The sequence below is a fragment of the Antechinus flavipes genome, chromosome 5 (assembly GCF_016432865.1).
Source record: "Antechinus flavipes isolate AdamAnt ecotype Samford, QLD, Australia chromosome 5, AdamAnt_v2, whole genome shotgun sequence".
Taxonomy (NCBI): domain Eukaryota; kingdom Metazoa; phylum Chordata; class Mammalia; order Dasyuromorphia; family Dasyuridae; genus Antechinus; species Antechinus flavipes.
In genome coordinates, this window is record NC_067402.1 from 5,196,482 (window position 1) to 5,265,361 (window position 68,880).

Consider the following 68,880-nt stretch of genomic DNA (forward strand, 5'->3'; position numbering starts at 1 on the left):
CATGAAATTATTTTGTTGCTCATATGATTATGTTAAATGTTTTTCTAATACTTGACTCTTCTTATAGTCCCCTCATAAATCCAACTTTGACATGGTGAATTTTTTTAGATATATTATCAGAATCCCTTCCAATGGAAAAACAAAACAAAACCAAACTGATATTCATCAGTGAACTTTTTCTACGACCCTTTTTCTTTGTTTTGCCCTTTCCTGGGGATATTAGGACAATATTTCTATCACATAAAGATTTTAGTGGTGCGCTTTCTTCCTCAATTTTTATTATACTTTTTATTACATTGGAACTAATTGCTTTCTTCAAGTGCTCGATAGAATTCACTTGTAAGTAGATATCTAGTTCTTTTTCCTATCATGATACTTTTTGAGCTACGTCAACAGAACAAGTTGATAAGAAGCAGCTTCTTCCTGAAGTCTGATCACTAACTTTGGCCCTGAGCTCAGAGGCAGGAGGGACCATGTGTCCATCGTGCTGAACTTTTATTTGCCAGGAAGTGTTTACACAAGATCATTTTCATTTTCAAAGATGCTGCAGTGAAAGGCTGTTCACAAGATAAAAGACAACTAGAAAATGAGAGTAAAGGATTCTTGCTAAAAGGAAAGGCGTTTCTTCTTGGGTTTTCTTTCTCTAAAACTCGATATCCATCGAAATGTTTCTTCAATTCTATCTTTATATAACTTTGATTTCTATAAAAAGATAACGAGAAGGCTTTACCCAGATGGAGGAGAAACTCAAAAACAATAAAAGCATGGTGCATGTCCACCTCCCCAGCTCTGAACTTCTCTCTAGTGCGAATTCAGGGGCTGGCAGGATTTTCGGGCCCCTAAACTTGGTATTTTTACATGCATGATTAAGCCAGTTGGTTATAAAAGTCAATCAGTAATCCACGTTTCCTAGTCAACCCAAAATACTTCCCTGACCCAAAGAAGGCTTTCCTTTTCTCCATGAGAAGATGGGAACAGACAAAAGAGAGAGGGTCCCCACTGCTGTGCTTAAAGGCACGGCCAACTTTTCCCCATAAACTCCTCACACTGCCACTTACAGACCTCCGTGAGCTGGCTCTGGCCAGCCTTTCTGGAAGGCCCAAGCTTCCTGTTTCCTAAGCCTGGCACCTTGTTCCCGCAGGATCAGAAGAGGGGCTGTGGGGTTCTTATTGTCACTTAGGAATCCAGGAGATGATCATCGGAAAGATAATAACAACCTATAAAAACCGATGAGCTCACCAAGAGAAAAAGGCGGGGGGGGGGGGGGGTGAGAGACAGACAGACAGACAGACAGAGGAGGGAGGATGAGAGACAGAGGAGAGAGGATGAGAGACAGACAGACAGACAGAGGAGGGAGGATGAGAGACAGACAGACAGACAGAGGAGAGAGGATGAGAGACAGAGAGATGAGAGCCAGAGAAAGAGAGACAGAGAGACAGAGAGATAATGGTCACACTCAGTGGTGGGAATGTGGGAACAGGGAATAGTCTCAGCAAAGGAGACTGAGGCAGTCGGCAGGTAGCACAGATCACGAGACAGTTTGTCGGGTCCAGCCGTCAGGAGCAGTTTCAGCCGAGAGATGGGGTCAGGGGCCCACTGACAGGAAAGCGGGCAGCTGAGAGCGAGAGTGTCCCTGAAGGGGACAGTGAGCAGAACTTTCACCTTGGCACTTAGCCCCAGGGCCCCGGAGCAGCTCCAATCACTTCAAAGTCTTTTTGAATTGTAAATGTGGGGAAAAAGAAAGCTTCAACCCGGAAGATCAGCAGTTTAGAATAAAATGCCGTCGGGGAAGTCTCTGCAGCTGGCAAAGGGAGCCCTAGTCTGGGAAGGCTGAGTTCTGATGTTTGGGAGGCCAGGGGCTAGAGGAATGGGCTCCTACCGGTCCAGACCGGTCCCTGGCTCACCTGAGAGGCCTGTCTGAACAGAAGCTCACCTGAACTGTGACGCTGTGCCAAGGTGGGGCAGCTGGCCAGTTTCTCCACCGGGGAGAGGCAGGAGAATTGGGGCGGGAGGATTGCCTGTAACTCATCAGGACTCCACCATCAGCAGCCAGTTCTTAAGGAACCCAAGGAAGGCCTTTCTCCTGGATTTGGGCCCAAGTAGGTAAGAGGCAGGACGTGAAGGCTCAAACACCCCAAAGTCAAGGTGCCCTTAGCCTGAGGGAGTCCCGGCCCCAGAAGAGATTTCCCTTGGCCCTTTATGTCCACAGCAGAGTTGGGGGAAGGCTCCGGGAGCTAAGCTGTGAGGATGACCATGGAAGGCGCGGCTGCAGAGCCTGCACAAACACGGTGATTCCTCATGAATTACTGATTGTGTTCAAGAAAAAAAAAAGGGAAGGGGAGCTTTTTGTTTGGCTTCTGAAGCCACAGAATGAGAACTCCCCTCATCACAAAGCAGCATGAGGGTGACTAACAGCTCTGCTGGGCGAGAGGCTGCCCTTCTCATCAGAACGGTCACTGAACACCCAGCGGGCTGATTCCAAGATGGCGCCACCCCCACCTGGGCCTTCCCACCTCCCGAGCCGGGCTTTGGGAGTCTCCAGTGCGCAGAAGAGCACCAGGAATTCCAGGGGCCCAGGGCTCAGCCCTGACCCAGGGCAAGTGGGAGACCAGCCGGCCCCGAGATACTTTGTCCTGCTAACGCCACTGGTCCACTGGCGGGGCTGCCCTGAGAGGGACCCTGGGGGTACCTTTTGGCAGCCAGCCTTTTGAGCCTGACCCCTCTTTCTCCAGGACCTGAAGTAGAGAAACAAGCATGAGCTCAAGGAACTTCTTATGTTATGATACTGGCTACAACTTTTCACTAATTACCAAACTTTGTAAAAGCAAAATTGATAACAATTCTTGAGTTTGGGGCCTGGACTCAGGAGGTCCCGAAGTCAAATGTGGCCTCAGAAACTGAGTGGCTGCACGACCACCTCAGCTCTGCCTGCTTCAGTTTAATGGTCTGTTGTTGGAATCTTTACAAACTGTTAAGTCATTAGAGTTGATAGAGACAATAATTCTCTCATTTAGTATGATTGAGCTGACCTTACAAGGAGATATTATGGGCCAGAAGAAACAAGCTACTAAAATTAATGAATACAATGCTTGTGTTCACACCAGTACTCCTTGGAGTTCACAAGTATGGGAGAGTCACAAAGTTAACTGTGTAACTTTGTGAATTCACACCTCCCTTGAAGCTCTTAGGGCCAGAGAGCACTATGGGAGGAAACCCATAATCCCTCTCTCTCGCATCCCACAATCCCTCTCTCGAAAGAGCATAAATAGAACTTCAATGGGCCAGTCAAGGGAGTTTTCAGAGTGAAGAAGCTAGGAGTCCAGAGTGGAGCTGAATTTAGATTGAGAGGGAGCATCAAGTGAGTTCGGCCAGAAGCCCTCTCTGAGTGAGGAGTTTTACTTTGGAACATTGACTGGGGTCGGAGAGGAGCACTCTGGGAGATTGAGAGCCAGAAGCCCTCTCTCAGAGGCAAGACAGATTCACCTTGGTGCTGGCTGGGCTCAAGGACAAACCTTTGGCTTTGGAGACATTCGGAGGGAGCTCTTGGAACCAAGCAGAGAGAGAGGCCTGTAAGCTAACCGGGCTAAATTGGAGGCAATAAAAGATCTGAACTTTTATCACTTGGCTGCGTTTTGAGGTGATTATTACTTTCAACTGAAACTGAGGCTGCCTCCAGAAAACCTCCCCCGAGAAACCTGCTCGCTCCCAGAGAGAACCATTATTATATTTTAAAGCAGAAAAACACCACAGTCTGTAAAATGAAGTTCTGAATAACAACAAAGTTTTCTGGGAGACCCAAGTGAGACCATATTTGCAAAGTGCTCAGCACACAGTAGAAACTGTGCAAACACTAGAGATGAATATTTAAAAATTATTATTAGTGATAGCAAGGGATAGCAACTCCTTGCCTCAGGGGTTGTCATTTTTTAGTTATACCCAACTTCCCATGACCTCATTGGGGGTTTTCTTGGCATAAAATCCTCAGGTGGCCCAGCTAGGAGGCAAACAGGGGGAACTGAGCCCATCTTAGACCATCAGCTGCCAAAATCATGGCCAGCTTGGCTCTCTGTTGGCCAGTTGCCTCTCCGGGGTGTGCCTGGAGAAGACCAGGTCCACACACACTGTATGCATATATATTTGCACAGACACACATTGCTTGCTATATCTTTTTTAATTTTAATTTTTTATACTTATTTACAAAACATATGCATGGATAATTTTTCTAATATTGACCCTTGCAAAACCTTCTGTTCCAACTTTTCCCCTCCTTCCCCCCACTCCCTCCCCTAGATAGCAGGCAGTCCAATACATGTTAAATATGTTAAAATATATGGTTAATTCATTTCCTTTACAATTCTCTATTGTAATTGTCATACCCTTCTCTTTGTGACTCCTTTGCTGGTTTTCTTGGCAAAGATACTGGAGCAGTTTGTCATTTCCTTTTCCAACTCATTTTACATTTGAGGAAACTGAGGCAAGCAGGCTTAAGTGACCTGTCCAGGGTCACACAAGGTTTGAAGTCAGGTCTTTCTGACTCCAGTCCTAGTGCTCTTTCTGCTGTGGCTCCCAGCTTCCGGGTAATCCCCTGTAATTCACTGTATACTTTTAAAAACATTATTCTGGGAAGCTCAAGTTTCACAGAGTGGAGCTAAAGGAGCTCAAGGAGCTCGAGTCGCTCAAGTCCCGGCAGAGAATCCCTGCCCTGGGGCAGCTCTGCTCCTGGGAGCGTGTCTTGGAAAACCCAGTGGTTTGAAAAGAACCGGATTGGATTTGGAAAGAATTGGAGAAAAAAATCCAAAGCAAATGGTGCTGGCGGAGTGAGCCCTGGCTCGTGAGCTTCCTGGTATCAGGGACTTTAAGAAAAGTCAAGACTGGGAATCGGATCCTGCCAGGCCGCCCTGCCCTGAGCGCTCCCCTGCGGCCTTTCGGGGCCCCGGCAAGAGGGGGCTCAGAGCTAGCGGGGAGCCCAGGAGCAGCTTCGGGGCAAACTTGGGGAGGGCCTTGTACCCACGGCAGCCTCAGCAGCTCCGGGCTAGGGAAGAGCCGGAGGCTCTGAGACACCGGGAGCGGGGAAGATGCAGCCCCGCGTGCCACCAGCCACATAAACAACCCTTCCTCCCCAGGGGCAAGACCCAGAAGTCCCTGCCGGGGCTCTCCTTGGAGAAATCAAGGAAGCGGCCCTTCTGCTCCGCTCTGGGCTCTGAGGATGGCAGAGAGGCCCACGGGACGGACCTTCGGCTTCGGGCTCTTTCCAGGAAATTGGCCCCGGGAGGCTGGGGGGAGGGAGAGGGAAAGGGGATGCTCTCCCTCATCACCCCGAGGGTCACGACGTGGAGGATGGCCTAAGGTGCCACTGAGAGGCTCCGAGAGGACAGTCCCAGGATCACCCGGCTAGAAAGGGCCAGAGGAGGGTTCGATCTGGGCTCTTATTCCGGGATCCGGCTCGCTCCGGTCCCCTCCGGATCTCCCCGAGCCCAAGCAAGGTCATCAGGGCGACGCTCGAGACTAGGCGCCCAGCCCGGATTAACCGGGGGCGGGGGCTTTACCGGCAGGCAAGCCGGCCTTCTTGCGTGGGAGCCCCCCCCCCCCGCCTCCGAGCTCCCTTGCTCAGTGCCCCCTCCGGCGCCGCCCCTTTGTGCCACCTCCCCCACCCAACAACTTCCCCCAGCGCCCAGCCGGGCTCCCTGGCAAACGGCGAGACAAGTGGGGGGAGGAGGAGAATTACGCGGATCATCAGCCAGTCAGTCAACAAGTGTTCGTAAAGCAGCTCTCGGTGCCCGCTGGGGGCCTGGCGCCGCCCACGGGCGCTGGGCTCCAGGACCCGGAGCGGGGCGGCCGCCAGCCGGCCAGGGCACCGCCCTTGACCCCTTCGCCCCTCCCGGTACCCCAAAGGGAGCTGGGGGCTGCGCAGAAAAGGGGAACCGGGTCAGGACTGCTCCGCTCGGGCCGGGCTCCTGTTTTCATGTTGGAGCACACCTGGAGCCCGGGCGGGACCTCCCAGGAGAGGAGCTCTCTGGGGGCGTGTGTGTGGGAAAGTGTGTATGTGTGAGAGAGGGTGTGTGTTATCAGAGCTATCACAGCCTTTCGCTTCTCAGACACACACACACACACACACACACACACACACACACACACACACACACACACACACACACACACGCCTCCAAGAGCCTCGGAACGCGAGCTGCCCCTAGGTGAGGGGGCGGGCATCTCTGCGCGAAGGGGCGGGGGTCAGGGACTCGGCCCCACCCCTCCGGCGGGGTGAGGGTGAAGAAGGGGGGCGGCCCCGCCCCTGGGCCCCGGCGCCCTATAAACCTGGCTGCGCCCTCCTCCCGGCAGACTCGAGCTCGCAACCGAGCCCCGTCCTCCGCCTCCTGTCCCGTTCTGTGGGGGAGCACCGCCCCGGCCCAGCCCCGGCCCAGCCCCGGCCTCGGCCCTCCGCGCGCCCTCCCGGAGCCGCTGCGCGCCCCAGCGCCGCCTTCCCACTCTGCCCCCGGCCCCCCAGCCCGCACTCATGGCCCCGCAGCTGTACCACAAAGAGTTCGCCCGGGCCGGCCTCCAGCCGGGCCTGCAGGTGTGGCGCATCGAGAAGATGGAGCTGGTGCCCGTGCCCCCCGAGCAGTACGGCAGCTTCTACGTGGGGGACGCCTACCTGGTGCTCTGCACTCGCCAAGGGACCCGCAAGGACCTCTCCTACCGCCTGCACTTCTGGCTCGGTAGGGATGGAGGGGGAGGGAGTGGGGAAGGAAATGGGGGAGAGGGTGGATGGGGTCGGGTTTTTCGGGGGTCGGGGCTGCAGCGGGCAGCTCGTGACCATAAGACCCGAGGGTCCTCTTCCCCCCTCTTTCGCTTTGCGGGCCCCGGAGAGCGGTCTGGGAAGGGTGTGTGCCGGCGGCTAGAGGGCCGGCTCCGTGATTGTGCTGGGGAAGAGGCGGGGGTCCGGGTCCGAGAGGCGAGCGCCAACCGCTCCTCCGGGCATCGTTGCGAAATGAGGCGGAGGACCTGGCTCCGCAAGGAGCTCCGAGGGAATTGAGGCTCCCAGTGGGCTCAAGATGAGCCCAGGATCCAGAGGATCATTTAGTGCCAGAGGGAAACCCAACCCCTCCCACTACAAAGGAGGAAACTGAGGCTCCGAAGGGTCAGTTAAGTGGGAGACCTGGGCTATTCGGGACTGACAGCCAAGCCTGCGACCTTCCCTCGGCACTCCCAGCGTCCCCTCTGGCTTTTCTTAGGGCTCTGCTCCAGGACCACCTCCTTAGGGAAGCTCCCTGAACCTCCCCAGGCTCCCCAGCCTTGGAGCTCCGCCTGCTTTAACCCCCTTAGTCTGCGTCCTCCTCGGCCTGGCCAAGGCCTGAGTTTAAGGAAAGACACTGGAATCGTACAGACTTGGTGGCATTGGGGTTTTATTGCGTGATAGTTGGTGATCTTGGAACAGTCCCTTCACCTGCCCTCCCCACTGAGCTTCCCTGCCCCCCCCCCCAGCCCTTGAACCCGTCCTGGAATGGGAGGATCCTGCTGAGGCATCTTCTCTTGAGGATGACCCCAGACCCCCCCGCCAAGGTTTGTGGGTCCTGAAGGAAAGGGACAAGGGTCTCACAAGCACCTACTATGTGCCAGGAACACAACAGAAGTTAAGTGGCTTGCCCATTTAGAAAGTGTGGGAGGACCGAGGGTCAAGTCCTTACTCTGACACTTGTTACTTACCTGGCCTCAGTTTCCTGATTTGTCAAATGGAGGGGATGCGATCAGAAGTGTCGGACATCTGTGGCCATCAATAATCGATGGATTATTGGGAGTTGGGAAATGTTAGCAACGTTAACAACGTAGACAGCGTTAGCTTCGTGAGCGCTCCCCGCAGCATCCTCGGACCGCCTTTCTATGGGGCTGGGTACCACTGGGCTACACGAGCTCCGGTCCTTCGTGCTCAGCCTTCCGTCTGCCCTGAAGCTGTTTCTTCCTTTTACTAATTTCCAGATGTGTTAAAGACCTCTCTGCTTTCCCGGACCCCGAGGCTTCTGGGAGAGGGCCGGTGGCCAGCCCCGCCCTTGCAATGGTCTCAGGCTGTCTTAATCTGACTTTTGGAGCCAGCCGTTGTATGGGGAATGGGGGGGGGGGGGGGGGGGGGGGGGGGGGGGGGGGGAGGGGGCGGAGGGGCACTCAAAACACGGCTGTGGCCCTGAGAGCAAAGGGTTTTATTCTGACTGCCGGGAAGTGGACCGGCAGGTGAAGGCAAGAACTGGGACAGGAGGGCGGGACCTGGCTTCCAAATAAGAGTGGCTGGTGTTCCCGACGTGCTCCCGGGACTGTGTGTCCTTCCTGGGGCTATTGTGTCTGCCCCCCCCCCCTCGCGACTGAGGGCGTTCTCCCCAAGTCGGGCTCTTTAGAAGGTGCGGCTGGTTTTCTTCCAGCTAAGAAAGCTCCGAGTGTCACCCGAGCTCCCCCTGGGGCTGCGGGAGCCCGCGGCGGCATCTCCGGCCTCCTGCCGCCCAAGATTTGGAGCGGAGAGGACCTGGGTCCGGTTCCACTCCTGCCCTCCATGGGATGACTCTAAGAGAACCCCCGACCTCACTGGGCTCGGGTTTCCTCAGCTGGAAAGCAGGCGTGCTCTTCTGCGGAGTCGCGTTATTTAAGGAGCCTTGTGAAGCGTCGGGTCCCATGGAAGGAGCCGATCTGGGCGTGTTCTCCTGGGACTGCTCCAGAGCTCTGGGCCTGCTTCTTTTGCCCAGTGCTGTGTAGATGCGTCGGGCCACAAGTGCCCCGGGACCCGCGGAAATGGCTCTAGGGAAAAGAAAGTTAGATGCCGGCGGGTCCTGTTCTTCCCCCGAGTATCAGGGCTGATTCCACCCTGTGCTTATCTGGAAGCCATCTATCCTGGGGAGAGCTGCAATTTCCTAGTAATTATTAGTGGTGTGGAGATTGAGTGGATTTCCTCGGGAGGTCTCCCGTCTGGGGCTGGAGAATCCGGGGGACCCTTCTCAGGGAGTGCTACAATTTCCTAATAATTATCAGTAGTGTGGAGATTGAGTGGACTTCCTGGGGAGGTCTCCCGTCTGAGGCTAGAGAATCTGGGGGACCCTTCTCAGGGATTGCTCCCAGGAAGATGTATTTCTTGGGGGGAAGCTGGGGTCCATTAAATCCAACTGCGTGGGAACCAAAGACTTTTTAAGATTCTAATTCTGACACTTTCTGCCGTTTCTCTAATAATTTGCAAGACAAGGCCGTTCTTTGTTCTGATCCAGGGCCCAGTCCCAGTTTGGGGGATTCCCCTTTGTCCCTGCCCCCCCCCTTACTCCAGCTGTTGACTTTGCTTCACATTTTTATTAGAATTAGTTGAAATCTGTAGCGTTGGGGCTTCTTAGCGAGTGGGGCTCCAGCCTCTGACGAATGGGCCAGAAAAATGGTGAGAATGATCGTGTCCGAGGAAAGGGAGCTGCTGTGAGCCAATAGCAAATAATTAGCAGAGCCGCCAAGTCTTCTGTTTACTTTGAAAGAAAGGGGAAAATCCAGTTTCCCGGAGGGATCTGTTTCTTCTTTGAGATCTATTCCCCCAAAGCTTGGGTGCGTCTGGCTGTGCTCAGTCTCCACCACAGATTCTAAAGTGGAGGTCATTTCCTCTATGGTTCCTGCACTCAGGAGGCATGGGGGCAGATCCGGCCTCAGACACTCACTAGCTAGAGGCTCTAGTCTCAGTTTCTTCATCTGTAAAATAGGATGGTAACCGCACTGACTTCCCGGAGTTATGGGATGAGATCGTGTTTCTAAAGCATTTTGTAAACCTTAATTAGATTTAAAATCCAGCTGTTCCAATTGTGATTACTGTCCCCTGGCAAACCAGCTGTTTGCAGGCTAGCTCTGCGCCCCCACGCCTGAACGGGCCCCAGTTAGAGCTGAGAAGTTTGTTGGGTTTGGATGGAGCCACAGGGCGTCTCACCAGATGCAGCTCCAGGAGCCACCCTGGATAAACACAGCCTCTCCTGGACACAGACCTCCTTTTGAGCCTCCCTCCCCCTGTTTTGTCAATAATGCCGGCCCTCCCTCCTTCCCTCCTCCTGTGGCTGCTTCTGAGGTTCTGCTCAAATACCACCTTCTGCAAGAGCTCTTTGTGGGGCTGGGTCCCAACCCCCCTTCCCCCCCCCCCCCCACTCCACCCCCTGCGTGCAGCTGCCATTTACGTGCTTGTTTGCCACTGGGCGTAAAGCTTTCCAGGGCAGGGTCTGCCCTCTCCTCCTGGTGACCCAGCAAACAGTAAGTGCTGCTGGATTGGGCAGTTTTCCCTATTGAGATTTGCAGCAATTCTGGGGGAAAAATTGTAAATAGGTTCCTTTTACTGATGGAGAAACTGAGGATCAGAGAGCTTAAGCGATTTTCCCCCAGGGAAAATCCTGATCCCAAATCCAATGCTTTCTGCTTGCTGGGGACTGCCCCGATGGCACCTGAGGATGGAACCAAAAGGTGATCCCCTGAGTGCTTGGCAGAGATCACTCTCCAGGACACAGGAATCACTGGGGGCCCGTCAATCAATCGAGGGCTGGCAGGGGACGGAACTCAGCGTCGGCTCCCCCAAAGACGACTGGGCAGTTTTCAGTTCCTCTTCCCAACAAGCACCAAGACCAGAAATGGGAACTTGGGAGAGTTGGGACTCAGCAGCGATGATAAGGGAGTGAGAGCAAATTGAGCAGCACTCAGACCTGGGTCTGAGCATGGGGGGAGGGCTGCTGGTGGGCTCGAGAGCTGGCCTAACCCATTGGCCGATTAAAACCCCAAATTCGGAGAACGGGAGGAGCAGGCCTCAGACCTCTGGATCTGCCTTTGCCTCTTCAAACACCTTTTATTTTATGGTGTGGGGATGAAGGGATTTGGGTTTCATCTTTCTATACAAAGTGTCAGAGGAGGGATGAGAGAAACTGAAAGTTAATGATGATTTTATTTATTAATTATGAATAATAATTAATGATTGGAGATTTGATGGCAAAACAGCACTGGAGAAAGGGGACCTGGGTTCAAATTCTGTCTCAATTTCTGAGCCTGTTTTATCATCTGTAAAATGGGGGGGACGGGATAGGGTGTGGGAAGATTGAATCACTTCCATAGAAGAACTCACAGTCCTAACTCACTGTAAATAAAGCAGATTAGACCAGAAAGATTAAAAGACAAATGAATGTTTTTAAAGAAATGTGGGCTGGTTTTTCTTTTGCTTCTGCAGAGATAAGATGGTCTGGAGAACAGAGATATGCCTTGGAAATGATACATGTGCACTGACATTTAATGACCATATTCTTGAGCAAGTATCTCATCCCTGGCTCTCAGTTTTTTCATCTGTCAAATGGGAGGGTGGATGGGAGAGCTTCTGAGGAACTTCTAACTCTACCCACATCCCTAAGTATGAATTGCCTGATTGTCAAATGCTGAGCGTTCTCTTGACTGTGAGCCTGTGGGAGGCTGTTGTGTGAATGGCCATGCCCCCAACCATTGGACTGCACTTCCACAGTGATAAATGGCCCTCAGAGTCTTCCGGCACCATCCTAGCTTTGTGCAGAGAAGACCTAGATTAGATCCTGAGATCTGAGGCTGTATAATCTAAGTCATCAGAGAGCGGATACCGGAATGGAGGCCTGAGGCAGCTGGGGGTGGGGTTGGGTGGCTGTGACCTTCTCAGGATCACATTGGTCAGTGCATTTCAGAGTTTCGTTGTGAACCAGGGCTCCCCCCCCCTTGAATCATTACCCCCAAGGGGAGGAGAGCAATAACTTGGGGGGAAAGGGGGACTTAGTCCTGGTCCCTGTCTGAAAATAAAATAAAACAAAACAAACTCACCGATCACTAGCACTGCTGGGGCAAACAGCCTGTTCTCCTGCCATCATCAGTGTCTAAAGCAGGCGTCCTCAAACTAGGGCCCCAGGCCAGATGCGGCAGCTGAGGCTGATTATCCCCCTCACCCAGGGCTGTGAGGTTTCTTTATTTAAAGGCCCACAAAACAAAGGTTTTGTTTTTACTATAGTCCGGCCCTCCAACGGTCTCGGGGACAGTGAACTGGCCCCTATTTAAAAAGTTTGAGGACCCCTGGAAGCATCTCAAAGCTCTCCCTCAGTGTTACTCTTGAGTCTGATTCGAAGGCCTCTTGGGAAGGACCAAGCCTGGCTCTTGGCCCATTTCTGTAAGAGGTTGCTTTAGCTAGCAGAAATCCTGAATCCACACATTGATGGTCTCAGGTCTGGATCTCCCTGAATCACTGCTGTAGTGATAGACTTAGATCCCATTGAATCAATGCTGTAGTGACGGTCTCAGACTAGATCCCACTGAATCAGTGCTGTAGTGATGGTCTCAGACTAGATCCCATCGAATCAGTGCTGTAGTGAATCAGTGCTGTAGTGATGGTCTCAGACTAGATCCCACTGAATCAGTGCTGTAGTGATGGTCTCAGACTCAGATCCCATTGAATCAGTGCTGTAGTGATGGTCTCAGACTAGATCCCACTGAATCAGTGCTGTAGTGATGGTCTCAGACCCGGATCCCATTGAATCAGTGCTGTAGTGATGGTCTCAGACCCGGATCCCATTGAATCAGTGCTGTAGTGATGGTCTCAGACTAGATCCCATTGAATCAATGCTGTAGTGATGGTCTCAGACTAGATCCCACTGAATCAGTGCTGTAGTGATGGTCTCAGACTAGATCCCACTGAATCAGTGCTGTAGTGATGGTCTCAGACTAGATCCCACTGAATCAGTGCTGTAGTGATGGTCTCAGACTCGGATCCCATTGAATCAGTGCTGTAGTGATGGTCTCAGACTAGATCCCACTGAATCAGTGCTGTAGTGATGGTCTCAGACCCGGATCCCATTGAATCAGTGCTGTAGTGATGGTCTCAGACCCGGATCCCATTGAATCAGTGCTGTAGTGATGGTCTCAGACTAGATCCCACTGAATCAGTGCTGTAGTGATGGTCTCAGACTAGATCCCACTGAATCAGTGCTGTAGTGATGGTCTCAGACTAGATCCCACTGAATCAGTGCTGTAGTGATGGTCTCAGACCCGGATCCCATTGAATCAGTGCTGTAGTGATGGTCTCAGACTAGATCCCATCGAATCAGTGCTGTAGTGATGGTCTCAGACCGGGAGATCCCTGAATCAATGCTGTGTCTTTGCCTCTTATTTTAGGGAAGGAATGCACTCAAGATGAGAGCGGAGCGGCCGCCATCTATACGATGCAGATGGACGACTACCTGGGTGGGAAGCCCGTGCAGAGCCGAGAACTGCAGGGTTATGAGACCACTGACTTTGTTGGCTATTTCAAAGGCGGCCTGAAATACAAGGTGAGCCGTCTCCCCAAAACAAAAGCCTCCCAGCTCCTCCTTTTAGTCTCAGAAGGCCAGAAGAAGTGGACAACTTGCTGATGGCACCCAGTTCGCTAAAGTTTTCCCATTTTCAATCAGCCACGGCCTGAACCAGTCCTCCAGGAGCTTTCTGAACCCTCTGGGCCCCAGGCCTCATGCCATCCCCTTGTAATGTCCCTTGTTTACTCTGTATGGGTCATCATCTCATGGCCATTATAGAGCATCAGTGGGCTTCCTTCCCACCATCCTAAGTAAGGAAGGGCTCACACAGTGTGTCGGGGTCTTGGTTTCTTGATGCAGAGGCGGAAGGAAGGTTCTCTTCCCTTTGTTCCTCACCGTATCAGCAGGTGAAATTATGCTTCCCTGACACGGGCCAAATGCTCCCAGAGAGCCGGGTCCCCTGGGGTCCTGCAGCTGGGCTAGAGCAGACTGCCTTGCCTTGCTCAGCATCTGCATGAAGACAGTGTAGCTTTAGCAAGGCAGAGGCCTTAGTGGCCAGCACTAAGCCCTGAAAGAAGGGGGAACTCCAGGGAAAGAGGCTTTGGGCACAAGTTCGAATCACTTCTGTTAATTAAGCGGGAATTATCAGAGGCTGAATCAGAGGGTATCTGGAGCCACAGCTGTGCTTGATAGAGATGGGCAGCCTTGAAAACACCCAGGACCAAAAGCCATTTGCTCAGTCTCTCCCCACCCTCACCCCCAAGTGAGCTCTTAATCTAAAACACCCTGAGCTTGCTCGGGACTCCCAGAATCCCTAAAATGATCCTTTCTGAAATGCCGATTGAGAATCAGGAGGAGGAGGCTCCCTGGTTGCTGTGGGAGGAGTGAATGGGCTGTAACTACCAGTGTTCTAGTGGAGCGAGCTCAGCTGGGGACCGCTGGCCCACCGAACGTGAGGCCCCGAGAACCCTTCCACTCAGACCCCCCCAGGGAGCAAGGCGATCAAGAAAACGCCCGTTCCCTTTTCCAAGGTGCTCGTCTGGCATCTGTGCTTCTTCTGAGACTTCTTGGGTTCCTTGTACCATGTGGGGAGGGAGAAGACTCATTTCTCCGCTCTGTGACCACCCCTCCTGTTCCGTCAGGCCGGCGGCGTGGCGTCTGGATTCAATCACGCCATTACAAACGACCTGTCCGCCAAGAGACTGTTTCACATCAAGGGCCGCCGGATGGTCCGAGCCACGGAGGTCCCCTTCAGCTGGGCCAGCTTCAACAAGGGAGATTGCTTTGTCATTGACCTTGGAACGGTAAGTTTGTCATGATGAGGGAGTAGGAAAAAAGAATACTGCACTTCTGCCCCCAAGGGCTGAGTCTGAAGGCTGTAATTAGTTTGGTCATGAAGCAATGATGTGGGAACTCAGCAACGAGGGAAGTTTCCCGAGTGGTAAATGGGTTCTACATTGTGACTAGGGGGGCCCTCACTCACAAAATCATGGATCCCGAAGGAGAAAAGGAAAAATATAATCAGTTTGTAGTGAAATTATTCCATTAATATGGCACTGATCAGGTCCCATTCAACCTAACTTTGTGCCAAGTTTCTCTAAGGAGATGGAAATATACCTTGGGTAAGAAGAATAGGAGAATTAGCTCCAAAGCTTCTGTGAAAAGAGATAAATATATTTTGGATGAAGAAGAATGGGAAAACTAGCAAAGAATGCCAACTGTCACTTCAAAGCTTCTCAATGAATGAGGAGAAAGATTTAGTTGGTTGCTCCCGCCAGATGGCCATGATTGAATAACATTCCGAAATAATTTCCTTTTTGAAATGTCTTCCTCTGCTTTATTAATTGAGGTCACAAAAGCCAGTACTAGTTTTTTTCCATAGTTTGGGTGAAAACAGACCTTGTATGAGCAAAGGTGGCTAACCTCTCAGCGTTCTCTGGAGAAACCATTTGCCTAAACACAGAGCAGCGGCGTCGGGGATTCCCTCATTTATATCCAAGAATGCTAGACTTAGAACATGAGCTCTGGGTGTCATTTTGGGATGTGGTCCATCCCTCAGGCAAATTGCATTTCTCCTGTGTAGATTGGGGTTGTTGGGTCAGTCACCTCTGAGGTCTTGTGTCCTCCACACACTAACTCTGGCCATCTTAGACAATGAATTAGCTGTTGGCAATAAGGGGCAAGATGGCTAAGGTCCTTCTGGAGCATTCAACGGTATAGATAACGAGAATGCTGAGAAAGACCATCCAACCATAAATATCTTGGGCAAAAAATATACATATACATATATATATATATATATATATATATATATATACATATATATGTGTGTGTGTGTGTATATATATATGTGTGTGTGTGTATACATACACACACACACACATACATACATACATACATATATATATATATAGCAACAACCTTGTTAGGGAAGGAGAAGAAATGTGGAGATGTGGATCTGAATCAGGACTCTGACAAAGTCCTTGAGGAATGGTCAGCAAGTCACTCCCGCTATTTAAGCCTCAGTTTTTTCATCTATAAATGGGAAGTGGTAATCTTGACAAAGGGAAAGTGTTCAGAAAGCTCTTTAAAAGCCCTGATCATATTAATTGGCATTCTTTATTGTTACCATTGTTATTAACATTATAGAACAGCCACCAGCCCTCAGCTGTTTGCATTTCACATTACTCCATGGCTTCACCACTTGTTCATGGAGTAATCAATTGGCACAAGTGATTATCGGTCGTTACAGATTGACTTTGGCCCTCTTTCAATGGGTTGAAATTCCCTGTCATAATTAATTGTTCATAAAGTCATAGAATTTGAAAAGCTCTTGGCAATCTAGTCCAGTCAGTGCCCCAAACTGACAAAGGCTAGAGAGGTTGGTTAGCTGGAGTCATGTCTACAAAAGAAAGAGACCACTGAGGTAGCATGACCAGGGTAGTAGTGTTGTTTCCATTTTAAACATACTTAGTAACTAGAATTGTCTAGAACTTACAAGGGATGAGTGCCCTGTTCCTCTCCAGTAATATTCAAACTGGAGCTGAATGTCTAGAGCTTGGAGGGTCATAGAGGGATTATTAAATTAGGTAGAAGGCTGGGTAATATAAGCCATGACATGACTTTAACTGAAATTGTTGCCCCTTTTATTTAAAGGTATAATGGGGTGGCACAAGAATGGGGAACAGAGAGAATTGCAACCAAAATAATTTCCCCACGTGACCTGAATTCTCTCAAAGACTTTTTAGCTTTGCCCAAATCAAGTTGGGAAACCAAGGATTCCCCTCCATCATTTGAGAATCCTTCTAGAGCTGTTCTTTGTAAGACTGATACAGACAAATAGATAAATATCCTTTGCATGTAATGTTCAGAGACTTTTAAAAGATGAGGGTCCCAAAAACCCCCCACAAAATTTGTAGCAAGGATCTCTCTGTTGGCTTCATTATCACAACTCTGTAGATCGCTCCTCAGTGTAGGAAAGAGCTGAAGCAGGCTCCCCGATGGGGCTGTGACAGCACAATCCATCAGCTTTCCTGGCAGGATCTCCCTGTCACCAGGCCAGTTCCCACGCAGGAGTGGCAGGAGGGCACCTGGCAAACACTGGGCTAAAATAGAAGCGCCCACAACCAGCCACATGCACCCCCACCCAAAAGGCTGAAAGGCAACATTCCTTTTTTGGCTCGGTCTTGGGGTCAAGATCGGGCCAAGATTATTTGTTTGCTTTCCAATTAACACTATTTATTCGTTCATTCATTCACTCACTGGACAAACACCGAGTCTGTGTGGGAGAGGTTGGGGCAGCACCTTTATCACAGCTTTCTATGGGTCCTCGTGCTCAGAGCCCCTTGATGGGCAACTCTCAGTGGCAGGGTTGGGACCGATACCAGGCCTTCTCCTGATGCCGGATCCAGCTTTTTTTCCGTCATATGTCCCGGTTCTCACTAAGCAGAGCTGGTCCTTTGACATTCAGGATCCAGAAATTCTGTGAATGCTGAAAGCAGAATTCAAGCCCAGGTTCTGTCTGACTCCAGGCCTGTGGCTCTCTAATTATGCTTGCGACTTTTTGTTTTTCTTTTTGTTACTTTTTTTTCCCAAATCAATAGAATTTTAGAGCTAGGTAAGACTGGGGATCTCTTTCTGTGATAGAGACGCTGATTTTCTGCAGAGATCTCACGGAGGACTTGAGGGTTTCTCGTGTTTTAGGTCCTGTTACTGCTCAGAAGAGCTCAGAGCAAGGTTCAGTCAGCGTGAGGAACCAGACCAACATTTTCCCATCTGTAAAACGGACATATTGATAGCATCTCCCACCCAGTGCTGCTGCATGGAACAAATGAGATAATGATCACCAGTGGTTAGCACATAGTAAGCACTGTGTTCTCTCCCAGCTGAGTGATTCATCGTTCTAGGACAAAAATGCAGGTTTTAGTAGTTCTGTCCTAATGTCAATAAGACACAGGTCAAGGACCATGTTCTAGAGGAAGCTTTTCTTGATCCCCTTCTTTGAGTCCTCCTCGAACAGCTAACAAGTAACCAACAACCTTGATTTTTACTATTTAGTATTTATGCTCTTTACATGCACACACACACACTAACACGCACATCCTGGACATGTTTAACCGTGTCTTTGTTCTCTTCCTCATTGGAGTGAGTTCCTGGCAAGGAGGGATGGTTTCATTCTTTGTATTTTTATGTCCAGCACCGGCGCAGACCCCACGTAGTAGGTGCTTTACCCACCCTATGAGACTAGCTTACTTTCCACTGGCCATTCCCTTCTCAAATCTTTATGAAGTTCCAGAGCCGCGGGCTTGGTCACTAGGAGAGCAGAACAGTTAGGTGGGCCGTTCTCCGAGGCAATGGTAGAAGGTGGGGGAGACCTGAAGGACTTGTCACTCCCACTTGGATCACACTCTGGAAGCCCATGGGCCACAATAAATCACAGATCAAAGCACAAAGAGGTCAGAATAGAACCTTAAGGAAAATCATCGCCCTTGGGGCCAGGAAGGGCGTTCTGACCTTTCCTGCAAAGAGATTGTTTGCTCATTTTAGGAAAGAGGTAGGGAGGAAGGCTGGGCTGAGTCAGCCTCCCATGGGCCCCCCGGAGCCCCCAGGATTCCGCTTCCTTCTCCGTGGGCCGCCACCAATGGGGCCTTTCTACTTCCTGTTTTATGTCCTGCGTGCGGCCTTGGTTCGCTGGGGTATCGGACTCACTCTGACCGCACAGTTTAAAAATAAAAACTAAAACTAAAACTGAGCTTGAAGTCAAATGCCACAGATCCATTTCCAGGGTCCCTGGGTGGGGGGAGGGCGCTCTCAGCTTTAATTCTTGGTTCCCCCTAAGCTGAATGAATCACCGCTCATGGGACTTTTGCTTTGCCATTTCTCTGCCCTCCTTTTACCACTCCACACTTTTCCCCTGCAGGAGTCAGAGCATCCATGTGTATTGAACTATGCATGTGTGTGGGTTTGGGTTCGTGGCCCCCTGGTTCGGCCTGCCTGGTCAGGGATGCAGTCTTGGAGCTGCCTTTCTGCCCCAGTTAGAGAATCAAATGCTTGGGGCAGCTGAGGGGCTCAGTGGATAGAGCACCAGCCCTGGAGTCAGGAGGACCCAGTTCAAATCTGGCCTCAGACACTTACCACTTCCTGGCTGTGTGACCCTGGGCAAGTCACTTAACCCCAATTGCCTCAGGGGAAAAAAGGAAAAAGAGAGGAGAGAAGAGAGGAGAGAGTGAGAGAAGAGAGGAGAGAGAAAGAGTGAGAGGGGAGAGAGAGAAAGAAAGAGAGAGAGAGATAATATATCAAATGCTCTTGGAGAATGAATGAGAATGAATATCAAATGCGCTTGGAATAGGGCAGGTTCTAGTTCTAGATACTTCCTTTCCTCTAAGTCCAGTCCAGGAGGGCCTCCCACGTAGGCGGCTACATGAAGCCTTCCCTGATTTCTCAACCTCTCAGCAGTCTCCTTCTGACGCTACTTTGGGACTGGTGCTTGCCCGCTGGCAACGCTGATGATTTCTCTGCCTCCTAACGTGACCCCCAAACTATGCTGAGCCGACATATTGCCCCTTCCCTCCCGATAGAGTGTGAGCTTCATGAGGAAAGAGAAAGTGGACATTTTATCTGCTTCCCCAGGATCTAGCACAGTGACTGGCACACAGCAGGTGCATAATAAAAGCTTCTTGTAAGCCTCAAGTCAGTACAACAAAGCCGTACCAATGCCTCGTTCTCATGGATTTGGGGAGGGAGATGCTCAGATGGGGAAACCGAGGCTGAGGAGCAATCTGCTTCGGGTCACCCAGCTAGGAAATGTCTGAGGGAAGGTTTGAATCCATGGCTTCCTGACGCTCAGTGCTCTGGCTGCCCTAAAGCTCAAGTTCTCACAAGGAGTTTTAGCCAGAAAAGATGCAGTTCGGGCTTGGGGTTCATCCATCCTTTAAGCTCGAGACCGCAGGTCATCGCCCCCCTCCCCAGCTCCACGCTCAAGGTGGCCTGAAGCTCTCCCCGGAGGGGTCCCCAGGACCGTGGGGGGGGGGAGGTCTGTGCCAAAGCGGGCAAAGATCGCCCCTCCCGGGCAGCCCCCCCCTACTCTTGGGCCACCCGGGAGCGGAGAGCAGGAGACCGTTGTTGCTGCAGCTCAGAAGGGCGGGGTCTGCACGGGGAGGGATACAGAGAGGCTGGGGGCAGCTGTGAGGAGGGGAAGGGGTACAGAGAGGCTGGGGGCGGCTGTGAGGGGGAGGGGTGCTGAGAGGCTGGGGGCGGCTGTGAGGAGGGGGAGGAGTACAGAGAGGCTGGGGGTGGCTGTGAGGAGGGGGAGGGGTACAGAGAGGCTGGGGGTGGCTGTGAGGAGGGGGAGGGGTACAGAGAGGCTGAGGGCGGCTATGAGGGGGAGGGGTGCTGAGAGGCTGGGGGCGGCTGTGAGGAGGGGGAGGAGTACAGAGAGGCTGGGGGCGGCTGTGAGGAGGGGGAAGGGTACAGAGAGGCTGGGGGCGGCTGTGAGGAGGGGGAAGGGTACAGAGAGGCTGGGGGCGGCTGTGAGGAGGGGGAGGGGTACAGAGAGGCTGGGGGCGGCTGTGAGGAGGGGGAAGGGTACAGAGAGGCTGGGGGCGGCTGTGAGGAGGGGGAGGGGTACCGAGAGGCTGGGGGCGGCTGTGAGGAGGGGGAGGGGTACCGAGAGGCTGGGGGCGGCTGTGAGGGGGAGGGGTACCGAGAGGCTGGGGGCGGCTGTGAGGAGGGGGAGGGGTACCGAGAGGCTGGGGGGCGGCTGTGAGGAGGGGGAGGGGTACCGAGAGGCTGGGGGCGGCTGTGAGGAGGGGGAGGGGTACCGAGAGGCTGGGGGCGGCTGTGAGGAGGGGGAGGGGTACCGAGAGGCTGGGGGCGGCTGTGAGGAGGGGGAGGGGTACCGAGAAGCTGGGGGCGGCTGTGAGGGGGAGGGGTGCTGAGAGGCTGTGGGCGGCGGGAGGCAGGAAATGGCGGGGGATGGGGGTGTCCGGGCTGTGTGACTAGTCTGCGTCCTGCGGTCCGGCCCTGGGCTCCATGAGGCAGCTGTGGCCCCACAGCGCAGCTTAGCGCACGCACGCACCCCACAGTCACACACTTTCACACACGCTCACAGTCACACACGCAGCACTGCCCCCTGCCCAGACCCCCCCCCTCCAGTTAATGCCGCCCCCTCCTCAGAACCCCTCCCACTTGACCCCTCTGGGGGCGCAGTCTCTCCCCCCTCCCCTGGGGGGCCGTTGCACCCGGGGATGGGCTCTGGGGGTGGTAGGTGCTGAATAAATGAATGAGGACCCAGAGGATGGGGAGCCCGGGTCGCCATTTGTGGACATTCTCATTAGCCCGGCGGCTGTCACTCTCCCCACCCGTGAATTCGAATGCAGGCGCGATCATTTTGGGGAATACCTGCTCCAAGTAACTGTGGGCGCTGGGGAGAACGTGGGGAGTTAGCGAGGAAAGGTGACCCTGCCTTCATGGCGACGGCCCCCTCCGCCCCAGGGCCCGGCAGGGGGCGGGCGGCTGTCCAGGGTGCTGACTCCGTTCTGGAGGGCCGCGGGTTGGCTGCCCCAGGACTCCGGCTGTGGAGCGGGTTGGAGCTGCCTCTGACCGGCCGGTCCCCAGGCTGGACCAACATTTCCTCAGAACGTGGGGCTCGGGCCGGCTCCTGGGAGCTCCCCCAGCCCTAGAGCAGTGACACAGTCGTTAGCCTGGGGACAGCAGAGGGAGGGGTTGTCCCGAAGCTGGGGTCCTTTGTGCTTAGCAGAAGACAGACTCCCCCAGGGCAACTTCCGAGCCTCCGGCCATGACCACGGTCTCTGTCTCGGTTCCTTAGGAGATTTACCAGTGGTGCGGCTCCTTCTGTAACAAGTTCGAGCGCCTGAAGGCCAACCAAGTCGCCATGGACATTCGGGACACCGAGAGGCAAGGACGGGCCCAGCTGAGTTTCGTGGAGGACGGCTTTGAGCCCCCGGAGGTCCTGGCGGTAGGTGTGAGATGCGACTCCATGGTGCTCCCAGGGCAGGGGCTCCGCTCGGGGAGGGAAGAGCCCTGGGGGTCCAGCCAGAGAGACCAAGGCCAGCCACCAGGCTGACCGACCGAGGCCGAGGCGGGGAGCTGCGTGGAGAGCCAGCCCCGGCTCCAGCCTCCCCCTGGGGTCCTGCGGGCTCCTCTCTGCCTTCCTGTCTTCACAAAGCAAGAGCTTGGGATGGATGCTCCCCATATGGCTCCTGCCAGCTCCACATCCCAGAGCCTCCCCGAGCCCCAAGCATTGGGAGGAGTCTCCAGACTGCCAGTTGGTCTGCCGGTGGTCTCGGACCCTTAACCCCTCCCAGCTGTGTGGCCTTGAGCGAGTCACTTAACCCCAACGGTCTCCCCTGGCCTCCCAGCCGGCCATCTGAACCCCACCCAGCCTCCTCCAACGGCCCCTTCCCAGACTTGTCTCTCATTACTCCCTGAGATGTCTTAGCCTTTGCATCCCGTCACTAGCTGCTCCCCGTTTGGGCCCCTCCAGTCGCTGGACTCGTCCCGTCTTTGTCCAATTTCAGTTGATTGGTTCAGGAGGTATCGTTGACTGATGCCGTTCGTAGCAAGGCAGTTTCTTATGTGGTCTTTAGAACTGACCTGGAGTCTTCAAGAGACTCCATCGAGCTTGCTTTGTTCCCTAGGAAACCTTCATTTTATTTTAGAACCTCACTAAAGGGGTGGCCAGTGAATGTGAAGCACGCGGCTTCCTCCTGTGACAGAGCTGCTGGGCTGGGGACCCTGTGGGGTCACTTACATCATGACATGATGTCATTATGTAGTCTCGGGCCTGAGGAACCAGAGCCAGAAAGAGCTAGAAAGAACCTCCATGAAGGTTTATTTACTGACCGACTGTCTGATGTTGCCTTGGAAGGATTGTTCCGAGGGCCACTCCAGGGTCCGCCCTCGGCCCGGTGCTTTTTATCATTTTTTATCCGTTATGGACATGAATATCAGCACATCTTTACAGCCATGACATCACCAAGAGGGGTAATGAATACATAGAGAGATGGACAGATGGTTAGATAGACGGATGGATGGATGGATGGATGGACAGATGGACTGGCAAACAGATAGATGGATAGATAGTCATATAATCCAATGAAGAGGTAGATAGATAATATGAATGGATGATGGATGGATAGATGGATAGAGGGATGGATGGAAGGAGAGATAGGTCAACAGAGGGATGGAAAGATACGTAGAAAGATGAAGAGGAGAAGGGGGAGAGAGAGAAGGAAGGAGAGATCAATGGATGAATGGATAATGAGACAGAGAAAGAAAGAAAGGAAAGAAGAGATGGAAAGATGGAGAAGAGAGATCAATAAATGAATGGATCAATGTAGATGGAAGGATGGTTTGATATGAGAGAGAAATAATGGCTGGATGGATAGATGGAAAATAGATCAGTCAAAAGATGAATGGATGAGAGAGAGAACGAGCACTCACGCTCGCCCTTGCCTGACTTGCCCCTCATGGGCATCTCCATCTGGGACACGTTCTGAAGCCAGCTGTCGCTCACTCTTGGCCCCCTCCTCTGCTTTTCGCTCTTGCCCAGTGCTCTCCCTCTTCCCCGTAAGCATTGCCTTTGAAAGGGAACATGTGAATTATTTAAAACGCGTCCCCCGGGTCCATGGTTCCTTTTGTTCTGTGAAAAGCAAATAATGAAAGTGAAGGGAAAGGAAACATGTCACGGTCCCTGTGAACTTAAAATCCTCTCCCTGGCACCAAACTTTGGCCACGAGCCTCCTGCCTGGGGGAGGAGAGGGAGGATTTCTCTTGGGATTTTCTCTGGAAAAAGAAATAATTTTAGAAACGACCCAAAAAAGTCATCCTGAAAGTGCTGTTGGGAATGAGAAAGAGGAAGCAGTTGGCCAGATGGCCGAGCACAGTGAGGGAAGGGGGCCGTCCTTTCCCAAACTGGAAGGACCTGGTCCTGAGGTCATCTGGTGACCTGGCCAAGGCCAAAGCCGCGGGGTGAGCAAAGGCCCGTGAGCGGCTGCTGGCTGCGTGCGCCTTATGGGACAGCCAGGGGATGTGTGGGGGGGTCTCCCCCTGGGCTCTGATTACTCTCCTGCTGCCCCTCTCCCATGCCCCCTCCCCCCGTCTCTCCTCCCCCTCCCCATCTCTGCCTCGGCCTTCCTCCCCATGACCATGTTCGTTACTGATGCTCGCCCTGTACCACACTCCACAAGGGCCGAGGGCTGAGATGGTGTCAGCGTTTCCTTCTTCCGAGGGGCCTGGGGCTAACGTCCCAGGGGAGGCTGAGTGGCAGAGGCGGTTCCGGCTGGAGGGCGGGAGAACCCCCAGGTGGGGGATGCCGGCGGTACCGGGGAGGGGTGTTCTCCTCCCGGGAGGCTCCACGCCGAGGCGCGGGTCCTTGTGAAGGGGCTTCTGAGTCAGCGGGGCTGCCCCCGAGAGGTGGGTCCCGGGAGCCTGTCCCCACCCCCGGCGGGGATCCCTCCATGCGGGCCCCGCGCCCCTGCCCTCGCCTCCAAGGGCCCCAAACATGGGCACCGCGTCCCTGCCATCAGGACCCCCGGCCCACGGGGCAGGCAGGCCTAGGACGGGCTCGGGCCCCGGCTTTTCCAGGCCCAGGTTCATCCTTGGAGGCGCCCGCTGGATTCATTGTGCCCGTGGGGGGCCCTCACCACCGCCCCAGGAGGCTTTTTGAGGGGGAGTTTTTCTGGTGCCTTCTCCAAACGGGCCGAGCGGGATCCTGGGAGCGGGGCCCAGGCAGGTGGGGGAGGGGGGGATGAGGGAGGAGTGTTAGGACGGGTTGGGAGCGGGATCAGCAGGCGGGGGGTGCTCCCCTGGGTGCCCCGGCCCCACCTCGGGCACAGACAGGTGTTTGAGCCGGCGCGCCCAGCTAACCTCACGTGCGGCTGCCCTGCAGGGTGCCAGGGGTCAGTGGGCGTGCCCAGCCTGGCCGGTTCCACTCCCTGATAAGGTCTTTTATCGCCCTCAGGAAAGTGCCTTGAAATCGCACCCTTTGGCAAACCTCCCAGGGAGTCAGCTGGAGGCCGCTGCTGCGGGTGGGGGCTCCGGGTGGGGGGCCGAGGGGACCGGGGAGGGGCTGCCCCGGGGCTTCCGGGCCTCCTTAGCTCTCCGAAGGGTAGGGAACGCTTTAGGGGCCAGATTCAGCTCCCGCCCCCACTCTCAGGTCTGGGGGGGGGGGGCTTCCATTTTTAGAATTTACTTCCAGTCCTGGGCCGTGCAATAAATGGGGCCCGAGGAGGCCCAGGCTGCCCCTGCTGCTGCCCCCGGGTCCCCGGCGAGGGGGCGTCCGGCCCCGGGAGGAGGTGCCCCCGACCCCCGCCCGGCCTCACTGTCCCCCCCCCCCCCCAAGGTTTTAGGGAAGAAGCCGGAGCTGAGGAAGGGAGAGGAGGAGGACGACGTGGTGGCTGATTTCAGCAACAGGAGGATGGCCAGGCTGTACATGGTGAGTGTCGGGTCCGGGCTGCCCGGGGCCCTCCAGTACCCCGGGCTCTGGGCTGGGCACGGGCACGAGCATCACTCGACACGCCCCGAGAGCTCTGCCGGGGGTCTGAGAGAAGGGCAGGAACCGGCCTGGCCCAGCCGCTCCCTCTGGCTCTCCCCGCCCCCGGGCCTGAGCCCCCCGAGGCTCCCGGCAATCCTGACGGGCGCTCCCTCCCCCGGGAACGTGCAGCAGGGTAGGAAGGGAGGGGGAGGAAGAGAGAGAGACACAGAGACATAGAGAGAGAGAGAGAGAGAGAGACAGAGACAGAGAGACAGAGACCCCTCCGTCTCCCACTGCGCCCTCTGGGACGCAGGTTGGATGGGAGCCAGAGCCAGCGTGTGCACGGGGAGGGCTCAGCCCAAATCCCAGCCCCGGATGCCAGTTTCCCTCAACGAACCTCAGCCGATGCATCCGTAAAACGGGCATAAGGACGAGGGAAGCTCCCTGCCTCTGAGCCTGTTTCCTTACGCTGGCGAGTGGTCAGCGATCATAAAATGGGGGGACGTTCCCTGCAGCAGCTCTGGCCCCGGGAGGCCTGGATTCAGACCCTGCCTCAGGCCCTTCCAGGCCGGGTCTCTGGGTCCCCTTCGCCTCCAGCCCGTGGATGGGGGGTTGGTGGCCCCTGGGGTTGCCCCGAAGGCCCTTCCCGATCCTCAGGCCGGGCCCGCTTCCCGTTGCCCGGGTCCAGAGAAGGGCCCGGGACGCCCCTGACACCCCTCCCCGGCCCAGGTCTCGGACGCCTCGGGGGCCATGCGGGTGTCCATCGTCTCCGAGGAAAACCCCTTCTCCAAGTCGATGCTGCTCTCGGAGGAGTGCTTCATCCTGGACCACGGGGCGGCCCGGCAGATTTTTGTGTGGAAAGGTAGGCGGGTCCCGGCACTGATGGCCTCGGGGAGGCTCCCGGTGTCCCCGAGGGTGCTCCCAGTGTCCCCGAGGGTGCTCCCGGTGGCCCCGAGGGTGCTCCCCCAGCCCAGCGCACTCCCCCACCAGCCACTGCCCACTCGCAGACTCTCAGTGCTCCCCCCGCCTCCAAGGTGTGACGTGTCTCCTTTCCTGGGCATCTTGGACACTGTTCCCCTTCAGACTCCCTGAACCTCCCATAAGGCAGACTGCCCTCGGTGCTCTGAGGGACTGCCTCCCCCCCCCCCGTCTTTGCCTGGGCCGTGCCCCCTGCTTGCAATGCCCTCCTTCCCTTGTTTCCTTCTCTTCCCCCTTTTTCCTCTTCTCTTTTCCTTCTTCTTTCATTCCTCCACCCTTCCTCTCTTTTTCTCCCTCCTCTCCCTCCTTCCTCATTCCTTCTTTCCTTCTCCCTCTCTCCCTTCCTTTTCTCCCTCTCACCCTCCTCCCTCCTCCCTCGCTCCTTCTCACCCTCCTCCCTCCCTCCTCCTTCTCACCCTCCTCCCTCTTTCCCTCCTCCCTCTTTCCCTCCTCCCTCTCACCCTCACCCTTCTCCCTCCCTCCTTCCTCCCTCTCACCCTCCTTCCCTCTCACCCTCCTCCCTCTCTCCCTCCCTCCCTCCCTCCTCCTTCTCACCCTTCCCCCCTCCCTCCCTCCCTCCTCCCTCCCATCCCCCCTCCCTCCTTCCTCCCTCTCACCCTCCTCCCTCTCACCCTCCTTCCCGCTCATCCTCCTCCCTTCCTCTCTCCCTCCTCCCTCCCTCCCTCCTCCTCCCTCCTCCCTCTCACCTTTCTCCCTCTCACCCTTCTCCCTCCCTCCCTCCCTCCTCCCTCCCTCCCTCTCACCCTTCTCCCTCCCTCCTTCCTCCCTCTCTCCCTCCTCCCTCCCATCCCCCCTCCCTCCTTCCTCCCTCTCTCCCTCCTCCCTCCCATCCTCCCTCTCACCCTCCTCCCTCTCACCCTCCTTCCCGCTCATCCTCCTCCCTTCCTCTCTCCCTCCTCCCTCCCTCCTCCTCCTTCTCACCCTTCTCCCTCCCTCCCTCCCTCCCTCCTCCCTCTCACCCTCACCCTTCTCCCTCCCTCCCTCCCTCTCACCCTCACCCTTCTCCCTCCCTCCCTCCCATCCTCCCTCTCTCCCTCCTTCCCTCTCTCCCTCCCTCCCTCCTCCCTCTCACCCTCCTCCCTCCCTCCTCCCTCTCTCTCTCCTTCCCTCTCTCCCTCCCTCCCTCCTCCCTCTCACCCTCCTCCCTCCCTCCTCCCTCTCTCTCTCCTCCCTCTCACCCTCCTCCCTCTCTCCTCCTTCTCACCCTCCTTCCCTCTCTCCCTCCTCCCTCTCACCCTCCTCCCTCCCTCCTTCCTCCCTCTCTCCCTCCTCCCTCTCACCCTCCTCCCTCCCTCCTTCCTCCCTTTCTCCCTCCTGCCTCTCACCCTCCTCCCTCTCTCCCTCCCTCCCTCCTCCCTCTCACCCTCCTCCCTCCCTCCCCTCAGGGTGATGGTCACTTGCCTCCATCTCAGGCCCTGCATCATTCCCAGCCGCTTGCAGGGCTCCCAGACGAGGAACCCTCCGTGTTCCCCTCCTGGGGAGAGGCCCCGGCTCAGGGTTTGTGTCCGTTACCTTCCAGGCAAAGACGCCAACCCCAAGGAGAGAAAGGCGGCCATGAAGACGGCCGAGGACTTCCTGAGGCAGATGGATTATCCCCCCAGTACCCAAGTAGGTGCCAGAGGCGTCGGGAAGGGGGCGCGCTGCCAAGCTCCAGCCGGAAGCCCCCTTATCCCTGCCCCTTGTCCTTGGGCCCGCCCCGCCCCAGACGTATTGATGAGGCGCCTCTAGGGGCCGGGGACACGGAGCCAGGCTCCTGCCCCCCTGGAGCTTCCGTTCTGAGGGGCCCGTCCATGGGGGAGGGGGAGAGGGAACGTCAGTCTGTGAGGGAGCGGCTGGCCCGGTGGGACCAGAAGCGCCCGTGATGGCGGCTGGGACCCCTCCCTCCTAGAGCCCCCTTCGGGGCTGGGTCCTCCTAATTAGCCAAGATCAGGCCGTCCCCCTGAGGGCGTTTCCTTCTCTGAGTGTGTCCCCCCACCCGCGCTCCCCGGGAGCTCCAGGCCTGGCTCCCCCCTGGGTCTGCGGCCCGAGGCTGGACCCCGGCCCTCCTGACTATCGGCCTTCGGCTTTCCCTAAAGGAGAGTCGGGGATCACAGACCCCTGACCCGGACTGCTCCCTGGATTGAGTCTGTTCCGCCATTAAAGCACCCGGAGCCTGGCCCCCCCCCTCCTTTCTGCGGCTGGAAAAGGGCTTTTCCTCCTCATAATTTGCTCCTTCCTCCGCCTCAGATCCAGGTTCTCCCAGAGGGAGGCGAGACCCCGATGTTCAAGCAATTCTTCAACGACTGGAGAGGGACGGACGAGTTTGGCAAGGTCTACACGGACAGGGTGGCCAGGGTCCCGCAGGTCCCCTTCGATGCCCAGAAGTTACACGAGTGTCCCAAGATGGCAGCCCAGCACCACATGGTGGACGACGGCTCTGGGACCGTGGAGGTGGGGATTGCTGGGGGAGGCAGGAGCGCCCGTGGCCGGGGGTGGGGGCCCGACGCCTCTGACCCGCCGGGGGGGGATGGAGCCGACGCTCCGGGAGGTTGGGCCGGTGGCGGCCTTCTCGTCCTGGCCGAGTGCTTGGTGAAGGGAACCTTTGGACCCCAAAGCACCACTGGGCGGCTTCATCCGGACGGTCCGGCCGCGCCGGCCTGGCTCGGGGTTTTGCCGGGGCCTCTGGATCCCTCGGCGGGGCCCGTAAACTACTAGTGTCCCTCCCAGGCCCTTCCCGGGAAGGTGAGGGGGCAGATAAGGTACGGACCTGGGGGTCTGGGCAGCGTGAGCTCCCTGGAGCGTGTCCAGCTTAGGCCGGTCACCTTGCGCCCAGCTCCGGACGTGCGGTGAACAGGTGGACCTGAGGAAGACTCTGGGCCGGGGCCATGGGGAGGCTTTCCTGGTTAGACCTAGATCTGTGAGCAGGACGTAAAGCCTTGGGACCAAGGTGGAGAGAAGGGCCACTCGGACCGGGGTTCTGTAAATCCTCCATGGAGCTGCCAGGCCTGTGGGCTCTGCTGGAAGGAAGGAGTCCCTCTGGGGATGGGTCTGCCCCGAGACTCGCCTTCGGCTCCCCAGGCACAAAAGGGTCCATCCCCATCTTTTCTCCAACCCCAGATCTGGCGAGTGGAGAGCACCGGCCGGGTGCCTGTGGACCCAAAGACTTACGGAGAGTTCTATGGGGGGGACTGCTACATCATACTGTACACCTACCCCAAAGGACAAATCATCTACACCTGGTAAGTTCCCATCATCCCCTGGTTGGCCCGAGCCCGAGGGGAGCCATCTTGCACGTGGGCTTTCCTCCTCCTCCTCCTGCTGCTGCGGTGGAAGGAAGGAATCCGGAAGACCTGAGTTTGAATCCTGCTGTGTGCCCCTGGGCGAGCCACTTCCTCTTTGCCTCGGTTTCCTCATTTGTAAACTTGGAATAATCATGGCCCCTGCCTCCCAGGGTTATTATAAGGGTCAAATGAAATATTCAAAAAGTGCTTCACACGCTTTAAAAAGCCGCGTAACTGATGGCTGTTATCGCAAGCCCGAAAAGGATGTCTCCATGTGGTTCGCTTCCTCTGGTATTTAATGGTCTGGAAGTCCAGGGTTTGTGTTACTTCAGAGACGGGAGCAGCTCGAAGGCAGGTCCCCTCAGTCTCTCAAGAATCCCAGCAAACTCGTTTTTTTAAATAACTTTTTATTGATAGAACGCATGCCAGGGTAATTTTTTTACAGCATTATCCCTTGCACTTGCTTCTGTTCCGATTTTTCCCCTCCCTCCCTCCACCCCCTTCCCCAGATGGCAAGCAGTCCTATACATGTTAAATAGGTTACAGTATATCCTAGATACAATATATGTTTGCAGAACCGAACAGTTCTCTTGTTGCACAGGGAGAATTGGATTCAGAAGGTAGAAATAACCCAGGAAGAAAAACAAAAATGCAAGCAGTTTATATTCATCTCCCAGTGTTCTTTCTTTGGGTGCAGCTGCTTCTGTCCATCTTTGATCAATTGAAACTGAATTAGCTCTCTTTATCGAAGAGATCCACGTCCATCAGAATACATCCTCAAACAGTATCATTGTTGAAGTATATGATGATCTCCTGGTTCTGCTCATTTCACTTACCAGCAAACTCTCAAAGACAGAAAGTTACAAATGAATTGCCCTTTAGCATCCATGGCAGGAATTCCCATTTTGGAACGTTCCCTAAAGCAGCAAAATCTTAGCTCAAGTCTGAAAGTAAAACTCTGTGTGTGTGTGTGTGTGTGTGTGTGTGTGTGTATACGTGTACCTTGAACACACCAGTGTTTTAGGTGGCCTTTAAAACCCTCCATCCCACTGCCTTTCACCTGTTGGATCCCAGTTCCATAAATTTTACCCCACCCCACCCAGCACCTTATCTCCTATCACTGCTCCTTCTCCTTAGTGTTTTTTTAAACTCACTCCACCCAGTCCTTTATCTTCTATCCTTCTCTTGCCCGCGTGTTTCTGCCCTCCCTTCTATCCTGCCCCTCCCTTTTCTTTCCTCTTTCTCCTCCTACTGCTTTATTCTATGCCCAAATGAAAGATTATTTCCTCTTAGAGCCCCAAGTAATGAGATCAAGCTTCAGACATGGCTCATCCCCTCCCTTCTCCCTTCATGGGATCTGTCCCATTATGCCCCCCTTCCTCTTTTTCTTTGATGTCACCACCGAGGCCATTCACAGCGGTTGAGGTTGAGAAGGGGAACTCCAGAAGTCCCAGACCAGTGTTTGAGGTGTCTCAAAAGAATTAGCAGGCTGGAAGCCATTTCCTAGTCAAGGGGCAAAGTTTAGTAAAAGCAATGTGACGCCATTACTGAGCGGACTGATTCTAAGAGAATCCAGAGACTAAAGCAAGGAGATCCGCTTATACAGCTTCCAATCGTAGATATTAATTCTGTGACCCAGGGGTAAGGCTGGGGGGGGGGGGGGATCTCCAGATGAATTAAGGGTAGTCTTCAGATAGGTTGGGTGTGCTTAGTTTGCTGAGGCAGATTCCAAGTCAGAAGACCAAGGAAGCCCCAAGGTCAGGGGACCCCCAAATCACATTACATCACCACCACACCCTCCATCCCTGTAGGCCCCCTCTGTCTGCCCCAATGTCAGATACAGCTTTCAAGAGTTATTAATAGTTTTCCCATTGTAAGATGTAAGCAGTTTGGCCTTTAAATAATATATAAATTTTCCTGTTTTATCTTTCTTTTGAGTCTTATATTTATAGATTAAATTTTCTATTTAGTTTTTTTTCCCCAGTAGAAATGAAAGTCTGTTCACTGAAGCTCCATCACCTTCTCTGAAAGATGCTGAATTTTGCTGGGTAGTTAGTGAATTCTTGGTTGTAATTGCGTCCTTTGCCTTTCAGAATATTAGGTATTCCAGGCCCTCTGATCCTTTATTATAGTAGAAGCCACCAGATCCTGGGTTCTCTTAACCTTTGAGTTGTCTTTGGAGTTTTGCAACAGGGCTCCTTGGGGTTTTCCCTGTGGGATCTCTTTGCAAGGGTGATGGAGTCTTTCAGTGAGTATTTCCCCTCTAATTCTAGAATATCGGGGCGGTTTTCCTTAATGAGCTTGGTCTCTTTTGGCCAATTTTTAAATTTTCTGATCTCTTTTCCGGTCCAGCTGTTTTTCCAATGCGCGGTTTCTTGTGTTTTTTCACTTTTTAGTTTGTTGCCGTCTCCCAGAGTCATCAGCTTCCACCTGCCCTGGTGTAGCTTTTACTGGGTGATGTTCTCACTTTTTGTATCTGGCCAATTCACTTGGGAAGGAGTTTTCTGCATCTTTCCCCTTTTCCAAGCTGTTGACTCATTTTTCATCTTTTCCTTCCCCTGATTTGCCTTTTGTTTGCTTGCAAGAAGCCTCTTTGGGCCGGAAGCCGGCTCTCTCTCCCGGCTCTTCTTCTGGACACTTTGCCCCGGTCCGCGGCGGCGTTTCGGGCTCCCTGGAGCCCTTCCGGGCTCGGCCTCTTCGGCTTTTTGGTGTTTCCTTTGTGACTTTAAGGGCCAGCTCGGCTCCTGGGCTGAGGGGGCGCTGTTCCCAGCTTCCTGGGCAGCCCGAGCCTTGGCTTTGAGCACAGCGCCCCCTGGTGTTTGCAGGGGTAGCTTGGCTGCTCTGACCTGGACACTGCCGGGTTTCCCAGTCTGCCCGAGCTGGGCCTGGAGGCCGCCCCCTGCTGGGCTCCTCTGAGCCAGGAGGCTCTCGCTGCTGACTGGCTGGGACTGAGCCCCTCTCCGGCATTCCCAGGCTGTCAGACCCGTTTCACCCCCGATCTTTCTGGGACTTCCCCCCCTCCCCGTCTTCAGCATGTTTCACTCCGTCAGAGCCTGTCCAGAAGCTCCGTTTCATGGGGTTTTCGAGGGAAACGATTGGAGCAGCTTCCTGGGACTGTCCCACTTATAGCGCGTCTGATCGTACTGCAGTGGTCTGCACGTGATCTTGGGGGGGGGGGTTCTGGGGGAGGGGCCGTCTGGTGCCTCTCTGTATCCCCAGCCTTACACAGCGCCTGGCACATAGTAGGTGCTTAACCTTGGGCTCGTTTAATTGTTGAATTAAAAGCAACGGTTTTCTCAGTACTCCAACGGGCTCAGTGATGGAGAGAGGGGGAAGAGCAGTTTTAAAATTCAGTGACCATTTTCTTGCCATCAGGTTAAACTGCTGGGCACAAGCTCCATGTAAAGGAGTAAATGGGAGCATTGGGGTGGGGGTGTCATCAAATAAAATAACATTGATCGGCATCTCACGAAAGATGCTAATGGTAGCTGTGTTTCACACATGAGGGCGCTGAGGCTCCTCCAGGAACCATTTCATTCCTGCAAGGGTCTCTGCTTCCATTCCTCCTTCCTCTGCACTGTGGGATCCAGCTGGGAACACCTGCAGGAGATACCTAGTACCCAGCAGGGAACACTTACAGGAGACACCCAGAACCCAGTGGGGAACACCTGCAGGAGACACCTAGAACCCAGCAGGGAACACCTGCAAGAGAAACCCAGAACCCAGCAGGGAACACCTGCAGGAGATACCTAGTGCCCAGCAGGGAACACCTGCAGGAGATACCTAGTACCCAGCAGGGAACACTTACAGGAGACACCCAGAACCCAGCAGGGAACACCTGCAAGAGAAACCCAGAGCCCAGCAGGGAACACCTGCAGGAGATACCTAGTGCCCAGCAGGGAACACCTGCAGGAGATACCTAGTACCCAGCAGGGAACACTTACAGGAGACACCCAGAACCCAGCAGGGAACACCTGCAGGAGACACCTAGTACCCAACAGGGAACACTTACAGGAGACACCCAGAACCCAGCGGGGAACACTTGCAGGAGACACCTAGTACCCAACAGGGAACACTTACAGGAGACACCCAGAACCCAGCAGGGAACACCTGCAGGAGACACCTAGTACCCAACAGGGAACACTTACAGGAGACACCCAGAACCCAGCGGGGAACACCTGCAGGAGACACCTAGAACCCAGCAGGGAACACCTGCAGGAGATACCTAGTGCCCAGCAGGGAACACCTGCAAGAGAAACCCAGAACCCAGCAGGGAACACCTGCAGGAGATACCTAGTGCCCAGCAGGGAACACCTGCAGGAGATACCTAGTGCCCAGCAGGGAACACCTGCAGGAGATACCCAGAACCCAGCAGGGAACACCTGCTCAGGGCGCTGCTTTGTCCGTCTCTGCAGGCAGGGCGCCCACTCGACCAGGGATGAGCTGACCGCCTCGGCGTTCCTGACCGTTCAGCTGGACCGCTCTTTGGGAGGGAGGCCAGTGCAGGTCAGTGCAGCGCCGGCTCCCTCACATAGGGGTGTTCCTTGGCTCCCAGTGCTACCTTCACTGCGCACTTGCAAATTTTTTCCCATAACTAAAGACCTTTTAACTATAGGAAAACTAAGTGTTCCTACTTTTTTTCTGTATTTACCTCCTCATATCCTGGAAAAGGAGAAATAAAACCTCTTGGAGCGGCACAGTCTCCATCTTATACCTGAACAATCCATCCCTTCCTCTTTTCTTTCTCCCTCCTCTTCCTCCCTTCCCTATTTCCTTCCTTTCTTCTTCCCTGCTTCCTTCCCTCTTTTTCTCTCTCCTTCCTTACTCTTTCCTTTCCTCCCTCATTTCCCTATTTCCTTCCTTCTTCCCTGCCTCCTTCCTTCTCTCCTCCCTTCCCTCCCTCCTTCCTACTGTCCCTCTTTTCCCTTCTTCCTTCCCTCCCTCCCTCCCTCTCTTCTTTTCTTCTCTCCTTCCTTTTCTTCTCCCTTTTTTCCTTCCCTTTTTCCCCTTTCTTCCTTCCCTCCCTTCCTTTCTCCCTCCCTCCTGACTCTCCCTCCTTTTTCCCTGGGTAGAGAAGAGTTGAGCTTCCAGGAAACCACCGGAGTTTCTTCCAAGGCCTCTCCCTGGCTTGAGCTTTCCTTTGCAGCTTTGCTTTCCTGGAGGGGGTCCCAGGGGGCATCATTGAGCACTTGCTGTATACACAACACTGAGTCCCATGAAGCTTAAATCAAGCATTCTTGGCCTGTTACTTTTCAGGATTTCAGGATTGTTGTTTTCCCTTAATACAAGAGGCGTCCCTAGGAGGGCCCTAGGCTTCCCCAGGCCAGGGGCCCTGACACAAGGAAGGTGAGGCAGGCGGCCTCCCCTCACAGCCTCAGGGGCCTCTGCCCTGCCCGCTCGGTGCCCCGCTCACTCACTCCCCAAGCCTCCAAGTTCTCAGGGGCCGGGCGAGCGTTTGGGGGCTCGGCCGCGCCTTTGTTCACGGTACCGGCTTAAGTGCGGTCCTTGAGCCCAGGACTGAGCGCATTGAGCTCCAGCCCAGCCTCCGTGGCCCCTCACACGGCCGACTGCCGCTCAATCCGCGGATCCTGACGTGCGGCGTTTCCTCCAATCCCTCCAAAGTCCCGGCGGGGAGAGGCCGGAGCCTCGGGGGCACTGGGGCAGAAGCCAAAAGGGAGCCCCTCGGAGGGAGAGGCGACGCGGTCTGCGCCCCGCGGGCGGCGGGTGCTGGGGGGCTTCTCCATCCGGGGACGGAGCTGGCTGGGGCAAACCCAGCCCAAGCGAGAGGCTGCTTGCGGCCACTAGATGGCGGGCCAGGCCCAGGTGAAGGCAGCCTTGGCAGCAGGGAAATCATTGCTCCCCAGGCTCGGGCTTTGATCCCTGGGGCTCGGGCCCTGCTGCCTCTGGGTCTTCCTCAGAGCAGGCCCCTCTGCAAGGCTCAGGCCCGGGGCTCCCCCTCAGGCAGGCTGCATGGGAGGCAGCGCGGCCCCCCTCGAACCAGGAAGACGGGGTCCGGCTTCCACACACCTAAGGGGGGTCCCAGACCCGCCTGGTTCGTTAGCGGATGGTCCCCCTGCTGGGCCGTGGCCCCGGGGCATCCGCTTCCCAAAGGAGCAGGGACCCGCACCCTCCTCCGGAGTTCCCAAGTCCAGGCCCCGGCCCGAGCAGCAGAGCTTGTGCACCGAGCGGCTTGAGGCCCAATGAGTTAAGCTGATGGATGGGCGGGCTCCCTCGCTGGCTGTGCCCGTCCCGGGCGCCTTCTCTGGCAGACCTCGGTGCCAGCTGTGGCTCCGCTCCGGCCGCCGGGACCGCCCCGAACCCTTCCCTGCTGCTCTCTCCGCCTTCTTGCTGGGGGTTATGTTGGGCAGTTGGAAGGAGAATGGGGGTGAGGGTGGAAGGCTGCACATCCCCGCAGTTCCTTGTGTGGGGGAGAGGGGCTCGGCAGCAGACACTAAATCCGGAGTGTCCCCGTGCCTTAGGGGAACCAGGCAGAGAGAATTAAACTCGGTCCCAGGCTCTTCCTGCCCACTCCCCCGGAAGCTGCTCCAGCCTTCAGAAGCCCCCGGTCACGTGTCCCGGGCACCTCCTGATGGGGGGGGGGTCTCCTTTCTCATAGCCCTTCCCCCCTCCCCCCCAGGTCCGCGTCTCCCAAGGTAAGGAGCCGGCGCACTTGCTGAGCCTGTTTAAAGACAAGCCCCTCATTGTTTACAAGAACGGGACGTCCAGGAAAGGGGGCCAGGCCTCCCCGGCCCCCACGCGCCTCTTCCAAATCCGTCGGAACCTGGGCTCCATCACCAGGATCGTGGAGGTAAAAGCCCCCACCTAGGAATGGCTCCGCAGCCGGCGTCTGCTCCTCCCGAGGCCCCGTGCCGGCCCCTCCCTCCGCTCCTTAATTGCCAGTTTTCTGAGCCTGGAAGAGCGCCTCCCTGTGGCGGACGTAGCTCCCTCCCTCCCGAAGCCACCTCCTTCCGGCCCTCGGGCAGCCCCAGACGTCACCCGGGCGAAGGCACAGACGGTGCCTGATGTCCCTGAAACAAGCCCCGGGTACCGTGGGCACGGCCAGGAACCGTGGCCCGGGCGTGGGCAGGAAGCGCAGAGATGAGGGACGGGCCTGAGCCGAGGGGCTTGCAGAGATCCCGGGGCAGGGAGGGGGGGGGGGAGGGAGCAGGATGCTCCTGATGAGAGGAGGAGGGGAGGGCACCAGGAGGGAGGCATTATGGGAGTCCGAGCGGAGTAATGAGGGGGGATGAGCCAAACAGAGCGGGGAGGACAGTCTTGGGAAGTGAGGATGTCAGCCCTGGGACTGGGAAAAAGAGCCCAGCGCCAAGAAGGCAGCGGGATGTAATGGGACCAGGAGCCCCAAGTCCAGTGGGCAGAGAAAGGGCAGCCTGAGACCCTCTGGGGGTTATCCCCAGTCACGCCATTCTGTGATCTCACTGGGGGTCTGGGCCCCCTGCGCTCCGGCTGGACAGGTGCTCTCCCCCCACTTTAAAGGTGGCGGTCTCGGGGCTGCACTGGCGCACCCCCCCTCGGGGCGGGGGGAGGGGGTTCCGGAGTCACGACCGCGGGGTCCTTCCGATTCCAGGTGGACGCGGACTCGGACTCGCTGAATTCCAACGACGTCTTTGTGCTGAAGCTGCCGCGGAAGGACGGCTACACCTGGGTCGGGAGGGGAGCCAGCGAGGAGGAGGAGAAGGGGGCCCGGTACCTGAGCGGCGTGCTCCAGTGCCAGACCGCCAGGGTCCCCGAGGGCCAAGAGCCAGGTGAGCGCCTCGGGCGGGGCGGGGCCGGACACTCCGCCGGAGCCGCCCCTACCTGTCCTTGGCCCGGGCCTGCCGGCAGCCCAGCTAAGAAATCGAGGACCGGCTGCTTTGTCATCTGGACCAGCGGGGCCGGGTGGCGGGGACCCCCTCGAGCCTGTTCTCGTCTGTTCCACAGAGGAATTCTGGGCCGCTCTGGGTGGGAAGAAAGCGTACCAGACTTCGCCCCTGCTGGAAGCCCAGGTGGAAGACCACCCGCCCCGGCTCTTCGGCTGCTCCAACAAAACCGGCCGCTTTCTCGTGAGTATCTCCCGGGCCGTGCGCTTCCTCGGGGGCTGGGCCCGGCCCGGGCTCCGGCTGGTTGGCTCCGGACCTGGGCACTGCTGGGCGCTCCTTTCCTGTGGCCGCCGCTGGGCTTAATCAGGACCCGAAGCACAGAAGCGGGAGTGGGTGCCCCCCGGGCTGTCCCCGGGAGGCTGAGCCGCTCCCCTTGCCCCCCTGGGCCGCCATCCCTACTCCCCTTGCTTGCTCTAGCCCGAGGCCCTTTTGCTCGCCTTGTGGAAGGTGTGATCTTGCTGGGACACCGGGAGCTTTCTCCCTGTTCCTGGTCCTGTGGCCGCTCTTATGAAGGCGATCCCAGTAAGGGAAACGGAGTTGGATGATTCACCGGGGGTCCCCGCAGGGATCCTCGGGAGCTCAGTCTGTACAAAGCTTCAGTGGGAAGGCGGGGACTCCCTGCCCCGGGGCAATAACTGTAACCCCAGGGCAAGGCCGCTCCTCCTCCCAGGAGCTGCTTGTTAAAAGGAACTTGTCAAGGGGGTAAATGCAGAAACCGTGTTTCAGATCGAGGAGGTGCCGGGAGAATTCACCCAGGATGACTTAGCGGAAGATGACGTCATGCTGCTGGACGCGTGGGAGCAGGTAATGGAGGCGGGGCTGGGGCCTTGGCCCTGGGGGCCAATGGGGGGGGGGGTGAAGAAGGGGAAGGTGCTGAAATACCCGCCTCCTATGGCCCGGATGTGGCCCAGACCGGAGTAACCTCCGTGATGGGTAAAGAACAGCGGCCGCGTCCCCCCTGTTGGGCTCTGAGGGCCGCCTTTGCCATGTCTTCCTGCGCGGCCCACTGGGGACTCTGACATTTGGCGCCGTGCGGCAGGGCTACGGGCCGGGAGGGCCAGAAGACTGGGGGCCGAGCCCCATCTCTGAAACGCCTGCCCACCAAGCCCGGCTCCTCCTCTGACCCTTCCTGCCCCAGGCAAACCCCTGGGCCCATGGGGGAGGGGCCAGCCTGTGCTTCCCCCCACCCCCTCCTGATGAAATCACAGGTCTGGGGAGAAGCAGGAGGAAAGGAGCGGGCGGGACGTGGAGCTCCCGAAGCCTGCTCTGACATAGACCCCTCAGTCATAGACTTAAGGCTACCCGGCTTCCCCGCCCCCCCTCAGGCTGGCCCGGACTTGGGTTCTAGGCCAGTAGGGAAGGCGAAGTTTCAGCCTTTTCTGCGAGGACTAGGATCCCCAAGCTTCCCGGGGCGGCTTCAGCCGCCTGGGCCCTCGCATTTCACGGCCTTCTGGGGGGATCTGGGCCGAGCCGCAGAGGGGGCAGACCCAGATGTAAAGGGCCCTTCCCCACCGTGAGCACGGCCCCACCCACTTTGTGTCCCTTTAGATATTTCTTTGGATCGGCAAAGATGCCAATGAAGTGGAACGAACAGAATCCATGAAGTCTGGTGAGCTCCCTGCCTGGGGGAGGGGGGGTTCCTCCTTGTGGCTCTGCTTTTGGGGGTCAGACAGGGCGAGGCTCACCCCACCTCAGCCACTGGAAACCATCATCCCCCTCATCCCCAGATTTTCAGACTAAACACCCCCTTCCCCAGTTCCTCCAACCACCCGCCTGCCAAATGAGGGGGCTGGACGCGCAGCCCCCGGGACATTTGTGAATAGGTGATAACTTTGTCGTTGCTGTGCCTCCCACTTTTCTCCTTCCTGAGAAACACTCCTAGCACACAGTAGGCATTTCATAAATGTTCATGGGCTGAAAGGTTGGCAGGTGGGTGTACACAGTAGGCACTTCATAAATGTTCATGGGCTGAAAGGTTGGCAGGTGGGTGTACACAGTAAGCACTTCATAAATGTTCATGGGCTGAAAGGTTGGCAGGTGGGTGTTCCTGCTTTTTCCAGAGCCAAAACAAGGGGTTCTTTTACAGCGGGGGCAGCCAAGGTCACAGAAAACCATGAGACATAACCCCCCGCCCAGCTTGCCGAGCTCTGGTTCTGTGGCGCAGCCCCTACGGCTCCCTCCTCCCCCGGGGTCTCCCCCATGGCCACTGGGCTCTTTCCTTGGGATGGCAGCGTTCCTCTCATCCGGTTAGCTCACAGGTGACTCGCCCTGACACTGCGGCAATTCTCTTCCCAGCCAAAACCTACCTGGAGACGGATCCTTCTGGGAGAGACCAGGGAACCCCGATCGTCATCGTCAAGCAGGGGTACGAGCCGCCCACGTTCACAGGCTGGTTCCTGGGATGGGACGCGAGCAGGTGGCAGGAGAATTCCCGGTCAGTGTAAACGTCCCCGCCGCCGGCACGAGTCACCTGGATTTGCTGCGTTCTGTTCCCCCAGTGATGGCAGAAAGGGCGGCCCTCAGACTGCCAGCCTGGGGTTGGAGCCTTTCAAGGGCAGATGATGCTCCCCAGTGCTACGGGATCATACGGGGACTTTGGGGGTGGTGGGGTGCAGGGGGGCAAAGGCAGGCCAGGGGGCTCATGTTCTGAGACCGGTCCAGGAGTCTCTCTTGTCACTTGTCACTTCACTGCCTCCAAATCCTTCCCCGGCAGCCCCCGAGGAATGGAGCCTGTTCTTTGTGCCCGAGGGGCTTCATCAGGTGGGAACTAGCCCTGCCTGTGTCCATCAGGAAGCAGCGGGGGCAGCTTTCCCAGGTGACTTTTCCTTCCCCATAGAGAAAAATTCTGCCATAGGAAGTGCTTAATCAGGCTTGGTTGAATGGAATGCTGCTTGGGAGAATACGGCTGGGGGAAGACCGAGTTCATTAAGAAGCTTAGGTTCTTTTTCTTTCTGGAAAATTAATTTCTATGTAATTATGCCAAACATTTTCTAACAAGAATATCTTTTTCTAATTTTTCTAATTATTCGTCTAATTTTCCTGGGCTTTAAAAACAAACTTCAGTCTTTTCATTTTTAAGTCATGACTTTTTAGTGAAAAAACAAAAAACAAAAAAAAAAAGATTTTGCTTTTTGAACTTGGAAATATATTTAGTCACACAGGATAAAATCTTGAATAAGACTTTAAATATTAAGAGAAACAATTGCTAGGAATGCCTTACATAGTGACAATCAGCTCCAATTGTCCTCAGCTTATTGTGCTATTAAATGTGTTTAAATATTTAAGCACATGAATAAACATGAATATTAAATCATTATGTCTTTAATTTGCCCTGAGTTACTCTGTTAATGTTGTTGGCGAAGTCTGGCTTGATCTAGGAAGCTACATGTATACAAGGGTATATAATAAGAGGCAAGTACCTCATTAGGTCCTTCCAGCAGCTCTGAGAGGCAGGAAACTGGAGCAAAATTTCGCGTCTCCCCTGGGGTCACACAACTAGTCGGGGTCTGAGGGATGATTCCAATTCAGGGCTTCCTGTCTCCCAGACCAGGACACCTCTGAAGCCAGCGGGCTGCCAGACCACAAGGCCCATTTGTTCTCAGGGATCAATTTCAAGAGCTTATATTTTTTCTCCTTCGTCTCTTGGCGGTATTTTAATCTTATTGGCGAAATCGTTTCAAGTTGGGAAAATTTCACAACTGAACTGACTTGTAGGTGGAAGTTATGACCTTTGAGCAAAACTACAAGAAAGGGCAGTCCCCTTTCACCGGCTCTTCTAGTCCCCACTGGTCCCCATTAGGGCGTCAGAGCAGACAGAATGCCCACTGGGCACTGCCCAGAATCCAGAAAGAAGCTGCCAGGTTCCCTGTCACTTAATTCGCCAATGTAGCATCTTTGTTCTTTCCTGGCTCCCTCCTACAGGCCTCCTTCAGCTCAAGCCATTGTAGTTCAGTCACAGCTGATTCTTTCCTGATCCCTTGTGGGGTTTTCTTGGCAGAAATATTAGCGTGATCTGCCATCTCCTCCTCTAGCTCATTTTACAGACGAGGACACTGAGGCAAACAAAGTTGTGACTTACCCTAAGTCTCACAGCTAATTACTTGTCCGATTTGAACTCAGGAAAATGAGTCTTGCTGACTCCGGCTCTGGTGCTTTACCCACTGAACTACCTAGCCACCCCGTGGTATAAGACTGTATGTAATATGATTTGGAGAATGCTAGAAAGATCTCTTCCTCCAAATACCACAGTCCCAGAAATTCTGCCATTCAGATTCATTCCTTTTAATGACACATTGTCATTTCTGGCATTGCTCTTAATACAGGAATAAATGTTCCTCAAAGAACAAACGAGTTTATCAGATCGTCTTCCTCAGTGGGCACCTGAAGCACGAGGTCAGACAGGAGAAGACTTCAATTATGTGGGATGTTAGCCAGAGGCTAAATCTGGCCTTTGGATCAAAGCTTCTCTTTCTTTCTAGGCCGGGTCAGGGTTATCGGGAGCAGCAGAAAATGGCAGGCAGACGGGACCCCTACAGGTTAAGTGCTTTACAATTCTGATCCTACTCAGTCCTCATTATAAGCCTTAAAAGTAAATGCTGTTGTGCTCCCTATTTTTCAGTTGAGGAAATTGAGGCAGACAGGTGAAGTGGCTTGCCCAGCAGCTCATAAGCATCACAGGTAGGATCTGAATTCAGAACTTTCTGAGTCCAGGTTCAGCCGCTCTCCTCTAGGCTTCCCTGTAACCTCTGCTAAGTGCTAATGAGTAACCCCCAGTTCTAATTAAGTTCCTCACAATCAATAGCTTTTATAAGTCCAAACATTTGCTCCACCACTCACGTCCCTACGCCACCTCAATGACCTTGGACTCCCAAGTTCACACTGAGACACACTATGTGAGTTCTTGGCTACCAAGGATCCCTCCTTGCTAAAGGTCAGAAACTCCAATCCACTCATTTAATAAATAATAAGAAAGGCAGAACCCAAGGACATTTCATAGGGTCCTATTCTGACCTCAGTGGGAAGAACCAAAACTTCTCCCTTTCTAGACTGATTGCCCACCAAAATTGAGGAGTCTCACTAAAAGCAGAATTGCCAAAAATGAAGAGAAAATGTCCAAAGCTCCGGCCACTGGTGCCAGTTCCCAATACGGAGCCATTTGAAAATCCTCTTCCTGAGTACATGGCTAGTGGAGGGAGAGAACCAGTTATGAATGCCCCACAAGTGCCCAGGTCTTCAAGGCTCTTCCTTTGAATCATCACAACCCGTTCGAAAGGGTCTTTCACCCGGGGACCCTGCATCAGCCTGGGACACAGACACATACATCAATCCCCCGAGACACAAGAAAAAAGACTGAATGAATCACAACTCTCCCTGAAGGCTGTTTCAAGCCAAGTACACTGCCGAAATACATGCACACACCATACACTAACCCAACCAGAATCTCCACTCAACAGATGGTCAGAGAAACAAATTCAGCAGACAAGTGGGATGAAGCAAGGCCGCTCACATCAGCCAGGGTTGCGTGGATCCGGGCTTGACGAGGACCCCAAAATACCCCTAAGATGTGAGAGACGCGAGACAGGAAACTAGCTGGAGGAGGCCACATATTGTTACAACTTTCTGTGGCGAGCGCTGCTCAGGAAATCACAGGAAACACAGAGTGTTTGTTTAAAACACCTGAGTGTCCCAGAAAACCAGGATCCCAGTCAACAGAATGAAGTCTGATAATCTAGAAAAGGGGAGACTGGGAAACCAGCATTAGAGATATAAAAACCAGTGTAATGGAATTGGGGGGTTCTAAGCGTATTCTTGGGAGGCAAAAGAGGTTCCAGAAGGAGATCTGAGCATGAGAGAAAGTCACCATCAGGAAACGGAGAGATGGTTGGAGCCGTTCTCAGTTCTAGATCTCTCCTAAATGCCATTCGTTCAATAGTCACTGACGATGTTCCTGTATGAACTAGAGCAGGGCCACAGGCTAACAGAAGGCAGGTTCTGAGCACAGGCAGCGGAGCTTGGGGGAAAGTGAAGAGAACCATCCGCCCCCCCTCCCACAAAAGTCTGTCATGTCACCCATAGGAATCTTCTTTGTGGTGGGCAAGAGAACAAAGGGAGCAGCTCACCCATGTGCCCCACGAGAACGGGCCGCTCCACAGTTTAATGCTTTTTGTCTGTTCTTTAAAGAAATCAAGCATGGCGAGCTTCCAATGTTCCTGTGTAATGACCGCGTATTTAAAATCAGCCAGAGTCAGGAATTCAGGTTAAGGGAAAAATCTTCAATATTTATTGAAGTGAAGAGGTGAATAAAGATTGGGATAGCAAATATAGGCATCTGCGACAGGAAGCCAGCTAAGAGAGAGAGACGCGAAGAGCCGAGCCAACCATGGCAATGGCAGTCCCAAAAATCTCTCCTCCCCTTCCTTTTCCACTCCCCTGCCTCCACCCACCAAAATTGTCATTTCCTATACAACACATCAGGACTTGCACAAAGAGTGGGTGGGGGCCATTCTTTCTCCAAGCTTATCTATTAATAGAGTATGGTCCAATTACTATTTAGCCTCATGTGCTTGGGACCTCAGTGCATCAACTCAAGCCTCAGCCCATTACATTCCTGTTCATGTTTAATACGGGGAGGAGAGTGTTAAAGAAAAAGGAGACGAAAGACATATAAATATATCCTCATCAATTAAAATCGCGGAATGACAACTGAATAAGGAGTTGATGGTGGTAGGTCTTCGACCTCAGATAAAGGAAACACAAAATGCTTACCAAGAGGATAAATAGAGGGGCCATCGATTCCCTCAATTGCAAGAAAAAACTCTTCAAAAATATAAAAGGGCAATCAATCTACGAGAAAATGGAAACGATGGACGAACTGAGGATGATGGATCGAGTAGTCTCAAACAACAACTAGAAAATCACTACATCTGAAAGGTCTAGCCTTAAAAATGAGAAAATAATGGACTAAAGCTGGAGCATGTTTCAGAGCTCTTTAAGAGCATCTAGGAAGTAGAAGAATCAAGACAGATGAGGTGTCCCATGGAATCTCTTTTATAACAATGTGCCAATTATGGCCAAGAAACCATCCCAAGGAAAGAGCGCGGTACCTGGGTGACAGGAGGACGTAGGAAGGAGGAAAGAGAGCAGCATTAAGTCTTCAAGTGAGCTTTGGCCAAGGATTTTAAGTGCCAGGGAGCCAAGACCATTCGATCTCATTGGTATGGTGGGGGTGAGGGTGGGGGAGATAAGACAGCCTAAATTTATGGGTTCTTATTATAAAAAAGAATGAAAAAGTGTATACAAAGTTAAAACTTCCCAGGGGCTTAAGTTGGTCAATTTTTTTCTGTCAAAACTTCCAGACTTGCAATTTCTTCAGCGGACTGACCAACAAGGACTTTACTCCTAACATGGGCCATAGAATAGATTGGCTCTCCAGAGCAGATTTACTACACAATCCACTCATGGGATGGCAAAGCTACTAATTTAACTTTCTATTTTTGTTTTGTTTTGTTTTGTTTTTTGCTGAGGCGACTGAGGTTAAGTGACTTGCCCAGGGTCACACAGCCAGGAAGTATTAAGTGTCTGAGGTCAGATTTGAACTCAGGTCCTCCTGACTTCAGGGCTGGTGCTCTATTCACTGTGCCCCCTAGCTGCCGCTACTTTCTGTTTTCTAAAGGCACAAAATAGGGTGAGAATGCCCTGGCAAGATTGGCACTTCCTGGCGTTCTCTCCGGAGAGAGTGCCTTTCACTTCCTTGCAGTTGCCAGCCTCCCAGAGGAGCCCCACGGCCCTCCTCGTGCCCCCATTCGCATCAGCAACTGCTCAGCTCTGCCATTTTCTAGATGATGTGGCTTCTCCTGTCTCTTGGCCACTTGTGAAGACTGTTTGGCCTCCATCTTGCCAGGTAGCATGAGTCGACCACCAGCCTCGCAACCATTAAAATTCAGAGACTTTGTGCGGAAAGGGCCCTCCCACCACACACAGCCCAAATGGGCAGCAGTTCTGGGAGCAGCGTGTCCGACTTGTCCATCCGGAAGCCCACCGACTGGCTTTAAATGCCAGAGGCCACATCGCCCCACAAAGTGCGGCAGCTTTCTCCCTCTTCCCACTGCCACCGAAGGGAAGACACTGATTAGCAATTTCCTCCCATAATGCAATCAGGAGAAAGAGATTCAATGGCACCTCTAGTTTTCCCCTTGGTAAGCATTTTCATGTTTGCTTTTTCTGATGACGAAGATCCTCTAGCATCAGCTCCTTATTCACTTGTCATTCTGGATTTAAATTGACTAGGATACATTTGCATATGTTTCATCTCCTGGAAAAAGATGGGTTTCCAAATGTGCTTTGCTCCTAATGGAGTCCAAGATATTCAATCGTCACCGCATTCTGTCACCTGTGAAAACAACTCTTAATTTAGTTGTCCTGACAAAGTCTGTACTGTTTAGAGGAATCCACTTCCACGCTAATATAATAGCAAAGGCAGCTCTATTGTGATTACCAGGGCAAAATTTTTGGTTCAGCTCTTATTAACCGAAAATGGCAGGTGACCTGACTACCTCTACAAGTCCTAGAATGTTTTCAATAGATTTTAATTGCTATTTTTGGTTTTTATCTTCCTTATCTCTTTTTATCCCTCTCAGAGAACAATCCTTTATTAAAAAACAAACAGCAAAACTAATAGAACACACATGGAAAAAACTTCTCTTTATAGTGGCCTTCTACTGCCATGAACCCCCACTTCTGTGGGAATGGGGAGTTCTGTCTTTTTGTGCTTCCTCTTTGAGACCAAGCTTGGCCTTCTTCGCTTTGCAATGTTCCATCACTGCTGTTTGCTGGTTGTTCTTCACTTCCAGATTTGTGCAGTCATCCGTGCCTGTGGTTTTCCTGGCTCTATTTCCTTCTCTTTTCATCAGTTTTTTCGTGCTTTCTTCCTACTCATCGCATCCTATGAGAAGGTACAGCGCCGAGTTTGGCCGTTCTCCTGATCAATGGCCACCTGCAAAAAGTTACTGCTATAAATCTTGGAGCCTTTCTTTTGAGCAGTGACTTCTTTGGAATATCTGCCCCGCAGAGGAATCCTCTGTCCAAGGATTTGGAGATTTTCATGACTTCATTTGGATTGTTCTAAGTTCCTTTCCAGAAAGGGCAACACCACCTGGAACCCTCCTGACAGAGACCTTCATTTTGGGTCAGAGGTCAGGCTGGCCAACCTTCATCTCCTCTTGGCTCAGCTGCATCCCTCCCCTTCCTGCTCCTCTCCTTCCCATTTGTTTTTTGGGCATCATTTTCTCCTATTGGATTGTAAGCTCCCCGAGGGCAGGGACTGACTTTTTTGCTGAATCCGCACTTAGCACAGCATCTGGCACTTTTGTTGTGTTGTTTTTAAGGCAAGTCCTATTCTTCGTGACCCCATTTGAGGTTTTCCTGGAGAAGATATTGGGAGCATCTTGCCATTATCTTCCCAGCTCATTTTACAGATGAGGAAACTGAGGCAACAGGGAGAAGTGACTTGTCCAGGGTCACCCAGCTGGGAAGTGTCTGAGACTAGATTTCAGCTCAGGGAGATGAGTCTTCCTGAGTCTGGGCCTGATGCTCTATCCATTGTGATGCCACTCAGCATTCATTAGTTGTTAGAACCTATTCTTCAGTTACATGACAGTAAAAGAGAACACAAGGCAACAAAACATTACCTTCAAAAATACAAAATGTTCAAACCAACAAAGAAAAATTCAGTCTCAGAAAAGAAACACAACTATTTAAAAAGGAACTAAGAAAGGAAGAATTCTGGGTACTAGTAGATGTATATGAGAATTCTACCAAACTTTTAAAGAAAAATGTTCCTTCTGTTAGAGCATTTTATGTTTTTGAAGGTAATGCTCTATTGTTTTGTGTTCTTTTGTTCTATAATTTTAAGTGGTTCTAATGGAACTTTAAATTTCTTTTTGCCATTTTATCTTTTTCATTATCTCATTTTTCATCAGCTTAACAAAAGCTGATTTTCTTCATTTAAATGGATCACTTTTGTTGGTCTTTTCAAAGAACCGTGTGGTTTTTTCTACTGTTTTATATATATATATTTTATTTTTAGTCTGACTTTCTCTTCTAATTTTCAAGACTATCCTTTTGTAAGTTGATTTTGATTTAAATGTGCACATTTTTATTTACTTATTTATTTTGTGCACAGTTTCTGTTCTCTTTCCCTATTTTGTTAATAAATGTTTTGAAAGATATTTTTCTTTTGACTATTGCTTTAGCTACATTACAGAAATTTTGTTGTGTAGTCTTATCATAATCATCATTGACTAGTGTCTGTAATTTCTTTTGACCAATTCGTTATTTAGAATTTCATGATTAAATATCCATTTAAGATTGCCTTTTGTTTTAACTCTGAATTGATTAGATCTTTATGTTTGTTTTATGATCTGTAAATTAGAGGTATCAGACATGTGGTAAGTGAGCCACACTAGTCTACAACACTCCCAACTGCAGCTTGTATCAGATTAAAATATAAAATGAGAATATTCACCTAAATAAAAAACCCAACAAGATATAAATAACATTACATTTTAAACCTAAGTCAATGGGATCCTTATGTACAGATTAGTAGTTCTAATTTTAGTGATGTCTGATACTATAGTTATCCACGATATATCTATTCATATGTATCTTCTTACATTTGTTTGTAATTTTTCTGTGCCGTAACATAGTCTGTTTTTGCAAAAAGTGTCATCTGGTGCTGAAAAATATGTATATTTATCAGAAACTTCCATAAATCTTTTAATTCTTCATTTTCTGACGGTTCTTTCAATTTTACAATTCATTTTTCTTTGTTAGATTTATCTAGTTCTGAGACAGATTGTAATGCAATTATTGGATTACAATCCATCTCTTTTTTTTTTCAATTCAGTTCAATTTTTTTTATGGATTCAGATACTAAGCTATTAGGAACACAAATTAAATATGTGAATGTCAGTTATTCTAGCTAAAGAAATGCTAATATTTTTTTTAAATCTATACAAACCATACGTCAATTGCAATGTAATATCGGCCAATCACTGATCCATTTAGAAATGCCAAAGTCAAGGAATGGCAGGCTCCATACAGATCCCATGTTACAACACCCTTTAGATCCACAAACACCCTTAAAGGCCACGCTTCCGTCAACACAATGTTTCGTTCGGGTGTGTCCAACTCTTCGAGATCCAATTTGGGGTTTTCTTGGCAAAGATTTCTCCTCCAGCTTATTTTACAGATGAGGAAACTGAGGGACATGAGGTTAAATGACTTGCTGGGTTGCACAGCCAGTGTCTGAGGCCATATTTGAATATGGAAGGGGCGGCAGAACCCTGCGGACTGGCTTGGCTGAAAAAGAGACTGCTCTGATCCATTTAAAACCCCCAAAGCTCTTCAGCCGTTGACTTTGGGAAACGTAGCTCCAGGGCAGAGTACTCTACATAAAGCTCATCTGAAGGGTCCGAGGCAGGCGATGTGAGCCCGGGAATCCTTCTTTCTGTCTGGAGCTTGCAGGCTGCCTGGAATGGGAACTCCTGAGGAGAGGAACCGGGCTTTTCTCTAGCTATCACTAGTGCACATAGTAGGCACTCGATACATGCATATTCACTCATTAATTTATATCTTATCTCTTTGCTCCTGTATCTCCAGTTCTGGCCCACCCGGAAGGAGGCTGAAAAAGCTATTGGCAGCCAACTGATAACATGTTATCCTGCTAGCCCGGGGACTGCCGTGTCACACATGCACACAGCAGTGCTGTGGGCCCTCCCCTTCTACTGGGAAGAGAACGTGGCTCATTGCCACTTTCCAAATCCCTTGGGGGTCTGGGAAAAGCATCCGTCAACATTTTAGTCCAGTGTGACAACTCCTCCTGCAACAACTCAAAGCCTCAGATAGGAGAGTTTAGGCCAAGGGAGAATTTCCAATCCCCTGGAGGGGGGCGTAGGGGCACAGGGGCCTGGAGTCCTCCTCTTCCTAAGTTCAGATACAGCCTCACTTCCTAGGTCATACTTCCTATCGGGCAGGTCCCTTACCTGCCTCAGTTTCCTTATCTGTAAAGTGAGCTGGAGAAGGAAATGGCCGATGTCTCCAGGATCTCTGCTAAGAAAACTCCCCGGTGGGGCCACAAAGTCAGACCCAGCAGAACCACCAGCACCCCTGGCTGGCGCAGAAGCCTTGACTCTGGGCAGAAGGAAGAACTATGGGCCGGGCTTGGGGGACTCCAGGGCTTCTCCCCCACGCGCTGGGCTGGGTCAGAGGCGGCACGTCAGACAGGCTTCCCTCGACAGCCGCACAGCCCCCAGATCGGGGACCTCTGCAGGGGCGGGGGCGGCTGGTCCGCTGCCAGGAGGGCTCCTGACCGATGCCATCTCAGCCCGCGTGCCGGCCATTCTTGGAGCGCGGCCTCTGGGGAAAGGGCGGCCGGCCGGGCTCTGGGCCTTGTTCCAACTGTGAAACACAGGCCATGCCTGGCAGCGCCTTACAGCCTGCTCGCCCTCCCGTCCCCCCTCGGATGCCTTGGCGTTTTGGATCCTAAACCGAGCAAAACTCGGCAGAGCACTCCAGTCAACGTCGCCTTTCACGGCCAACTTTCTGAAATGGTTCGGCTCAAAACTTGGGCTCTCTCTTCTTCAAGCCGCTTCTTCCCCCGAGCATGAGCGCCCCTGCCCAAGGGAGCACCCGGAGCCTGAATCCAAATGCTCTGAAGAATCTTGGATCTCATCTCCCATCATCCCTCCAGCGGTGGGCGGGGCTGCACATTCTAGGTCAAACCTAGATAAAAATCAAGAATCTAGAACCAAAACAGAGTTGTGAGCGATCTTTGGGATTCTGATCTTTAGGGTCCAATACCTTTCCGTCCCAAGAACGGGGAACCCTGGCTGCTTCAGCAGGTCTCCGTTTCCTTCGGCTTAGAAATGGTGGGTTTGGTTAAAAAAAAACCGCGTAATTCTGTGGTCAGAAGCGATCCTGTCCGGCTACCCTTGTCAATACTGCATTTAACAGCCGGGGGCATGGGAAGGGGAGAGAAACTCCCCCCCCCCCAGCGTGCATGGGCACGTGTGCACACATGTACCACACTCACACACGCACAAACCCACACGCTCTCACACACGACCCGACCGCAGAGCGGTCCCCACAACGCAGGCCAATGGACTCGAGGACCTGCCTTTTCGTGCCCGGCCCCTTCAGACTGGCAGGGCCTTCACAATTACCCCCACGCCCACCTGGAAGCAGGCGCTATCAGTGCTATTGTCTTACGGAGGAGACTGCGGCAGACGGAGGGGGACGGCTGGCCCAGGGTTGCCCTTTCCCTCTGGGGTCTCCCCTTCCCCCGTTCTCCCTCCCCCGAATGCCTGGCTGCCTCCTAGGTGGGAAGCGCCCCCCCCCGAGCCCCACAGGCCATCCAGTCCCCCCTCATTTCCGTGACCTGCCATGACCCAGGCTCCGCCCTGGGCTCTGCAGGAACTCGAGGGCAGCAGTCAGGGATGCTGGAGCGTCTCCCCGTCCTCACGAATCCCCGACTCATCCTTTGTCCATCCACGTGGAGAGGAGTCCACTCCTCCTGTCCACAAGCCAAGCGCGGCCGCGGGCAGCCTCAGGCCGGAGCAGGGGGAGGGGAGGGCCTGGGTCCTCACCTTTGGGGGGACGGCGATCCTCTGGTGGCAGAGGGGCCCCCGGCTCTCCTCTCCCCCCCTCCTTTTGCTGCTAGAATTTGGGGAGGGTCTGGCTGGCCTGCTGTTACCCGGCTCTTTTCAGAAATCATTCTCTGTTTAGAAACTCTCTTTATAGAGGAACAATTTTCACAGGGCTTCTGTGTTTCAGGCCAGCCGGGAACCTCCTGGTGCCAGCTTCTGACCCATTAGAGGCTCCATCATGGGCCCCGGGGGTTGAGTTCACCACATACTCTACCCCTCCTGGAGCTCAGGCCCTATGTCTCTGAAACGTGTCTCTGCCCGCCAGCGCGGCCGCCCCTCCGCTGCCATTTTTGCCAAGTTCTGTCCCTCTCTGCGGCTTCCTCCTCCCTCCAAGCTCTCCCTTCCCTCCTCCCCAGCCCCCGCCTCGGGCTCTCCTCACACGGCCCCGGCTCCTCGAAGGCTCCTTGTCTCCTTAGCTTCCCCAAGACTGGGCTCCATCGCCTCCCACGTTCTGCCTGGGGGTGTTCACAGTGTCTCCTCGGGGACCCCCCTCCTCGGGGGGAGGGCAGGACTAGCCCAGTGTCTGGCGCACAGTCAGTGCTCAATAAGTGCACATTGTTGACTGGCTGCCTGACCCACTGTCTTCAGGAGACCCAGCCGGTGCTGACGCGAGATTTCAGAGGGAGGCAAGATGGCGAGTCCTGTTCTGTGTCACAGGCTGGGCCCGAGGCCTGCAGACGCCGCCCTGCCCGTGAAAGAGACGCCACAGCATCCTGTTGTTTACGGACAGACAGAACACTCGTCCAACTGTCAAACATCAGGCACCTTCTCTGTACCAGTGGCTGGGCAAGAACGGAGCAGCTGTTGCCCGAAGTCATTCAAAGTGCACTAAAGTCTGTTCTTTCCGGGACAGGCCTGTGCCTTCTCCCGTGAAAGCTTCCTTGGTCTCTCCCTTCTGTCCCCGACAGGATCCCTTCCTCCTTCCATCTCCCCACGTCCCCGGCTCCGCTGACGAGTCCCTGTTCCTCCAAGGCCGGGGGCCGGGTCCTCTCCAGGAGACGGAGCCTCAGGGGCCGATCTGGGCGTGGCGGGGCCGGGGGGACGCCGTCTCCCCCAGTCTGCCTGCCTCCCTGCCTTTCCTTGCATGGCTCACGATCTGGCTCCGGCCTCTCTGCCCAGCCTCATCCCTCGGCCGGGATTTCCCGTCACACACGGGCCATTCCCGCCGGGCGGGAGCAGCCTTGCTTCCTACTCCCCCTTCTCACCTCTCGGGAGGGAGTTTTGAGCTCGGACCCCCCAGGTCCGCCTCAGATCGGTCTGGTTTTACTTGCAGCTCTTCTCACCTGGCTGCTTGTGCCTTCCCCCATCACACGCTCGCCGAAGGCAAGTCCCGCTTTGTTCGGCCCCTCGGGCAGCGCCCACGAAGGGGCAGCGACCCCGGGACCGGAGCAGGTTTAATGTTGTTCCTTACGGTTTCTCACGTTTCCCAAAGAGAAAGGACTGACCGGGGGCAAGACAGAGACAGGAAGTGACTGGCCGCGGTCCCGGAGGGAGAATCCCCCTTCTCTTCCTCCAGATTCAATGTCCTTCCCACTCTACTAAACAGAACCAAAGTTTATTTTCTTGCCTCGTCCCCTGATCCCCGAATATCCATGAGGAGCCCACCCCGATGGCTTCCTTCCAACAGGAGTCCCGGGAGCCTTTGAGCTTTTCCCGGGGGTTTCGAGCCAGAGAGAAAAGACCTGGGTTTTCTGCAGGCTCCGGGGCCAGAAGCGGATGGGCAGCAGCGCAGGCGCCTCGGCTAAGGCTTTCCCCCCGGAAGAGAATCAGGAGGAGGGGAGCCTGGAACGCATTTCAGCTACGGGACAATCCCAGAAGGCCCCGGGCCTCCGTAGTGTTGGCACTTAAGGCCGGGCTCCATGGCAACAGCCCCAAACTGTAGCGCGCAGAGACCCGGAGGGAGGGAGGGGCTGCAGGGGAGGAGGCGCCCAGAAGGCTTTGCGCCGGTATCCACGTGGGGAGGGCCCAGACCGCCCGTGTCTGCCTTTGGAAGGTCCTGCAGGTCTCTGGGCTGTGGTTTTTGAGAGCGCCGAGGGAATGGCCGGGGCTGGGTTCCAGCCCTGGTTCCACAGCCGGCTCCCTCCGGGCCTGCTTCATGAGCCGGGGCTGGGTTCTGCCGCTCCATGTGCCGCGGACATCTTGGCTCGGTCCCCTCCCCTCTGCCCTCCCAAGGGCTTCCCTGCTTCAATTGTCCTCCGGCCAGCTCCGGGGGGAGGGGGTGTTGCTAACGTGCCCTCGGACCACATCATGCCCCCGCTTCAGAAACCTCGCTGGCTCCCGCTGCTTCCAGAGTAAGCGTCCGCTCTCGCTTCGGCCTGGAAAGGCCCGTGAGCGGCCTCTAACTCTACCCCCGACTGGCTTTCCCTTCCGCGACATCCTCCTGAGATTGCCTCTGACTGCTTGCCTTTGTCAGGCTGTGCCCCCCCCCCCAGCCCTTCCCCTCCGCTCCTCTGGCCCCTCCTCCGAGAGGCTTCCCCCGATTTCTGGGAGAGGTGCCCCAGCCCCACAGTGAAGTCGCTTTGCATCGGAAAAGCCCGTCCCAGAGCAGTGGCCCCGATAAGGAGCTCGCCCAGGCAGGCTCCCCTCCGTCCCTTGGGAAGCGCGGGACCCTGGATGCTTCCTAACAGAGCGGAGAGCGAGGAGGAGCTTGGGCGGGAGGAGGCTGGGAGCCTCGGGGGCCGAGCCCCTGCCTGGGCCTGGGCTGCTGAAAACACACCTGGGGTCCTGGGGTCCTGCCCTTGGCGGCTCGCTCCCTCTGCCCCAGGCTGCCGGGACCCTTCCCACCCTTCCTTTCCACAACTGCAAAAGGAGCTGCTTTCTCTGAGCGACCCCGATAACCAGGCCTGGCTACTGGGCACCTTGTTACTCACAGGGAGCTGGAAAGGGGCAGTAAGTGTGCAAAACACTCACAGGGGAGAGACAGAGACAGCCTTCTCCTGCAGGGGGCATCTCTGTGCGCCTGCCAGGGCTGACTTCTCCTGCAGGGGGCATCTCTGCGCTCCTGCCGGGGCTGACTTCTCCTGCAGGGGGCATCTCTGCGCTCCTGCCGGGACTGACTTCTCCTGCAGGGGGCATCTCTGCGCGCCTACCAGGGCTGACTTCTCCTGCAGGGGGCATCTCTGTGCTCCTGCCGGGGCTGACTTCTCCTGCAGGGGGCATCTCTGTGCTCCTGCCAGGGCTGACTTCTCCTGCAGGGGGCATCTCTGCGCGCCTACCAGGGCTGACTTCTCCTGCAGGGGGCATCTCTGTGCTCCTGCCGGGGCTGACTTCTCCTGCAGGGGGCATCTCTGCGCTCCTGCCGGGACTGACTTCTCCTGCAGGGGGCATCTCTGCGCTCCTGCCGGGGCTGACTTCTCCTGCAGGGGGCATCCCTGGCTTCTGCCAGCCAGGTTTGGGTCCCCAAGCAGCGAGGCTTCCCCAGGAGGAAGGCCGCCCATTGAATAGGTCCCGATTCTGCAGACCCATTTAGAGGCTGTTTGTTCTCCCCTGGAGGGGACCCTGGGACATGGCCCGGAGCTCTGGTCCCAGGTCAGTCTGTCTGCCGGGCAGTAAACCCAGGAAACCAGTAGGAGTCACAGTGCCAAAGACCCTGCCGGTTTACAATGACCCATGGGATGTTAGAGGACCCACAAAGGGGGCTGGCAAGCCAAGGGAAGAAGAGAGGAGGTCCCCAGCAATGGGGGAGGGGGAACCCTGGATCGGGGAGCTGAAGAGAGTTTGGTCAACAGAGGGGTTCTTGGGAAGCCCTGACATCTTGCAGTGCAGGCGGTCAATGAACATTGAGTAGGTCAAGAACCTACTAAGTGCCAAGCCGGGGGAGGGAAGGGAAGAGAGGAAGGGATTTAGGGTGGGGGTCCTAGTGCAAGAGGCCAGTCCCTGCCCTCCGGGAGTTTGCAAGTAATGAAGGAGAAAACCTCAAAAGGGAAAAGGATCCCAAAGGAAAGGCTGGGCTGGGCGGAATCCATCCTCAGACATCCTGGGGGTGGGGCTGCCCGCAGGGCAAAGGCGAAGACCCCTCCCTCCCGGTTTGCCGAGCCACTTTCTCCGAACCGCAAGGCAAGGATGGGGGAGGGGGGTGCTTTAAGTCGGTCCTGGATGCCTCGGGTGAATCGAGACCTGCCCCCGTCTGCCCTATGGAACCTCGGTTTCTTCTTCGGACCCAGGGGAGCTAGGACGAGGGCTTCAGCACGCCCGCCGCGCTTCCCAGCTTGGCAGGACTTCGGAGCCCGTGGGTTTAAGGGCAAGTTAGGGGTTGGCTCCGGGTCGTCACCCTTAAGGGGGTTTCCCCCCATTCTCCAAGATCCTGGCGCTCAGATTCCCTTTCTCAGATCCAGGGGAGCTCCCGCGCCTCGAGGGCCGGAGTTCAGTCAGTGCCTTAGTCTCCCCCTCCGTAGGAGGGCGCCGCCGGCTACAGGACTGCCCCAACCCCGCCCCTCGCGGGGCAGAGGCGGGCCCAGGACAGAGCCGGGCGGGGCCTCCGTAGGCGCGTTCCAGACATTCCCCTGTTTGCTCGTTGCTAGGAGACGGGGCTCTGAGACCCTAATTCGATTGGCGCTGGGGAGGCGGGAAGGAGGGCGGGATTTCACCGGGAAGAGAGAGAGGAGCTAGCCGGGGAGGCGGGGCCAGGAGGCGGGGGAGGAGCTGCTCTTTGGCAGGAAGGCGGGGCTGCAAGTCTGTGGGCAGGAAGGAGGGGCGGAGCCTGAGTCAGAGGGCAGGGTCGGCGGCGCGAGGCGCATTCGAACCTCGACCTTGTTTGGACGTCGCTAGGCGACGGGTCTAGGCGCGCCCAATCAGGAGCCACGCTGGGGATGACGCCACGAAGGGGGCGGGGCTCGCGGTAGCACCGTTAGTGCGGACCGGCGGACTGGCCTGAGGCGCTGGAGCTCACCTACCTTCCGGGCTCACCTTCCGGGCCGCCGCTACCCGGGCGCTCTCCGGCGGGCCGCGGCGTTCGGGCCGCGGGGCAAGGGCTGGGGCAGGCGCTCGGCCCGCGCGCCGGCCCCGGAAATCTCGACAGCCCCGAGCATAGTGGGCCCGGGGCGGGGCGCGGGTAAGTCGGGCGGGTTCTGAGGAGGTGGGGGAGAGGATCTGAAGGAAGGTGGGGGGAGTGTCGACGGGGAGGAGCAGGGCGGGGCGAGCTCACCTGCCCCGGGGGAGGGCGGTGTCGGGGGGGGAGCCGCCCAGGCGCGTGCGCCGCGGCAGGGGCGGGGCCCCGGTGTTCGTGCGCGCGACCGCGCCGTTCCCGGACTGGAGGGCCACAGGTGGTGCCAGCCGAGAGAGCCGCGGGAGCGGGGTGGGGGCTGCGGTGGGGGGACGGCACGGCCAATGGGAGGAGGCGGGGGCGGGGCCTCGGCGCGCCCGGCGGCCAATGGGAGGAGGCGGGGGCGGGGCGCGGTGGCCGAGCCCGGCTTCCCATCTCAGAACGGCCAGATTGGCCTCGGGAGCCGAGGCGGGCGCAAGCGGAGCTACGTTGGGCTCGGGGTTCGGTTCGGGGCAGCGCAACGCAGCGCAGCAGCCGGGGGAGGCCGGGCGGAGGAGGCGGAGGGGGCGGGGCGCGCCGCGCCCTGCCCTCCCCGGGCAGCCAGTCTGACCGCGAGTGTCCTTGGCCCCCCAGCTCGGTGAGCCGCGCCGGAGGAGGAGGCGCCCGAGGCGGCGGCGGCAGCGGCGCGGCCGGGCCCGCCTCGGCCATGGGCAATGGGCTGTCGGAGCCCGGCCCCGGCCTCCTGGCCGGCCTGCCCCCCTTCCAGTGCTTCCACATCGTGATCCTGGGCCTGGACTGCGCCGGCAAGACCACCGTGCTGTACCGGCTGCAGTTCGACGAGTTCGTGAACACGGTGCCCACGAAGGGCTTCAACACGGAGAAGGTGCGCGTGACGCTGGGCAACGCCAAGACGGTGACGTTCCACTTCTGGGACGTGGGCGGCCAGGAGAAGCTGCGGCCGCTCTGGAAGTCGTACACGCGCTGCACCGACGGCATCGTGTTCGTGGTGGACTCGGTGGACGTGGAACGCATGGACGAGGCCAAGACGGAGCTGCACCGCATCACGCGTTTGGCCGAGAACCAGGGCGTGCCCGTGCTGCTGGTGGCCAACAAGCAGGACCTGCGCGACTCGCTGCCGCTGCCCGAGATCGCGCGGCTGCTGGCCGTGGGCGAGCTGGCCGCGTCCACTCCCTGGCACCTGCAGCCCACCTGCGCCATCATCGGCGATGGGCTGCGCGAGGGCCTCGAGAAGCTGCACGAGATGATCCTCAAGCGCAGAAAGATGCTGCGCCAGCAGAAGAAGAAGAGATGAGGACGCGGGCTGAGCGCCGCCGAGCCGAGCCCCGGGGGGGCCGGGGGGCCGGGCTCGGGCCTGGCCGCGGCCCCCGGGAGCGCGCAGCCCCCGGCGCCGCCCGCCCGCGGGCTCGGACCGACCGGCACACCGCAGCTGTAGGCATTGCACCTCAAGGCACTAGGGAAATAAAGCTATGGACCGCGCGTGGCCTTGTGTGCGACGCGCCGGGGGCGGGGGCCGAGCAGGGAGTGGGGGTCCGAGTCGGAGCTTGGGGAGGTGGACGTTTCCCCTCCCGGGGGCCGCTGGGCTCCTGTTTTGTGGGGGAAGCACTTAAGGGCCGGCCTCCTGGAGCAGCGGGGATACGGCGGGGCGGGGGGCTGCGCAGGGAGTGGGGGGCCGAGCAGGAGCTTGGGTGGGGGTGGGCATTTTCCCCTCCCCGGGGGCCGCTGGGCGCCTCTTTGTCTTGTGTCGGAAGCACTTACGGGCCGGCCCCATTGAGCGGCGGGGGTTCGGCGGGGCGGGGGCCTTCCACCCCGGCAGTATCGGGAGGCGTCCCCGCGCTGCGTCCTTGTTTACAAAGCGGACTGGCAGCGTTTCGGGGGGGGCCGAGGCCACTTCCTACCGGTACCGCAGCTCCCTGAGCTAACGCTGGAGTGCAGCCTCGGAAACCCACCGTAGCAGAACTTGGTTTTCTCCCGGAGCGGGGGAAGCCCCGAAGTTCAATGTGAAAACGTGGTTCGCGTGATTTTTACAAAAAGACCTTTTCTACCAACCAGCAATGACTTCTGACTGCCATCACCGTAGTTCTGTGTGTAAAGACACTTGAATTGTACAACCAGCCACTGTTTGTTCTGAAGGCGACCAAAAATGCACTTTAGCGGCGTTGTTTTTGTTTGGTTTTATAGTGATGAAGCCGATTTTATCTGGGTTTAAATAAAAAGTTAAGCTGCAGCTGTTGTATGTTCTGTGTACCTGCACTAGTGACAGCCGATTTCTAGGGGTGTGGGTGACTTTTCCCTTCGGGAAACACAACCTAGATCACTGGGGAAGGAGCGGGAGCCTTTCGGTGCCTCTTGGCTACCGGACCCTCAGAAGTAGGACGTGAGGAAACCTAAACTTTGTCCTGCAGGGCTCCCGGTGTGTGTCACCGGAGAAGCCCGGGAGTGGGTCAGGCCAGGGACCGCCCCGCACCCCCAGCTTTCTGGGAAAGAACGCACTTTTTGCCTTCTGTGTGTATTAGATCATAATGGGGAGCTGTCATCCACATGCATTAACAAAACAATCGAATATTTAAATGTTCAGGCTCCAGCCTTTGAAATGCTTCCCAAAAGCTACTTCGCTGCGGTGTAATCTGACCTCCTGCTTGGCTTCCAGGTGAACAAATTTGTCTTCACCTTATCTCACCTATTGTAATTTTGTAATTGTGTCATTCTTGCTCTTCCCTCCACCTGTTCCCCTTCTGCAGCAGCTTGTCCCTTAGGAGAAGAACCCCTTTAAAAAGAGGTACTGCCCCCCAGATGTCTTACCTCCTTTGTGTTGCTTTTATCACCAGCATTTTATGAAGGGCCACGAACCCCCCATGACCTGCCTGTAAGTAACACTGCTCTGGGGGAGCCCCGAATGATCTTTCTGAGTGCCTCCACTCGGGACTGGAATGACTGACTGGGGGTTTGGTGATCTTGGTCCCCTCTGGGGTCTCTTAAGGCCAAACTTGAATGGCTTCTGCTGGCTTGGAAAGACTACAGGGCCCCTGCTGATAACCCCCTCCCCCGCACCTGTCAGGGACTAGGGAGGCACTGACCTCCTGCTTGGAGGAAGTTGGTGGTGAATTCTCCCCCTCGCACGGCTGCATCACTTTGAAGAGTGGCTAAAATCATGACTGTTGGTGTTACTTCATGAAGTCACTTAAGCCTGAGAAACCCAACACTTCAATGCTGAACTACAAAACCTGTTTTCCTCCCCTGCTCTATTAATCATTTTCACGTGGGTTTGTAGAAAATTCACCCAAAGTGAAGCACTTTAGGGGGGGAAAGTACTCCTTGTTCTTGATAAAAATCACTTTTTCCTCCCAAGAATTTTCACCCCATCGTTCTGTGACTTTAACCCAGTCTTTCCAGTCACCACTAACTCATGTTAGAAGGGAAAAAGTAACCCCCCCCCCCCACACACACACACACATTGGCTTTTGAAATTTTCAGGGTAATTAAAAGCAGTTTTAGCTCAAGAAATTTGGAAATGCCATAAGCACAAAGAAAGAAATGATCTTTTGGAATATTAAATTCCAATATTAAATATTAAGTTCCAGATTTCCACAATAGGAGGAAAGTGTCCATATTCACTAAGCTTCTCCCCGACAAAGTTCTGGGATGGGTGGATCATTCCCGTCTAACGGAAGCTGTTGGAAGCCAAGAGCCGATCCCTAATGGTCCAAATGCATTTCAGTTTCCACAGAAAAGCAGATTGGCTTAAGAGAAGTTTAAGAGAAGCCGTGAGCTGGCCAGGTGGGCCAGGGCCTCCAGGTGAGTCGGGAAGCTGTGAAACTGTGACGGAGCCCTAAAAGGAGCAGGAGCGTCCCTCCTTGGGGACCAGAGATAAATGAAACATTGTTGACATGGGATTTGCGAATGTGGGAGGAGAAAGTATTGGAAGACGGGGCCCTTTGGCAGACAGCCTGGCAAAGACCGGCTCCGCTGGGTTCCTTCCAAACCTCCTTTCTCCCACACCTACCCTTTCAGTGGGATTCTCACTATTGTAACTTTTTTCCATAGGAACATCTTTCATGTCATAGTTCTTTTCAAATCACAGCCATCACTGAAGCCGACTAACTGGCTCTCTGGTCTCCCATCCACGGGGCCCCGGACCCTGGTGAGTCCGCCCAGCCTGTTCTCGGGGTCCATTTGTGTCCCGGGGGTCCCAGGCCCAGCGTTGGGCCGCCCCTTTTCCTCCCTAGCTCGTGTGCCCATTTTCTCCTTTTAGATTCAGCTCCTTGTGCTGGCTTCTCCCACAGCCTGGCACATAGTAGGCACATAGTAGGTGCACGGCTGTCTTCCTCACTCCCTTTTCCTCTTGATTTTCCTAAATGAAGTTGTTGGCGTCCACGGCGAGGGATCTGGCTTTTCCAACAGAAACGCCCATCCTGCTCATCATGGTGCCTGTTTACCCGAAGCGCCCGTGAGTCTGCCGGGCCTTTACAGACATTTGTTTGGGGGTCCCCCAGGGGCCCAGGGTTAATGCAGGGGTGAAGACCTGTCCTTGTGTAGACAAGTAGAGTGGAAGTCAGGTGAAAGCCCGCCCAGCTCCCAAGGTGGGGGTCGCAGGGAGCCCCAGGTGCCTCCTGGCTTCCCCGTGCCGCCGCCACTGCCCCGAGGTAGCCAGGGAGAGGCGTTCTTTGGCGGGTTTTCTCTCTGGGTGAGCAGTTCAGTTCTGGCCTGTGGCCAGCGCTGGCCATGGAGGGGTGGTGGCCATCGGGTCATGACCCCAGGACCTGGCCACAGCGGCGGGTTTATTTTATCCTCTCCTGCCTCTTAGTCCCATCTAGGAGATCTTGTAACACACAGACGAGCCGGTCCTTGGGGTGCTGGTCCTTCCCTCTTTAAGCGTGCAATGAAAAGCTGAATTTAAAGGAGGAAAACCAGCCTGGAAAGGAGCCACCACATGTCCTCAAAGATGTCCCTGAACCGCCTGTATATGAGGGCAGCAGGGCCCTCCCGTGCAGCCTTCCAGGGTCAGCCAGCAGGGGTTAGTGGTGATCTTGGCCCCCCTCTGGGGTCTCTTAAGGCCAAACTTGAATGGGTTCTGCTGGCTTGGAAAGACTACAGGAAAGAACCCCTATGAATTTAGCCTGACTTCCTGGGCTTCCCTTGGGACTTCCTGAGCTCGCCATCCCTGGTCACTGGGGCCCGGAGCTTTCTTCAGTGCTCAGCCTGGGTCATCTCTCCTGAGAAGCCTTCAGGGTGTCCCCCTTTGGAGGATCCCGAGTCCCGCCAGGCTGGCGTTGTACTCCCTGGACTGGCAGAAAACCCTTCTTTCCCAATCATTCTCAGAACATGGCATTCCAAACAAAGTCCAAACTTTTAGATACCGGTGCTTACAGGCAGAGAGTCAGGACAGCAGCGTTCTCATTGTTTATGAATGTGAATTCATCTTTAACAAATTTCCTTTAAAAGGGGAGGAGGTTTGTCCCTTATGAGTCCAGCTAGAAAATATTTTAAAAGTTAATATTTCATAAAGAGCCAGTTAAAAGAAAAGAGTTAAAGACGTTCTTTTTAGAAACAGACAAATTCTGAACTAATAGGTCTATCCAAGGTGGACTGCGGAGGGGAAAGGATGCTTCCTGGACAAATGGGCAGCGTGAGAAGTCACCATGTCATGATAAATAAAGAGGATGGAAATGGGGAAAGAGGCAGAAGGAAAAGAGGAAATAAAATAATCTTCTCTAAAATGTAATTTTCTCTGGGAACAGCCTTCCTTTCAGTTCACTAATCACCACATGCGTAGCCAGGGGTTAAAGTCCAAATCCTTTATTGTCTCTTTCTGAGTCTTGTCTCCTTTCCTGGAGCCCAGTTAGCTTTCTTAGAGGCAGATCTCTCTCCTTGGTTCCCAGAGCTTGGGCTCCCGCCTCCTTCTCTGGCTTCTGAATCTCCCCGACTCCCAAGAGTTTGTGCTTGAGCCTCCAGTCACAGATGGACGATGGAATGAATCTGTCTGGGCCTTCAAGAGCTTCTAGTGTGATTGTCCTGCTGGCCCTGAGGCTTCTTGCTGCACACTGAGTACACACCAATCATTACATCACTAGGAAGCCATTATTTGTGGTAGGATTCAATCAGCGCTAAACTAGATTTAACCATTGTCTCCTCCATTCCACTCAGTACCTTGTTTCAAGTTCTGGCCCATAACCTCTCCATGTAGGATCAGATCACACTGAACCAGCTAAATTAGATAACGATCGTCTCTAAGCTCTGGCCCCTAACAAGGAAGCCCCAAGCCCGAGGAACAGGGAGAGGCTTGAGGAAAGAGGCGGGCCATCCCCATCATATCAGGGGAGCCCTCTCGTAACCAGTGAACCCTTTCATCACTCTCTTAGCGCAGCTGCTGGAGAAACTTCAGTCTTCTTTCAAAGGATGTTTTTTCCCAAGGGGTATTTATTTCTCTTCCAGAATAGACCTTGAAGGTAGCATGGAGGGCTGGGGGTAGGGAGGGTCCTTCCCATCCTTAAAAAAAAACTTCCAAGTTCAGGGTCACCAAATCCTAGCATCTCTTCCTGAAACGCCTCGGATTCACCCTTTCCTCTCCTGTCCCGTGGCCAGCTTGGTCCAGAGCCTTGTCCCCATGTCTTCAGGGATCTGAGGCAAGTGGAGTAAAGTTCAAAGAGTTTCTGAGTCCTTTGGTATAAAGCGAAAACCCTGCTGCGTGAGATCTGAAGCTGGGCTGCGCTGGCTCAGGGCGGCGGGGAGGCAGGAGCGGGGGGCTCTGGGCGGCGGGGAGGCAGGAGCGGGGGGCTCTGGGTAGCCTCAGCCATGCTTCCTAAGGCCAAGGGTCACAGGTGACTTTCCACATGGGGGGAGGGAAGCCTCGTTGTTGTCGTTCTCTGTGTCTGTCTCTCTGTCTCTCATTTTCTTTTGTGGAACTTGGCCATTATTGACCAAAGCGAACACGTGAACATCATGTAGCGTCATGTAGCCGTAGACTTTCCGTTTTGTAGTTGAGATGGCGTAGACCCCATTTAGCACAGCAGTAGCTCGGGCTTCCTTTTGGCTATTTTTCTGTCCTCCTTGTACACTTCTCAGGGCCGTCTGCCACTGCCCCTTTGCCCCCAACAACGATGCAAACAAACCCAAATATTAAGATCCCCTCAGCTGGCTGCCGTCCTCAGTCTTTGGGGCCGTGTTCAGTGTCTTCCTGCCAGACAACAGGGACAGTGGCTGCCGCGGTACCTCCATGCAGCGGCCCACCTAGCCCACCGAGGCTCCCCCTTCTCCTCTGCCTGAGGGACTCTGCAGCCCCCTCGGCCCCCTTTCTTTCCGGCTCATCCCCAGTGCCTTCTGAGGGCAGAACGAGAGGACTGTGCTGGGGGCCGTGGGTAGGGCCGCTCCTGCCAAGCCAGAAAGGGTCCGGGGACTGGGGCGATGGGCCTGGGCCAGAGAAACCCTGGAAGGTCTTCTGAAGGAAGTCCCAGAAAGGACACGGGTGGAGCGGGTCAGGACTCGGGCCTGTGGGAGCCGCTCCCGTCTGGCCGCCAGCTCCAGTCCGGCCCCTTTATGTAAGTCACCCTTTATGGAGCTCTCCGGCCTGGGACCCTCACTGAGACAAAGTTTGGCTCTCGTGGGAGAGCTGAGGCAATTATGGGCCCGTAATTCCACCACAACGGTTACTCCGGGCCAGAGTGGGACAGAGCAGCTGTCAGCTCAGGAGAGGCCTCCTGAGGGAGCATCAAGGAAGGCTTCCCGGAGGGGGCAGCTCCCCAGCCTCCCGGCTTTTAGGAAAGAAGAGGCAGGGAGGCTGTTCTTGGACCTTTGGGGAGGGGAGAGGGAGGGTTTGCACAGAGACTGTCCTTTCTAAAACTTAATAGTGACTGGGGTGGCAGGAGCCCGGGGCTGCCCTCAGGGTCAGGAGCCGGAGGCTCTTTTCTTGATTCCTTGATGAATCTTAAGAAAATTCGCTTTCATTTCCCTGCCCAATCGTGCCATCCGAGCCAAGCCACGTTCAGGGCGGCTGGCCCGGCCCCCGCCCCCTTTCGGGCCGGCTTCTTTCCCTTTGGGGAGGGCTTGCGGAATTGCCTGCGGTTCTGCTCCTGCCGTCATCAGCTCCCGAAGTGAACCCGTGGGGGCTTCTGCATCACCCCCACTCCCCTCTCATCACGCCCCCCTCCGCTTTCATCTCCTCCTCTTCTCCCCTTCCGTTCCCCCGCTATTCTCAAATCAGGGGAGCTTTGGGCCCCCCTTTTTTCCTGCTACTAGAAATGTTTTGCTTCACGCGGCCCTTTGCATCCAAAGTCCTCCCCGCTGGAGAGAATTCTGGGGCTCTGATGCTGGAAACCGGGGGTGGGGGGGTGTTAGTCGGTCATCCGCACGATGAGCTGGGGGTCTGCCGCCCCCCCCCCTTCAAGGTGTTTTTCAAAAGCGGGCAGGTCGGCCTAGAGAGTCTGTCCGGCCCCGGGGGGGAGGGGGGCGGGGGGGCGCGTGCCCGCCACGGCGTCTGTGTCTAGTGGGGACGGGGTCCCTGGGCAGCACGTGGGGGAAGCGGGCGCGGCTCGGGCTACAGGAAGCCAAGGGCCTCCCCCTCTCCCTCCCTGCGGAGGGCCGTCACTGAAGGCCATTCGTGGCTCCGAGCAGCAGCCCGAGAGCCCGCATCCCCGCAGCTGCGCTCGGGCGGCCCGCACAGAGCCCCGGGCGGCCCCGCCGGGCCCGAGAGCCGGCGCTGCTGGCGCAGGGCGGGGTCCGAGGCTCCTCTCGCTCAGCCGCACCGGATGCGCCTGCAGGCCGGAGATAATGCAAAGCGAGGGGCCGGGCCGCCGGGACTCTCACGCTCGCCGAGGCTTTCTCAGCATCGCCCCGGAGGGGCCGCCCTCCCCCCATTAGCCCCATGTTTTCATTGCTGTGAAAACAGGGCTGAGGCCTGTGTGTGTGTGTGTGTGTGTGTGTGTGTGTGTGTGTGTGCAGAGGGACTGCCTCCCGGCCTCCGGCCTCCCGCCTCCGGCCTCCCGCCTCCGGCCTCCCCGCCTGCGGCCTCCCCGCCTCCGGCCTCCCGCCTGCGGCCTCCCCGCCTGCGGCCTCCCCGCCTCCGGCCTCCCGCCTCCGGCCTCCCCGCCTGCGGCCTCCCCGCCTCCCGGCCTCCGGCCTCTCGCCTCCCGCCTCCCGCCTCCCCGCCTCCGGCCTCCCCGCCTGCGGCCTCCCGCCTCCGGCCTCCCGCCTCCGGCCTCCCCGCCTCCGGCCTCCCGCCTGCGGCCTCCCCGCCTGCGGCCTCCCCGCCTGCGGCCTCCCCGCCTGCGGCCTCCCCGCCTCCGGCCTCCCGCCTGCGGCCTCCCCGCCTGCGGCCTCCCCGCCTGCGGCCTCCCCGCCTCCGGCCTCCCGCCTCCGGCCTCCCCGCCTGCGGCCTCCCCGCCTCCCGGCCTCCGGCCTCTCGCCTCCCGCCTCCCGCCTCCCCGCCTCCGGCCTCCCCGCCTGCGGCCTCCCGCCTCCGGCCTCCCGCCTCCGGCCTCCCCGCCTCCGGCCTCCCCGCCTCCGGCCTCCCGCCTGCGGCCTCCCGCCTCCGGCCTCTACCCCGGAGGTCAGGGCGCCATTCCCACAAGTGCCCCAGGCCCCCGGTGCAGTCAGGGCAGCGAGTGAGGCTGTAGTGGAGGCCGCCACATAGAACGCTGGGTCCCGGGATAATCCTCTCCCCTCCGCCCCCCCCCGTCACGTGGCTTTGCCTCCCCTCCCTCCATTGCCCGATGATGCCGTTAGTGTCCCCCCCCACAGACTTGTCAGGCGAGAAAACCTCCGCGGGGGCCTGGCGCACGGCGCCGTGAGGGCCGGCATCCCCCAAATCCGGGCCCCACTGTTGGGGTCCCCCTGCCCAGAGCCCCTGCCCCGTAACTCAGCTCCTGACCTGCCTCCCGCCCCACTGGGGCCCAGCCTGGTGAGCAAAGCTGCCCCCCCCCTCGGAACCTGGCAGCTCCCCGCGCTGGGATCATGAAGGAGGGAGTCCCGCAAAGGCCTCTGGGGGCTCCCAAGGGAGGCCGTGGCTGGGGACTTGTGATCCCCCGAGGTGATCTCGGGCTTTGTGCCAGGTGAAGTTCGGGCTGACTCAGGGAAGCTTTTCGGACTCTGAATCCCGCGCTGGCCAACCAGTCCCTGAGGGCAGGCTGAGGGAAGGGGTGCCTGGGGACAAAATCCAGACCCCAGAGAGGGGCAGGACCCAGGATGGGAATGGGGGGGGGGGTCACTCAGAATTTGCCTTGGCTGCAGGGCCCCTCCCCCCGGCCTGGGGCCTCCTCTGGGCTCAGGATCCAGGCTTCTGAGGGGGAGGTCCCTGCCTAGGGGCACCTTGGGGCGCCCGATGTGCCCACCCTGGGCCAGGCAACACTGCCCGGAGGGGGCAGGACCAGACTCTGTCATCCGGGCCTAATTCACAAAACAAGCAGCTACAGCAGAGCCCGGGTGGGGTCAGTAGGAACAAGGCCACGATAAGCACCCAGGGGGCCTCAGGGGAGTTCTCCCTTCCTCTGCACCAGCACAGGTCCGCAGGGGGCCAAGGGGAGGGGGCGGAGAGACCCTCAGGTGGGATCTCCCTTACTCTGGCTTCGGGCTAATGAGACCCACCGGGAAGAGCCAGAGCCTTTCTGATCCTTCTGGCTCAGATCCAAAACATCTGGAAGGGGACGGAGGCATCAAAACAGCTTTCAAACAACAACATTTCCCTGTCACTGTTCCAGTCCTACACGTGTTTTTAAAGTGCTTGCCATAAACAAGACAGGAAGCCGAGTTCTGTGTAAGCAACTAGAAAAAAGAATAAACAAATGAAATGGGTCTTGCCCTCAAAGAGCTTCCATTGTACCGGAGGGACCCAACACTCACCCGAGTAAACACAAAGTGGTTTTGGGAGGGAGGGAGGCTGAGGGAAAGAAGGAAAGGCTCGTGTGTATCTGTGAGTGTGTGTGTGTGTGTGTGTGTGTGAGTGTGAGAGTGTGTGTGTGTGTGTGTGTGTGTGTGTGTGTGTGTGTGTATCTGAGTTTTGCAGGACAGGGCCCTTCTCCTTAGTCAGAGGTCTGCAGAGTAAAAAGGGACTCCCTTTCCTGGAGGGCTTAGAGTCCTATTTCCCCCAAGTCCCCTTGGTAACCTCTCTCCCAGAGTGCCCTGGGACAGATTGCAGTTGAGTAAATTGATGTGGATTTTATGGGAAGATTTATTAAAAGTGGATTGCCTAAAAATGTTTCCCCCTTCCCTTTACTTAGGAAGTTACAAGCAGCATTTCTGCTACCCTAGTTTAGTTAAATAGACCTTGGGCTTTCGAGTCTTGGGAATAATTGTCAGGAGGTAATTTGGTAAGTTTAATGCAACTACAATTCCCTTAATGAAAGTTATAGCAGCATGTAAAGTATAAGGCAGAGAAATGAATTAGAGAAGAAAATTCCCTTCTATGAATTCGTGTAGGTCTTTGTTCTATAACTGGAGGTTCTTTTCATCTTTTTTTTTTTTTTTCAATTAACAATCATATTTTCTCCTCATTTTCCCTCCCCCTTGGGAGGAGCAAGGAAAAAAAGGAAAACAAAACTCTAATATAAACCAATCAAGTAAAAGTAGTTCTTCTCCAATCTCTTACCTCTCTGACAGAAGCATGGGGAGTGCTTGTTGGCCACTATACAAAGTTCTCCGGTCCTTTCTGTTAATTTTATAGGTTGTTTCCCTGGTTCTACCCACTGCATCTGCCGCATCAGTTGGTATTATTGAATCTTGCCGGGTTCTCTGAAACCGTCTCTTTTGTGATTTCTGAGAAAACCATGGTATCGCATTGTGTTCATCTCCTGTGATTTAGTTACTCCCCAACCGATGGGCACTCCCTTAGCCTCCAGTTCTTGGCCACTAACCAAAGAATAGCTGGCGATATTTTTATACACTTGGGTCCTCTTTCTTGGATGTCTCTGAGGTTTAGGCTCAATGGTCTCATGGATCAAAAGGACACGGAATTTAAAATCCATGTTTTTATGTATCGCTCCTTCTGGCCAACTTTCCAATTCTCATGTGATCTCACACTGTTGTCCCCAGAGGGTAGCGGGATATTCCTCCACTCAGGGGACCAGGAGTAACCCTAAGGGACCGGGGTCCATGACGAGTCTGTGCCCTCCGAGCCTCCAGCAGTGTCCCCCATTACCAAGAGCCATCACAGCTTAGAAAAAGGTGTTTCCTGAGATGGTCTAGTAGTAACTCAACAAACAGTGTGACCTGGAGCCCTTTGGCCAGCCTGGAGCAGAGGGCCCGAGTGTTGGGGGCGCAGAGAAAGGGTCTCCCAAGGGGGTGGAAGATTGGGCAGTGCCCGCTGAGAGAGCTTCCCTGGACAGAGGGTGGGCAAAACTTCCTACGGCTGCCTGTGCTTCGAAGCAATCCATTTGGTTCTTAACATTGAAACCCCTCAAGGATGTTGGAATTGAATATCTGGGGATATAAACAGGGGAAAGCGTTTCCTTCCATCCTTCCTTCACTCTTCCCTCCATCCCTCTTTCCCTCCCTTGCCATTCTGTGGGGGGTAGGAGTGGGGGCGGGGGGGAGAAGACATTTTCAGACAGAAGTGTCTGGGTGAGAGATAAGAGGTGATGGATTTTCTTCCTTCCGGAGGTGTGATGTGGGGCCCTGAATGTCCCTAAGGCAGCTACTTCTTTTACCTCAGATGGAAGCTCTTTTTCCAGACACTTTCCTACTTCATTCTGGCTCATCGTCCCCATCAGTTGTGTGTGGTCTTGCTTCCAGGCCCCGCCAATGGCTTTCATTGTGGAGCTTTAGGATCTCAAGTGATCTTGTTTATTTAC

At 55.3% G+C, this 68,880-nt stretch overlaps 2 protein-coding genes and 1 long non-coding RNA gene across 3 annotated transcripts; all 3 read left to right on the forward strand.

Annotated features, from left to right (window-relative positions):
* The first annotated feature begins 6,379 nt into the window (after positions 1-6,379).
* Positions 6,380-40,715, forward strand: SCIN (scinderin). Its single transcript, XM_052000648.1, has 16 exons — positions 6,380-6,716; positions 13,156-13,310; positions 14,414-14,575; positions 21,598-21,747; positions 25,135-25,227; positions 25,996-26,128; positions 27,785-27,873; positions 28,492-28,695; positions 29,362-29,483; positions 33,941-34,031; positions 36,163-36,333; positions 37,111-37,288; positions 37,464-37,585; positions 38,129-38,206; positions 38,951-39,011; positions 39,698-40,715. Exons 1-16 carry the CDS (start codon positions 6,515-6,517, stop codon positions 39,844-39,846), a joined length of 2,160 nt encoding a protein of 719 aa, XP_051856608.1. The 5' UTR covers positions 6,380-6,514; the 3' UTR covers positions 39,847-40,715.
* A 15,256-nt stretch (positions 40,716-55,971) lies between these two features.
* On the forward strand, positions 55,972-58,331 carry ARL4A (ADP ribosylation factor like GTPase 4A). Its single transcript, XM_052001327.1, has 2 exons — positions 55,972-56,155; positions 56,720-58,331. Exon 2 carries the CDS (start codon positions 56,793-56,795, stop codon positions 57,396-57,398), a length of 606 nt encoding a protein of 201 aa, XP_051857287.1. The 5' UTR covers positions 55,972-56,155; positions 56,720-56,792; the 3' UTR covers positions 57,399-58,331.
* Positions 58,332-59,588: 1,257 nt separating this feature from the next.
* LOC127564628 (uncharacterized) lies at positions 59,589-62,288 on the forward strand. The gene is made up of 5 exons (XR_007954321.1): positions 59,589-59,899; positions 60,149-60,245; positions 60,466-60,551; positions 60,909-61,118; positions 61,675-62,288. It is a non-coding gene; the product is annotated as an uncharacterized LOC127564628 (long non-coding RNA).
* Positions 62,289-68,880: the final 6,592 nt, after the last annotated feature.

Excerpts from the sequence above, each read along its gene's own strand:
- SCIN (XM_052000648.1), top strand. The coding sequence starts at position 6,515 with ATGGCCCCGCAGCTGTACCACAAAGAGTTCGCCCGGGCCGGCCTCCAG. Across the intron at positions 21,748-25,134 it reads AGCCCCCGGAGGTCCTGGCG|GTTTTAGGGAAGAAGCCGGA; the intron begins GTAGGTGTGAGA and ends CCCCCCCCCAAG. Across the intron at positions 28,696-29,361 it reads ACGGCTCTGGGACCGTGGAG|ATCTGGCGAGTGGAGAGCAC; the intron begins GTGGGGATTGCT and ends CTCCAACCCCAG.
- ARL4A (XM_052001327.1), top strand. The coding sequence starts at position 56,793 with ATGGGCAATGGGCTGTCGGAGCCCGGCCCCGGCCTCCTGGCCGGCCTG.